Source organism: Piliocolobus tephrosceles, chromosome 13, assembly GCF_002776525.5.
Source record: "Piliocolobus tephrosceles isolate RC106 chromosome 13, ASM277652v3, whole genome shotgun sequence".
Lineage (NCBI taxonomy): Eukaryota > Metazoa > Chordata > Mammalia > Primates > Cercopithecidae > Piliocolobus > Piliocolobus tephrosceles.
This window is the reverse complement of record NC_045446.1, coordinates 79,782,441-79,854,529: the sequence shown is the minus strand read 5'-3', so window position 1 is coordinate 79,854,529 and position 72,089 is coordinate 79,782,441. Positions and strand designations below refer to the sequence as shown.

Sequence of the window (72,089 nt, the reverse complement as noted above, 5' to 3'; positions counted from 1 at the left end):
GAAAAATGTACTAAGCTATCTAGGGACAAAATAAACACTCGATAGTCAATGGTTTTCATATAAAAAGTATAGGACTACTGTGATGCTAATATTCATGAGAACAAAATATGAAAACAGCCAGAAATGTTTAAGAGAATAAAGGTATACTGAGAAGGCACTAACCTTAGGTTAGTTTTCAAACATATTAGCAAATGAAAAAAAATTTAAACAATGTTATATTGTTGTATGAATTCATAGAGCAGATAGTGAAACAGAATAGTGTATTCATCTCTATGTGTCTTTCTGTGCATCTTTCCATCAATCCTGAGTGCTGAAGGGAAGATTCACTTGCACCTGAAGCAGCAGGAAATATTTGGAGCTTCAAGAAAAAATGCAGAGAGCACTTAGGGAAGCTGCACCCAGTGTCATCAGGGATTCTGTGGAGGAGCCCATTCAGATGAAATAAGTAAGTTTTAATTTTGCATTTTCATATTTTTTTTGGAAAAGAAAAAGTCTCAATGAAAGCTAAGAGTCAGACATACATATAGAAATATTGCTGCCTACTCCCAGGCATGGGAATGGCCAACTCCTTCCTTCAGGGAGTGGAGGAGAGAGATATCAAGAGTACAACAATTTTCTTAAGACACTTACCCCACTTTTCATCAAATATCCCCAACCCTAGATTAACTGCAGGAGTCCTGAAAAACATTTCCACAGGGAAGGTCAGGGTCCCAGGCCCATGGGTGTCTTCTTACTACCTTTAGCAGGACAAAAATGAGTAAAGCAAAGTTTCTTGCTTCAGAAATATTCATTCTAATACAATGTGTACCCTACACCTAATCATTGCTTCATTCTAGAAACTTGAATTGCATAAAATTCACTGGGAAAGGGATGATATTTGTCTGTTTTTAAGGATAAGGGTAGTATTGGCTCAAACGTATTGATTCTCCCCAGAGAGTCCCTCCCAGGTTTGCAATCCTGGTGTAAGAGAGTGCTGCACCAAGTTGCTTCTTTCCAACCTGTCCTACTTTGTATAGGGGAGGAGAGTGGGGAAGGAAGAAAAGGAAAAAAAAAAAAAAAAAAAAAAAGAAGTAAAAAGAGGCAGAAGAAGAGTCCCTTTTCTTTGACATGGATGGCATGAATGGGCTTTTGCTGAGAAACTCTGCCTGACCCTGGAGTCTGAGTCATGTGGAGTCTCTGAGTCAGGTAGAGTCCCAGTTAGAAGTCCTCTGAGGAAGCTGCACTAGAGCCACTGCCCTCAGACATCAACTTCCATTTCTTCTCCACTGCTGCAGTCTGAAGAGTTACTGCTTTCTTCCTCTTCTCCATCTTCCTTCCTGTTCTCTTCTGTTTCCAAGGAGACATGACAGTTTACCCAAGTAGTCTGTGATGAATCTGTTCCTGCAGCCTGGGGCCCCTGCCCCTCCCCAAACCCTTCTTGCAGACCCCTTGCTGATGAGGACTGAGGATCTGTTTGTCTCAACCTGGGGTCCGGGCCTCCTGTCATGGCCATATTCTTACCCTTAGCATAGGTCGATTCTTTGTATGCAGCATAATTTTCAGGTGACAAAGTCTTAAGCCAGAGATTCAATTTCACCTTGTATTGCTTCTGCAGCTCCTCAGCCTGGCTCTTGTAATGATCCTTCTGGCTCTGAGGGATGTGCCGCCAGCGTCTGCCTATCTCTACCATGCGCTCCCTCAGGGACAAATGTTGCAGCTCCTTACTTGACCAGGAATCTTGGTGAAATTTGTGGTATCCATTCATGGGGGGTTTCTGAGGTTCTCCATGAAATTTTACCTTCTTGAAAAATTGATCCGTTTTTGGAAGAGAACTCACTTCTTCCATATTTTTCTGAACCTTCTTTTGCACTTTGGTTTGAATCCTCTTGGAGACATCAGATTTCTTGGCCTTCTGAACTAAATCAGGGTGTTCTTCCCTAAAGCGAGCAAGTTTTTCCTCAAATTCTTGCTTTTCCTTCTGGAAATCCTGAATATATTTCTGTTTCATCTGCTCTGGGAGTTCCTTGTACTTCTTTGACAGGATTTTGGTCAGTTCTTGGCTTCTCATCCCAGGGTACATTTGGGAGTACTGGGGCCAATTCTCCTTGAAGAAACGGATATAAGCAGTAAGGGGCCTCTTTGGAAAGTCTGGATGGTTCCTGCCTTTTTGACTTTTGTCTGTATTTTTAACACATTTCTTAGCTTCCAGGACTAATTCTTTCAAACTGCCATATTTTCTCAAGCTGCAAGAAATCTCTAACCATTTGAGTCTGCACATTTCACCAGAAAAGTTTTTAAAAGCTGCTTTTCCCCAGTCCATGTGTGACTGAATTGAGCTGAACGTGCCTTTGCCATCAGATGGGAGATTATTCTCTATGCGTTCCAGTAACCTCAAGATGTCTTCGTTTGACCAATGGCCTTGGTTTCTAGGCAAAGCCATTTTGATGTCTTTGGCTTACTTATAAGATCCCGGTTATGTAGACACCAGAGCAAGAATACAGAGTTCTTTACTTTTAAGTGTCAGTGGATTATTTATTTCTGGAAGTCCTGCAGTATGTGTGATTTTGTATTTCTGAGGAGAAAGAAAGGAAAGTTACTCTGCTTCATTGGGATTAATGAAAGAAATTACACCCTATTTGCCATATGTCCCTTGTGTAATTAATTTACTCTTAACAATACAAATAAAACATTGCCCATTTCTGAATTAAAATCCATATTTGCCTTTCGTATGCTACATGCACGATATTCAATATATCCACACCCCACCCCAGCCTGCTTTCTGCCAGATCTCAGGTGAACCAGTCTTAAATTGAGTTGCATAAGACAAACACCAGACCACTCACTTAAGAAGCTTAATATAACAGAAATGCCCTGAAGACAGAGTCAAAAGTTAAAGTGGAAGGAGAAATGCCTAAAAGGGAAAGACTGTTCATTCTACAGTGCCCTGAGTATGGCCATTTTCTAAGCACAGCCCAAATATCCATAGCTAAAGGTACAGACGAGAAGTTGAAGATACAATAGGACAAGCCCAAGAGCTGCTCCAGACATGCGTCCAACTGTTACCATTTTATGGGGGAATGTGAACCTGTGATGAGACTGAATTATAGATTCTACAGGATCCATGCATGGGAATGCATGGTTTCTTGTGAACCATACTCCTTCTCCTTTTAAATATCAAGGATTTAATGACAATTATAAAACATTTCAATTTTATTTTGTTAACTGTTCATCTTTAAGCCTCAGTGAAAATTTGGCTTCCTTCAGAAAGTACCTCCAAAATACCTGGCATTTTCCATTATAGAACCTGAAAACATGGCAGAGCAGATGACTACTGCCTTTTTTTTTTTTTTTTTTTTTCCAACCTAAAAAGTAAATTCCTCTGGGACATGTAATTCCTCTGGGACATGATTTCCCAACAAATTCTCCAAATTCTCATATCTCTTTCACTAGTCTTTTTAGGATAATCTATTCTAAGACTAAGCCTCACTTAAGTAAAATTGTGTACAAATACATACAACATGAAATTAAACCAGACCTTAAATAGAGGGTGCATAAGGAGTGGAACATGGGACCTTCGGGGGAAAATATGCATTAGAAGGGAAAGAGAACAGAGTTAAGATGCCAGTGTAGGTTGAAATTCTGAGAATGAGTTTCTGTATATGTGAGAATATTTTTGAGAACTATTTTTAATTCTCAGTAGTGTATAGAAGGATTTAGCCTTTGAATGACATTAAGAATTCACTAGAAGGCCGGGCGCGGTGGCTCAAGCCTGTAATCCCAGCACTTTGGGAGGCTGAGACGGGCGGATCACGAGGTCAGGAGATCGAGACCATCCTGGCTAACTCGGTGAAACCCCGTCTCTACTAAAAAATACAAAAAACTAGCCGGGCGAGGTGGCGGGCGCCTGTAGTCCCAGCTACTCAGGAGGCTGAGGCAGGAGAATGGCATAAACCTGGGAGGCGGAGGTTGCAGTGAGCTGAGATGCGGCCACTGCACTCCAGCCTGGGCGACAGAACGAGACTCCGTCTCAAAAAAAAAAAAAAAAAAAAAAAAGAATTCACTAACTAGAAGTATGAAGAATGTTAGTTACAATGTCACATGCCTCAAAACACAAATGCCTCAATACATAGATTAAAATGTTTTAAAATATTGGATAGTAATTCAAGTCCATAGTTGAGGTAGAAGATAAAATAAATAATAACTCATATATCAAATTTATTATGTCAAAAAGACTTTTGGAAAATTGTTCCATAATAAATGAAAATATAAATAAAAAATTAAAATTTATAGAAAAAATTAAAATAAACTGTGAAAAACTTAAGAGAGTAAACTTGAAAGTTATTGAATTTTAATCTCAAAAATCAGGAAAAAAGTCTTTTCATCAATCTCCTAAAAAAATAAAAATAAACTTAATAATACAACAGGAGAGTAATTAAGAGAAAAATAACATTTACAAAGGAAAGTAAAAACAACTTGAAAAATATTTGATTTCATACTTTGTGTTTAAGATTAAAACATACTCTGAATTGGTTCAGGGATTAAAAGATATCAAATTTCCAAACATATTGTAAGTGACGATTATAAAAAATCAATACATAAATAAATATAAGATGTATTCTAACTCAGAAAAAGGGTAAGTCACATAGAATTGACATTAGAAAAGAGATGTGGAATATTCAGAATCTGAATTTAGGAAAAGAAGTGCTGTCTTCCCAATTGTAAAGGTTAGGATGATGTGTATAAAGGAGTGAAAATAAAAATACAGTTGTGTTTTTGTTGTTATGTGGCTCTTTTATGAGCCAGGCATTTTTTCAAAGTGCAAGTTAAAGAGTGGCCCCCCAAAATATATGTCTAAGTCCTAACCCCTGAAACCTGTGAATATGACCTTTGGAAAATAGGATCTTTGCAGATGTAATTACCTCGATAATCTCCCAATGAGATTAGTCTGGATTTAGGATTTAGGGTGGGGCCTAAGTCCAATGACTGGTATCACTATAGAAGAAATAAAAGGAATGTCTTAGACACCTAGACAGCCATGTGGAGACAGAGGCAGAGACAGAGCTCAGGGGAACTAGGCTGCCACAAGCCAATGAAAGCTAAAGGTTCCCATCAGCCACCAGAAGCTAGCAGACAGGGAGGGGCTGGATTTCCCCTCAGAATCTCCAGTGGGAACCAACTCTGTCAACATGTTGATTTTAAATTTTAGGCTTTCAGAATGTGAAAGAGCAAATTATTGTTTTATCTGTGATAATTTATTACAGCTGTAGGGAAAAGAAAGGGAGATCAGAAAGGGAGATCAGATCAGACACATATTACTGTGTCTATGTAGAAAAGAAAGACATAAGAAATTCCATTTTGATTTTGATCTATACCTTATACAATTGCTTTGCTGAGATGTTGTTAATTTGTAACTTTGCCTCAGCCACTTTGCTGCAGGGACCTCTGCCTTGGAAAGCTGGGTATTGTCCAAGGTTTCTCCCTATGTGATAGTCTGAAATATGGCCTCGTGGGATCAGAAAGACCTGACTGTGCCCCAGCCCGACACCCATAAAGGGTCTGTGTTGAAGTGAATTAGTGAAAAAGGAAAGCCTCTTGCAGTTGAGATGGAGGATGGCCACTGTCTCCTGCCTGCCCCGGGAACGGAGCGCCTTGGTATAAAACCCGATTGTACATTTGTTCAGTTCTGAGATAGGAGAATAACTGCCCTATGGCGGGAGGCGAGACATGTTGGCAGCAATGTTCTTTGTTATTCTTTACTCACTGAGATGTTTGGGTGGAGAGAAACATAGATCTGGCCTATGTGTGTATATCCAGGCATGGTACCTCCCCTTGAACTTAATTGTGATACAGATTCCTTGGCTCACATGTTTTCTTCCTGACCTTCTCCCTATTATCACCCTGTTCTCCTACCACATTCCTCTTGCTGAGATAATGAAAATAATAATCAATAAAACCTGAGGGAACTCAGAGACTGGTGCCGGTGCAGGTCCCTGGTATGCTGAGTGCCGGTCTCCTGGGCCCACTGTTGTTTCTCTATACTTTGTCTGTGTGTCATATTTGTTTTCTCAGTCTCTCATCGCACCTGACAAGAAAGACTCACAGGTGTGGAGGGGCAGGCCACCCCTACAACAGGAGCTCTGGGAAACTAATATGCAAATGTTTTACACGTATTATTAATATCTTATTTTTCTCCTTAAAGCTCTATGAGGTCATTTTATGCTTGCTGTTCCATTACTTCCATGATGAAACTGCGACCAGGCGTGGAGGCTTATTCCCTAATCCCAGCACTTTAGGAGCCTAAGCTGGGAGGATCACTTGAACTCAGGAGTTCAAGATAAGCCTGGGCAACAAGTGAGAAACTCCCATCTCTTAAAAAAAGACAGAAAGAAAGAAACTGGAAAAACTAAGAATTTATATAGGGCCAGGCACAATGGCTCACGCCTGTAATTTCAACACTTTGGGCAGCTGAAGCAGGAAAATCGCTTGAGCTCAGGAGTTTAAGACCAGTCTGGACAACATAGGGAGACCCCATCTCTAGAAAAACAAAAATTTAACCAGGCCCACACTTGTAGTGCCCATAGTCCCAGCTACTCTGGAGGCTGAGGTGAGAGGATGGCTTGAACACAAGAGGTCAAGACTTCAGTGAGCCTTGATTGTATCAGTGCACTTCAGACTAGGCAACAGTGAGACCCTGTCTCAAAAAAATTAACCGTGGCAATTGTATGTGATTGCCCCCTTTTCTGTGTTAGAATACATCTTTTATTTGTTTACTTTTTACTTTTTGTCATCATCACTTGCAAAATACTTAGAAATTTAAGACATCTTTTTATCCTTGAACCATTTGACTGTAAGTTTTGATCTTAAACATAATGTATGGACTCCTGTGACTTTGTGAAGCTGTATGAATTCCTAATTTTTCTTCATTTTTGTGACATAAAAAATAAAAAATGAAAAAATAAAAATTTATAACCTTCACAAAGTCATACATGTAATATTTTATTCCATAAAATAGAATATAAATATATCATACTATATATATTCATTATATATATCAAAAAATAACAAGAGGCTTTGAAAAGAACATTCAAACAAGAAAATACATTTTATAAATTAAAATACTATTATAGCCGGGCGCGGTGGCTTAAGCCTGTAATCCCAGCACTTTGGGAGGCCGAGACAGGCGGATCATGAGGTCAGGAGATCGAGACCTTCCTGGCTAACACGGTGAAACCCCGTCTCTACTAAAAAATACAAAAAATCAGCTGGGCGTGGTGGTGGGCGCCTGTAGTCCCAGTCACTTAGGAGGCTGAGGCAGGAGAATGGCGTAAACCCGGCAGGCAGAGGTTGCAGTGAGCTGAGATCTGGCCACTGCACTCCAGCCCAGGCGACAGAGCAAGACTCCGTCGAAAAAAAAAAAACAAAAACAAACAAACAAAAAAAAACTATTACATAAATAAAAACTTCAATGGAATATTAGGAAAATAAAAAAGTGCCTTTGAGCACTTTGAAAACTTTGCAGACGACCAAGGCTGCGTGCACCCTGAAGTTACAGACAACATAGAACATTTCATATTTTACAATAAAGGTTTCCAATTAAATTCTAGATACCATGCTATAGATAAAACTGTATAATATCTAGGACTGTCCCTCCAGAAGTTCACAATTTGTATAAATAAAGAACCAAAATTAAAGGAGATACTTACCTGAATATTCTACAACTGGTCTGAACAGTGCTTGCAGGAAAATTCATGCATTTGACTCAGGAGTTCCCTGTCCTCTGGGCTTTCTGGATAACAGAAGCTATTCTTTGAGATTTCCACAGTCTAGCAAATTCCAAATGCCTCTATAAATAATAAGCCTTGCTTTCTGGAGGCCAATGTATTATAGGATCCTTAAATCCCCGCCCTGATTAGGTTTCTGTGGCACAGAGTATCAATGAAAGGATTTACCTTTCCACCACTGATTAAATCAACTCAATGTCTAATCTCTGTAAATAATCCTCTACAAACACCCTCTAGTTCTGGTTAGTGCTGGTTTATCTTATCATTGATTGATTGGTTTTTTTTTTTTTTTTTTTTTGAGATGGAGTCACCGTCTATTGTCCCGGCTGGAGTGCAATGGCATGATCTTGGCTCAACGCAACCTCTGTCTCCCACTTTCAAGTGATTCTCCTGTCTCAGAGTCCCGGGTTGTTGAGATTACAGGCATGTGCCACCACACCTGGCTGATTTTGTATTTTTAGTAGAGACACGGTTTCACCATGTTGGCCAGGCTGGTCTCGATCTCCTGACATCTAGTGATCCACCTGCCTCAGCCTCCGAAAGCACTGGGATTACCCGTGTGAGCCACCATGCCTGGCTTTTGTCATTGTTAAACAACACCCATGTGGGAAAATCATGTTTGATTTTCTGGGGCCCCAAATCTACTTTCATTTCTGCTCCCACATCTGATAGTATTTTTATATGATATTTGAATATACATCATTCCATTCTTTGATAACTTCTGCCCTTTCTTCACTGAAATCTAGGTTCTGCTACCATCTCACCTTGCTCAACAACACAAATCCCTTCAGTACCCATCAATTTCTACCACCTTTTAGATTTGAAGATCAAAATGCTAATGATGATGATGGATGGTTTTGGAAAAAGAGAAGTAGAGCCTCAATGTCTGGCACCTATGGCTGATTTAATTTTAAATGTAGGGAAATGAAATCGGTACTGTGCAGAAAAAACATTCAGGTGATTTTATTTAATGCATTTTTACTAAATTCAAACTAATCCAATAAAACCTTTATTTAAAAGACAACTTTTTTGAAAAATAATTTTTAAATTTTTATTAATCAATATATGAAAATTGTACATATTTATAACATACAATATAATATAAATTGTGCATTGATCAAATTAGGGTTTGACAATCTCAGGCTTCATAATTTGTAAAGTAGACTTCTGCCATTTAAAAACTTTATATCTACAGTTACCAACTAGTAATTAACTGAACATATCAAATAACAAGATATTATTTGAAAGAGCCTAAATTAATAAAGTGTCTAAATACATTTTGAGCTTTAAAGTACAATAAATAAATATGATTTATTTTGGAAAGTTTTTTTTTAAAGTATAAACAAAGTGGATATGGACAAAAACATGTACAGAAAAATATCAGAAGGACTAAATCGCGTGGAGATGTTAATGGTAAATCTTGCTGATATTGTTTTTATTTATTTATTTATTTATTTTTTTGAGATGGAGTTTCGCTCTGTCGCCCAGGCTGGAGTGCAGTGGCCGGATCTCAGCTCGCTGCAAGCTCTGCCTCCCAGGTTCACGCCATTCTCCTGTCTCAGCTTCCCGAGTAGCTGGGACTACCTGCGCCCGCCACCTCGCCCGGCTAGTTTTTTGTATTTTTTAGTAGAGACGGAGTTTCACCGTGTTAGCCAGCATGGTCTTGATCTCCTGACCTCGTGATCCGCCTGTCTCGGCCTCCCAAAGTGCTGAGATTACAGGCTTGAGCCACTGCGCCTGGCCACTGATATTATTTTTAAAAGTATCATCTTTTAAAAAAACATTTTATGGCCATTTGTTAATGAGAATAAGTTTCTATTGAAAAGGAAATCTTTGATTCTGTAAGAATATACTCTCAGATACGTATCTCTTATATACCTAACATAAATAATTATTTAGATGTCTGTAGTTACAATTAGCTTTATAGGATGGGGTTTAGAAATAGCTATAAAGCAAGCCCTTTGGATAATTCTAACACATGCTACAGTTTGGGGATGTAAACTCAAAATGTCATCCATGTCATGACTTAAAGCTTTTCTTCTACTCTAAAATACATCAACACTCACACATATATATGTGCACATGCAAATACATGCAAATAAAATATTATGCTGAAATAAAATATCTTTTTTATTTGTTGGTTGGTTTTGAGAAAAGTTCTAGCTCTGTTGCCCAGAATGGAATGCAGTGGAACAATTATGGTTCACTGTAGCATCAAACTCCTAAGCTCAAGTGATCCTCCTGCCTCAGCCTCCTAAGTAGCTGGAACCACAGAGGTGTGCCACCATGCCTGGCTAATTTTTTAAAAATTTGCTTTTATAGAAATAGGGTATCTCAGTGTTGTCCAGGCTCATCTTGAACTCCTGGATTCAAGCCTTCCCCCTGTATCAGCCTCCAAAAGGCTGGGATTAAAGGCATAATATGGCTCTGTGTCTGGACCTGAAAGGAATTTTTATTCAGTCTTATCCAGATGTTTTTGCTTTTCTCTGGTGCTAGTCCTAAGAATATTAAGAAGTCCTTAGAAAACTCTTCCCAGCATGTAAAAGATGCATTCGTTGGTTATTATGGCAATATTCCCCGCATGAGTAATTTTGGTGGTTAGCTTCTGTCTCATCATTTCTAGAAAAATTTTTTATTTCTGTCATAACCCCTAATGCTTAGTCAACAGGCTCTTTCTTTGTATGTTGGTCTTCTTCTTGCAAATTAGACACCCAGTATTAGCTAGTATTTCACTGTTGAGGACCAGCCTGTGCTGGAGAACTCTGGTTTCAGGGCTGCTACTTATCATGGTAGCTCATGGCTGTGCTCTTTCTTTGTTCCTTGCTCCACTTCACTCCACAACATCTCACACAGGACAAAAAGCAGAGCAGATATGTTCAGATCCTCTGATGTTAATTGAGGCCACACTGCTTTTTAAGAAATTCAAAATTTGGCTCAAAAGCATTCATCCAGATTGTATACAGAGTCTAGTGACCTCTCCAATACGACCTCCTGCTTTAACAGAATCAGTTCAGGTTCCGGATATTTTTACAAACTCAAGTTAGCTGCAACTGCTCGAGTTCTCATAAATTCAGATACAAAACCATTTACTTTCTTTGATCTCAACAGTAAGAATCACAAAAGAAGATCTTGCAGACAAAGTACACCTCACGAAATTGGGTACTTAGTAAATAAATTAAATTAAAGGTGGTTAGTATCTATTGCTGTTTATATATTTCCCTGTAACCATTTCTAATCTTGGTGCCCATCCCTCATCAGATGATGCTTGGCGCTCCTCTGTGCAAATGCCCTCTCTTCTATTTCCACAAAGGCAAAATGCTGTTTTCTATATGTAGGAGTAATATCAATTTGTTGTTACTGTTGCCATTACTTCATAGTCACCTACTCATAGGTACAGTTTCTAAACTAAAATATGGCAAGAAACTTGTCAATGAAGGTAATTCCATGTGAAATTTTAGGTGTGTTTCTTTTTCTGTGGAGCCATGGACTGATCTTCAAATTTTATGGGGCTAGGTTAGGCACAGCTCTTCCCTCTGAGATCTTCATTTTCTGAGAAACTAACTCTGATTCTGTGTCCTGATGAGGATCTGCCATCACACATGCCACAAAGCACCACCCAGGTCAAGCATGAAAGTCTGCACTCCAACTGACACCCAAAATTGATATCACAGCAGAGAAACAAGGACATAGAGCACAGCTGAGAGGAAGAGCAGTCTCAGCTATGCAGTCAAATGCTTAGGACCAAATCAGGAATCCACACCTCAGATACTCTGGGTTAGAGAAGATGCGATCACATTAGATAAGTTGTTTTTTGTTTGTTTGTTTGTTTGTTTGTTTTTGAGATGGAGCCTCACTTTGTTCCCCAGGCTGGAGTGCCCTGGCATGATCTCAGCTCACTGTAACTCCCACCACCTGGGTTCAAGCAATTCTCCTGCCTCAGCCTCCCAAGTAGCTGAGATTACAAGTGCTCACCACCATGCCCGGCTAATTTTCTTTTTATCTTTTGTAGAGACGGGGTTTTGCCAGTTGGCCAGGCTGGTCTTGAACTGGTGACCTCAGGTGACTCACCGCTCTCAGTCTCCCAAAGTGTTGGGATTACAGGCATGAGCCACTGCACCTGTCTTAGATAAGTAATTTCGAGGGATAAGATGGTAATACCTGAAATATTTGGCTAGAGATGTTTATTATACTGTTTTGACTTTAATATCTCTGTCTGTTACTTATATCAAGGCTCCTTTCGATGGAAACTATCTTAATCTCTTAGCTGTTGCCTCTTTCTGCCTATAGAACATCTTGCACAGCACTACCTCACCAGATTTATAACTCAGCATTCAAGTGAACCTCTATCATAGTCTCAACTCTTCCTGATGGTATCCTTGCTTTTCAATACTAATCTGAGATACTCCTGCTGCTTTTCTTCAGAACAAATAACTCTTTCAATAAAGCTAATGTCATGAAACTTGCCATGCAAATAAACACAACAAATACATTGAAACATAATCTATTTTATTTTTTTTTTGCAATAACAAGCCTCTTAAGTGCATTTATGTCTTTAATGAAAGAGTTGTTTGCTTTTCCAAGTTCTGCAGTTTCTTTTCTAAAATGTTCCCATTTTCCTTATACTTTCTACAATATTCTCATGATGCTTCATTGTTTCTTTTTGGGCCAGCCACTCTCTCTTCTCCACTACCTTTGAAAAGCTGAACAGTTGGACCTAGGAAAGATGCCCTATCAGCTCCAGGCACAATGCTGATAGAGGATGCCAATCTGGGAGGATGGCACATTTTCTGTGGCAGCTGGTACCACAACCCGGTTCCTGGCTGCTAGCATTCTCTGCCCATCAGTGGTCTCTAGATAGTGTGCTATGTAAGTCACCAGCAATAGAGTAGCTCCTGTAGTCAGTTATCTTTTCTGCAGTCCCTGTACACCAAGAGTATCATTACTAGTTAGTAACCTAATCAACCTCAGGAAGTGGGTGTGGTCTTTTGTGGTCCCATACAGTTTAAAAGGACGCTTGTCCAGAGATGTCTCTCTCCTTCAGGGAGGACCCACCAGATTTGTGGCTTCTGGGCTTTGGAGCACCAGGAGTTACTTGTAGTCTGGATATCTACAGAGCTTCTAGACTGAGACCATTCATAGTGGGATTGTGAGTATAAAATTTCCAGTAAATCCATTAGGAAATAGTCAAAAAAAATTAGGAAACAGTCAAAATAGTTAATATAAGAAAAACAGGCTGATACAACTAATTTTTCAACCATCATAAATACAATTATGCAAAACACAATTGAGTTCCTTGCTGTACTTTTTTAAACAAGAGAGTTACACAGTACAGGTGTGTTGGTAATCCCAGTTAGTGTTTTATCTTGGAACATATTCAGAGAAATAACGGCTAGGCACTTAAGCAATTATAATTTTAAAACAGAGTGAGAAACAAAATTTTAAAATTAGTGTGTGGCCCAGTGCAGTGGCTCACGCTTGTAATCCCAGCACTTTGGGAGGCCAAGGTGGGCAGATCACCTGAGGTCAGGAGTTCAAGATCAGTCTGAGCATCATGGTGAAACCCCGTCTCTACTAAAAGTACAAAAATTAGCTGGGCTTAGTGGTGGGTGCCTGTAATCCCAGCTACTTGGGAGGCTGAGGCAGGAGAATTGCTTGAACTCGAGAGACAGAAGTTGCAGTGAGCCAAGATCAAGCCTTTGCACTGCAGCCTGGATGACAGAGTGAGATACCGCCTCAAAAAAAAAAAATTAGCATGTGATATTTAATGAAATAATTCTTATACTTAACATATTTCTTTGATTAACCTGTGTTAAGTCAACTTTCTTACATCTCATTCCAAACTTGTCTGTTGAGCTTTGAGCCCCCAAGTGTGGTTTTTAATACTTTATAAACCTAATCAGCCAATTTACCCCTTTCTGTGCAATCTAATCAATCTCAGGAAGTGGGGGTGGTCTTTCGTCGGCCCATACCCTTTAAAAGGATGCTTGTCCAGAGATTTCTCTCTCCTTCAGTGAGGACCCACCAGATTTGTGGCTGCTGGGCTTTGGAGCACCAGAGGTTACTTGTAATCTGGATATCTACAGAACTTCTAGACTGCGACCATTCATAGTAGCCTTGTAAGTATGAAATTTGCAGTAAACCCATCATGCTCACATTTTCTCTTAAAAATACTTTAAATTTACCCAGCAGCATGCTTGGGTCTTTTCTAAGCAAACAAGTAACTGTCTTCGTGATTTTACAGAAAATCAATATAAAGTATCTTCAATTTGTAATATATGGTTTGTGTTCCCTTGCTATTTGATTCTTCTTATGTGACTATTTTCTGTATTGTTAGATATTTTAAGTGTGAAAAGATATATTTCGATAGTTTCATGCAAAGATAGAACCCATAAAATACCTAAAATGTTCACTAGAATGGGGGCATGTAGTAATGGTTATAATGTACACCAAAGTCAATGTTAAAAATGTTGAATTACTTTGAAAATTCTTGTTGCAAAGGTCTTCTTTGCGTCTCCTCAAAATTTGCATTTTGCAGACGAGATTAGAAAGCCGTTGAAAATAGTTTTAATTGGCCGGGCACGATGGCTCATGTTTGCAGCCTAGCACTTTGAGAGGCCAAGGCAGGCAGATCGCTTGAGGTCTAGAGTTAGAAACTAGCCTGGCAAACATGGTGAAACCAAGTTTTTACTTAAAATACAAAAAAAAAATTATCCTAGCGTGGTGGCGGGTGCCTGTAATACCAGCTACTCAGGAGGCTGTGGCAGGAGAATTGCTTGAACCTGGGAGGCAGAGGTTGCAGTAAGTACCACTGCACTCCAGCCCTGGTGACAGAGTGAGACTGCATCTCAACAACAACAACAACAAAAAAAAAAAAAAAAAAAAAAAGGGAAAGAAAGCAAGCAAGCAGATGTGACCCTCTGACAAGGGCTTCCAAGACGCTGCAACTCACAAGTCACTAAGAGGAATGGTGAATTGGTGGCCATGCTTCCATTAACTGCATTTCTGGATTTTCTAGTGTAGAGTGGAAAACCTAATACATATCTTCACTTTTATTGTTATTTTAGAAGATAATTAATTGTTAATTAATTCTTGTAAATTATTGTATTTTAAATATTCATTATTTCAGAATGTGAAAGTGTTCTCTATAATCATCTGAATTGACTGGGAAAAAATTTTCTAAATTAAAAATAATAGATATTATTTATAATTAATGTAGTGAAAGGAAGAGTTTTCATATTAAAGTTAAAAGGAAAAATTTAATGATTGATAATTTTAGGAGTTGATAGTCCACTCTGATTAATCAATCTTAGATAAAACCTACTTCATTTATAATTGTGTGAGCAAACTTCATAGGTGAGTTTGGAGGCAGGGAGGACAGAATAATAGCATAGATACTAAGTGTCTTTCATATATTATCATCATGGAATCGTTGAGAGAGAATGACAGAGACGGAACGAAATTAAGAATGTTCTTAAGAATGAGATTAAGAATTAAGAATCAGCTTATATAAGTGACTGAGAAATCATCTCAGTTTTTACCCTCTACCCAGGCTTTAAGCTTGCTAAGTAACTGGGAATGATTGAGAGCACGGCTTGTTTAACAAAAATGCCATGAGGACTCTTGTCTCATTTTCTCATTTGAATCACAGTTGGTTGTTCATATCCATAAGCTTCATACCCATGGATTCAACTAATCTCAGAAAAATATATTTACAGGAAGAAAAAAGCAGCTGTACTGAACATGTCTGTTTTTTTTTGTTTTTGTTTTTTTTTGAGACAGAGTCTCACTCTATTACCCATGCTGGAGTGAAGTGGCATCATCTCGGCTCACTACAACCTCCACCTCCTGGGTTCAGGCAATTCTCCTGCCTCAGCCTCCTGAATAGCTGGGACTACAGGCACGTGCCACCACCCCCGGCTAATTTTTTGTATTTTTAATAGAAACTGGGTTTCACCATGTTAGCCAGGATGGTCTCGATCTCCTGACCTCGTGATCTTCCCACCTCAGCCTTCCGAAGTGCTGGGATTACAGGCATGAGCAACCGTGCCCTGCCAAACATGTACATATTTTTAACAGTCTTCTTGCTGTTCCTAAACAGTATGGCATTACAAGTATTTATACAGCATTTACATTGTATTAGGCATTCAAAGTAATCTAGACATAAAGTATTCAGGAGGATAGGTTTAGGTTACATGCACATCCCACACCATTTGCTAATAAGAACTTGGAACATCTTAGGATCTTGGTATCTCATGGAGTCCTGGACCCAATCTTCAGTGGCTATTGAGGGAAAACTTTATAAATCCAGCATGTTTGCATTTACTATGTCTCAGTTTGTGCTGGAGCTAACTTATTAGACATATTGGACAGAGCTCAAGCAGACAAGGAAAACTGTCCATTGGCCTTTTCTTTCCTTTTCATCAGGACAAATAAAAATAAGAGAAAGAAATTCTCATCTTTTTCTTAATTTTCAGAGATATGGATTCAGACACCCTGCAAGCCTTCCAGAATGAGCTCATTTGCTCCATTTGCATGAACTACTTCATGGACCCGGTCACCATTGACTGTGGGCACAGCTTTTGCAGGCCCTGCCTCTGCCTCTGCTGGGAAGAAGGCAGAGCACCAATGCGCTGCCCTGAGTGCAGAGAAATCTCAGCAAAGCCCAACTTCAACACCAATGCGGCACTGAAAAAGCTGGCTTCCCTAGCCAGACAGACCAGACCTCAGAACATCAACAACTCACACAGTATTTGTGTGCTCCATGAGGAGACTAAGGAGCTCTTCTGTGAGGTTGACAAGCAATTGCTCTGTGGGCCCTGCTCTGAGTCACCAGAGCACATGGCTCACAGCCACAGTCCAATAGGATGGGCTGCTGAGGAATGCAGGGTATGTGATGCCTCTAAGGCAGTTTGATACGTATAGAGTCCCAAATAAGAATGATGAGGGCCTGTGACAATGATGGTGATGAGAATGCAGATGGTAGAGGTGGTGATTATTCCATGTCAATCGTAACACATAAATGTGTCCTTTCAATGTTGCTGACTAATTTGGCACTCTAATCATAGCTGTGTTGAGACTTCACTAAAGGAGGTTTCCTTAGAAACATTGTTCAAACGTGTAGAATGGAGCTGTGGAACAGGTGACTAGCACCAAGAACACTTTTCAAAGTCATGTTATATAAAGCCAGTTTCTCAGAAAATTGATGATATTGTCTGAAGGGTCCCTTAAAACTCTCTATTATATTTCTATGACTTTTCACATCCAAATTATTAGAGCCAAATTTGTTTAACATGGAAAAATCTGGCCACTCCACTCTAACTTGAATTTGTGTTTCTTTCAGTTATAGCCTTTTTATTTAATTGATAAGGGGATGAAATCTAGTATTCTGTCTTCATTATTGCTAAGCTTCTTGCTTCTTTTGCAGGAGAAACTTGTAAAGAAAATGGACTCTTTGTGGAAAATCAATCAAGAGACACAAAATAATCTAAATCAGGAAACTAGAAAATTTCGTTCGTTAGTGGTAAGAATGAAAATATTTCGTTTATTTTTATGCAAATAAACACAATGTTGGTTTATACTTTTTAGCTAAATTCAAACTACCAGTTAAAAGATAGTGATTTCATCCCAAGAAAATATAGTGATTTCCATTGATATAATAGTAATCACAAATAGAGAAGCCCACACAAACTAGCCAAATTAATTCTAGTATATTGGATAAATGGCATGATATGTATTCTAGTTCAAATTTGAAGGTCGGTATAAACCTTTTCAGACACTGGAGATGAGACATTTCACTAAGATTGGGTGTGAGGAAGAGGAAAGAAATAGAATAGTAAATAGAGTAAAAATATAGAAAAAGTAAAAAAAAATACATAATATGATGTATGGCTAAATGTTCTTTAATATTTAGGTGAATTAGACATGGAAAAATCCTAAAAGAGAGATTAATAGAGGAAATAATTGACTCAGTAAGAACCGTAAAGAAGCATCACAGTGGCAGAAACCAGAAGTCTTTATATAGCTTTTGATTTAAAATGGGAGAGAGAATAGGAATATTGAAAAAGATGGACAGAAAAAAAAAAAAAAAAACCACCAAATATTCAAGACTCTTTGCAAGAGTGAGGCAGAAAGTTTACAAATTGCTTGATTACACCCAGCATATAATTATTTGAAGTTTTCTATTGAGAGTGAGAACATGTAATTCTTTAATCCAAACATCTCCGCAGGACTATGTGTCATTAAGGAAGGTGATAATCACTATTCAATATCAAAAGATGCATCTACTTCTCCATGAGGAGGAGCATCTGCAACTGCAGGCACTGGAAAGAGAAGCAAAAGAGCTTTTCCAACAACTACAAGACAGTCAAGTGAGAATGACCCAACATTTAGAAAGGATGAAAGACACGTACAGAGAGCTGTGGGAGATGTGCCACATGCCTGACATGGAGCTGCTCCAGGTGAGGAGGGAGGGTCCATCTTCAGAGACAGAAAGTCCTTGCTAGACTTTGCTGCCAGGACATGCAAATGTCACCTGCATATGTCACTGCTCTAAGCTAAGTGACACATACTGTCTGACTCCCACCATTACATTACCTTTGTCCAGTCACTTATTACTGCATACTTTGATAATCTTTGGGAAATTTTTACCATTTTAACAGATCACATATAACAAAATTATCTTCAATATAATTTGGAGTACTATCAACACAGAGAGATCATCTAAAATCATTAGAACTCGAGGCTAGGGGAAGGTTAGCAATACTCCATTTATATGCCCTAGTTCCTCCTCACTATCTGATGTCCCATACAACAGTGATTTGCTGAAGACATTGAGGGTTTTCCCCTTGCCTGGGCGAGGTTTGTGAAAGTTGCTCATCCATGTCCGTGCACTCTGTTTCTCATATGGTTCTGTTTTGTTTTAATAGTTGTCATGCGTGGTCAGACCTTTCCTTGGAAATAAGATTAGGAAATTAATGACACTGGAAGCCTAGATATCTTTGCTTTACTCCACCGTCTCTTTCTCAGCTCCTTTCTTCTTCATGCCCACTGATTAAGGTTTTCATTATTTAGTTGACATTCTGTTACTAACGTAGCCTTGAATGATTCCCCACAGGAGAATAAAAAGATACACATTTTTAAAACACTAAAACAGAAAGAAACAAGAGTATGAGAACAGATGCAGAAGGAAAAATCTCTCATAATTAACATTATCTTTTATTTTTTGCAGGATGTGAGAAATGTATCAGCAAGGTGAGTTTACACTAAAAAAAGTGCTATTTCTGAAAAGTTTATTCTCTTGTGAATGAAGGGGATATATACATTTTGAGGTACTAATATCATTCTCAGTGGCTATTTCCATTTTTGTTTCAAAAGAGGGCCTGAGGTCTTCTTCTCTTTGGTCTGGAAAGTTTTCATCTTAAAATTTGTATGAATTCAAATATACGTAAAAACAATTTGCCATTCTAAAGTTTGTTCTTCTCATTCCATCCATCCTGTACAGCCCTACCTCACAGATCTTAATATAAAATTACTCTGTGGAATCATAGAGGTGTCTTCTACTCTAGAGGGGTGTAAGGTTTAAAAAAAAAAAAAAAAAAAAGACAGAGGGAGGAGAGAGATTCCCTCAGGGTGGGCTGAGGAGGAAGGTTTTGTTCCTAAAAGCATCAATGACCTGGACCTGCTCCATCACAATATACCCAGTTCTAGGAAAGACCTCAGGAAAATGGTTGCCTCAGGACCCTCAGCAGCAGGGTTCTCAGGCTCGAATTAGACTCCTTTGTTTTGCACAAAAGATTAAAGCCTTTTGTCTCAGTGAACATTCTCTGTTAGACACTGACTAACATTAGTGACAGCTGCAGGCTTTGGTCCCAATTGCTTTTGTCTGAGTTTTCTGCTCTCTGAAATATTTCCAGGATTTCTTCATTCCCTCAGGAAGTGTGATGGGGAGAGGGAAGTAATGACTTTTAATGAGTTTAGAAGTTGTGTAATGTCTGAAAACAGCATATCTGGGGAAATTGGGTTTTTATGCAATAAAATTCAGAAAAAGTAACATTCTTATGGCCCCTAGAGTGTGCAATAAAATGTACACGCAGTTAACCAAAACTGGCAGAATTCTGAGGAAACATCTTATATGAAAATATGATACCTTTGTATGACTGTGTGATTAGCTCTGGGCCTGGAAATATAACTGAGACCATTTTTTTGCAGGGCTGATTTGGCACAGATGCAAAAGCCCCAGCCAGTGAACCCGGAGCTCACTTTGTGGCGCATAACTGGAGTCCTAGACATGCTCAACAACTTCAGAGGTAAGAGCCAGCTGCTTGGCAGTCCAGCCTCAAATCATTTCTTTATTGGGTCCCTTGGTCGAGACTTTTCTCATTTAAGTTTTATTATTTTTGACTTGTAGGTAATACATAGTTTTCTAAAACATGTGCATCTTCTCTGCCTGCATAGTAATACTACAATGATCAAAACTCAATTTATCTTTAGAATAAGAGGACAAAGAGTATTCACGTCATGTAGTTATGAAGACACTAATTCTCATGGTGGCATGAGTATTTTAATTCAATTTTGAAGGCTTAGATTTGGCATAATGGTTTTTAATTGGTTCTATTCTGTGTGCATTTACATTCATTTTACAAGTAAACTTTATTATTTATAAAATCAGAACGTTTTGATCAACAAAGAAAATGACTAAAATGTCCATAATCAGGATAATTCTAACGCCTTCAGATACATCTCGTAACAACTGAAAGCTGAGGAATCTGTGAACATAGCCTAACCATGTTAGGCCCATTCTAGAGAACAGGTCTAGGTAGCAGAGGGCAGGAACCCAGAGCAGATTGAATCGGGGGCTAAACAGATAGTTTAAAGCCAGAGTATGCTTTTCAGAAACTTACAAACTTTACATGTGTTAATTTCTACCAAAGTTTTGATGTTTGAGACTATAACAGGCATAACTTACATTCCAATAAATACATCAAGCAAAGTGATGTCTACCTATTGATGATCTTAAAGACAAATAATATAAGAAGATTTTTCTATTAAAGAAAAAATTTGTTGATATGTCCTGAAAGAAACTGTGCAGAGGTAGACATTAAATCATTACTTCACCCAGGGATATGTTCACATTTTTTCTCTATTATTTAAGGAACAATACATAATTGTATGTGCTGTAGGGTTGTAATGACATTTCATCTTCATGGATGCATGGCACTGAACTCTCTTGGCTTCCTTTTTTCTGTATTTTCTTGGAAGAAGAGCAAATGAAGTGAATAATTGGGTCACAGAGCCTCTGTGCCTCATAGCTCTCACTAATATAATATTTTTTCCCTGTCAGTGGATAATGCTCTGAGCACGGAAATGACTCCTTGCTCTATAAGCCTTTCTGAGGATGTGAGACATGTGATATTTGGAGATGACCATCGCAGTGTACCAACGGATCCCCAGCGAATGGAGAGCTTTGCTGTGTGGGGAGCGCAAGCATTCACCTCCGGCAGGCATTACTGGGAAGTGGATGTGACCCACTCCTCCACCTGGATTCTGGGAGTCTGTAGAGATTCCAGGACAGCAGATACCAATATCGTTATTGATTCTGATGAAACATTTTTGTTAATTTCCTCAAAGCGGAGCAATCACTATAGTCTCTCCACCAGCCCTCCACCTTTAATTCAGCATGTGCAAAGGCCTCTGGGTCAGGTTGGGGTGTTTCTGGATTATGAAAATGGATCTGTGAGTTTTTTTGATGTTTCTAAAGGTTCTCTTATCTATGATTTTCCTCCTTCCTCCTTCTCTTCACCTCTGAGGCCTTTATTTTGCTTTGGTTGTACATGAAAAGTTGGTTTCATGATAATTTATTGTGACCTCCCATATATGATGTAAATAGTGTCCTGAGATCCTATGTGTGAGAGCCTGTGAGCTCATTGTAACTTCATGGAATGTAATTACTTTATGGTTATACATGGGATAACCACCTTGAATGTATACATTTGCTAGTTAAGTTATTTTAATTAATAAATTATTGTGGAATCTTCACTAGAACATCAATAATGGCTTTTTTTTTTGTACAAGGTTTGTTGAGATTCATTCACTTACTGTGAAAGTCATGTTCTAATGTATTTAATTCAGAGAATGTTAGTATATTACACTTGTGCAGCCATCAGAACTCTCTACTGCCTGGGCACTTTTATCACTTCCAGAAGAATCCCAATGTCCATTAACATTTATTCTCCATTCACCTTCCCCATTCCTTCACAACACTTAATCTACTTTTTATGTTTATGCATTTAGGTAAATAAAATCATACAATATAAATTTTTTTAATGTGATTTTTTTTTTCTGAGAGTATGTTTTCAGAGTTTGTACACACTGTAAACCATTTGTCTTACTTGTATATTTGAACAGGCTGGGGTAGAAAAATAAAGTGGTGAATATCTTATCTTACAAAGAATAAAGATGAGTGCTTATTTTCTTTTTAAGTCTGACCAAGTTAAGTTGATCTCACAGACTTCATTATTTCTCAAGATCCTAGCTATTAATCACATTTCAGCTCATGCAACAGTTTTTCAGTGCTGGGTTGCTGTTATTACATTCTCTCTGAGTATATTATATCAGATTATGATATTCAGAAAACTCTTATATTTATTACTACTAGATTGAAAATTCCAAGGGGGCAAAGGCAGTAGTTTTCTTATTTGTTAAGATATTCCATTATCCAGTGCAATTTTTAGAATACAGTATACCATAAATAAGATGAATAAATGGATAAGTAGAGGAGTTAATATACACAAATATTATTCTAACATTAAAATACTTTTCCACAATGTAACAAAATAGGATAGAATATACTAATGAATACCTATCAAAAGATAAGAAATAAATCGATTTTCAGATTCATATCAAAGATAATACTATTATGTTATGGTTTAAAATAATTGTAGCATAATTTTTATGGGATTGATTTCAGTTGTCTTGGGTTTTTTAATATAAACCATTGAAAGAGGAAGGTTCCTATGTAAAATGATGGTGAAGAGGTACAAGGCTTAGAATAATGAGACTGTCATTATTTAAACTGTCATATAAGTTTAATTACTCACTAAGCATAAAGTGGTATAAACTTTCTTATGCAGTATAAAGAATGAAATTAATTTAAATTTTAACTAAGAATCCCAATGATACAGCCTGGAGAATTCTGTGATATAATGTAATAGCTACGTCTCCTAGGGCACTGGCTTATCTGCTCTAATGAAGAGCACAAATTTGAATGATTCAGAAGGTGCATTGCTCTCACATGTTTGTACCAGAATAGAATTTGGTCAAGAAGACTGACATCTTCAACAACTGAATTTTATCTCTGTGTGCAGAGAGCTGCCATTTATTGCCATGTCCCATGCAGCAGGAAAGCTGAAAGAAAAGTAGGATGGACAAGAATATTTGGCTTTGAGAAAATCACCTGGTGTTTTTCACAATGCTTTTATTCCCATCCTATAGGTTCAAAATTAGGTAGATGGCACACCAAGTTGTAAGATATATCTAGGAATGCTATTTACACACAAAACAATATTTATTTTTATCATTAGATTCAGAAAACAAATTAAATCACTGGCACAACTGAAAATAACCCAAGAGAGTTGTTCAATGAAACAAAGCAGAACCTCAACAAAACAGAGAAGGTGTTGCCAAAGGTAAGCAGAGGTCTTAGTATTCAAGAGTGAGTAAACCCTATTTTTTAACATTGTCAAGGTGTCCAGTGTTGTCCTTTTTAGAGCCTGGCTAGCTGAAGGTTACGTGGCAAGAAACATCTTACTTGTATTTTAGTCCCTTAAATGGGAATGATTCTCCCAATTTTGAAAATACTTATCAGAAATGTTCTCTTATTCTTTTACTCTATACTACATAGACTGTATAATAAACTGTCTCTCTTCTCCCCCGTGTATTTCATGCAGCACATTAGAGGTCAGCAGAGAGAAAGCTATCACCAGCTTCTTTTGGACTTGCTGCTTTTTTCCAAGTGATCTGAGATGATAAAATTATTCACCTTAGAGCACCAACCCTGCACTTCTTTTTAATTTTCACCTATATTTTGTGAGCTTTTCCACTCATGTTAAAACTCTCTGCAACAGTCAGTGCCTCATAATTTAATTACATTATTTGCTTTTAGTTTTCAAGGAAAAGTTTTTTCCTGACATTCTTCTAATTTAGCTCAGATTTACTTTTGCAGAGACAGAAGTAGCTACTTTACAATCATTTAGTCTTTGACTCCGATTTTGGAAGATGAAAAAGTGCCTGTATCTATTTAGCATATTTTCTTAGCCATTAACCAAAACAATCTTATTCTATTGATGCTCCTAGAAATATTTAATCCATTTATTCTCTTCACTTTTCAGAATTTATGTTAGAATATTACCAAGACTTACTTACAATTGAAATAAATCGAAGAGAGACCACTAAGAACATTGTCAATCATTAATCCAGAAATCTTTAACTTCTTGAGTTTTTAATCCCTAAAGGAAGTTATTTATCAATAGTCTGGTTACAGACTTTTTTTAATTCAAGAATTTTGATTCTTCTGGAGTACAAAGTAAAAATTGATAAAGAAGATAACTTGGAAAAAATAATCTAACAAAACTGAAACACATTCTTGACTAGCACTCTATTTCTGTACTCAATTTAGGAGACATGTAAACGGCAGTTTTCTTCAGTGAAATAAGACAGACACACAGAGAAAAATACTTCATGGTCTCACTCATATTTGAAATCTATTTTTAAAATTACAATACATTAAAAAACGTGATCACATTGGTCAGGCTGGTGGGAAGAAAGAAGGTAGATGAAGGGCAAAAGTTGTAAAGGTGCCGTTATGTAGAGTAAATGAGTCTGATGTACAACCTGTAGGTACATTTGATAATCTTGTATTTTTTGGGGAAAATATTCTGAGGGACTAGACATTTGGTGTTCTTATCATAAAAAAGCAGCGCAGCTAAGTGATATGATTGATTTAATTTTCTTGATTATAGTAATCTTTTCATTATGTATATGTCTCTCAAAAGAACATATTGTGCACCTTGAAAATGTAAAATAAAGCATAAATTAAAAAATAAAGGCAATTTTGTTCTTGCATATAAGCTGAAAATGAGTGAAGACTGGATCAGTTATAACATTGCTTTGCTGAATTAAGAGAATTCTAATAAAATATTTTTAGTTGGGAAGCTATCTGTATTAAAAAAAATTGATCTAAGGCTGGTTATAGTGGCCATACTTATAATCCCAGGGCTTTGGGAGGCCAAGGCAGAAAAATCACTTGAGGCCAGGAGTTTGAGATCAGCCTGGGCAACATCTCTACCACAAATAAAAAGAAAATTAGCCGTGAGTGGTGGTGTGCACCTGTTATCCCTGCTACTCAGGAGGCTGAGTTGGGAGGATTGCTTGAATCCAGAATTTTGAGGCTGCAGTGAGCTCTGATAGTGCCATCGCACTGGGCTTGGGTGACAGAGTGAGAACTTGTCTCAAAAACAGCAAGTAAATAATTTATGTAGCCATTTTACCTGAAAATTATAATTGTTTCTTCTACGATTAATAAATCTGTATATATCTAGGCCAGCTACATCAGGCAGAGCTTGTCCTTTAGTACTTACATCTATATATAAAAAGACAATTATAAGGAGGGTCTAAGGAAAGCTTTTTTTCTCATTCTGGACTTTGAGGTTATAATATTTTAGACTGATTTTCTGTCTCAATGGTGGATATCACCCTGAATCTTAATTTGTCCAAACACCTCACCTAGTCTGAGATTTTTACAAAACATAAAGTTCATAGGATCAATACATTCGTGTGCCTTAAAGGCCTCCAGGCATTCAAAGACACTATGATGGGGAAACTCAGGCCTTCTACCGCATTATTGGAGGAGCACATTTGAGACTCACAGCACTGGGTTGCAGGAGTCTGTTAACAGGTCTGGACAATGAGTGATGTCAGTCCAGATAATTCTGAGGAAGGCTTTCTGCCTTATTATAGGGAGAATAATCATTGGAGACTCTAGACAAGTTCCCAGTCATCATTCCAGCATTTAATTGCTGTTTTTGTAAACCAAGCATTTTGGGAGGCCTAGGCAGACAGATCACTTGAGGTCAGGAATTCAAGACTGGCCTGGCCAACATGGAAAAACTTTGTTTCTACTTAAAATACAAAAATTAGTGGGGTATGGTGGCACAAGCCTACAATCCCAGCTACTCAGGAGGCTGAAGCAGGAGAATCACTCGAATCCGGGAGGCAAAGATTGCAGTGAGCCAAGATCATGCCACTGCAGTCTAGCGTGGGTGGCACACTTAGTGAGACTCTGTCTCAAAAGATAAATAATAAAAAAAATTCACATCTTGAATGGAGGGTGAATAAGGAGTATAACATGGGGCCTTGGAGGGAAAATATGCATTAAAACGGAAGGAGAACATACTGAACATGCCAGTGGAAGGTGAAATTCTAAATATCTGATAAGAATATTTTTGAGAAATATGTTTAATTATTAGTAAATCAAGATGTACCCTTTGAATGACATTAAAAATTCACTAGAAGAGTGAAGAATAATAGTTATAACGTCACATAAGTAACAAAAGTCTCAAAACATAAAGTGTTCTAAAACATTAATTAAAATTCATTTTTGAGATAGAATAAATAATAGTTCATATATTAGACTTTATTACGTGAAAAAGACTTTTATAAAATTCTTCCACAATAATTGAAGATAGAAATTACAATAATTATAATTCACAAAAGAATAAAAGCATTAAAATAAATTGTAAAAAAAGTTTTTAAAGAGTAAATTTGAAAATTATTCAAAAATCAGACAGTGATTTTATCAATGTCCAAAAAAATTAAAATGAAAACAAACTTAATAATGGAAAAGAAGGCAGTTTTCTGCCGGGCTGGAGCGTGGGAGCTATGGCTTCTCTGGGGAGGCAGAAGCGAGAAGTAAGGACCTTGGCACTTGCCCCACGCCTCACTCCCTTGGCCGGCGCCCCGGCCCCCTGCCCGCGCCTCCAGTCGCCAGCAAGGTGCTTCTGACTGGGACTGGGCTGGAGGGCGGCGGGGCGCGCTGCATGATCCCGTCACCGCAGTCCCCACTCCGGGGAGCGCAGGTCGAGGAGGACCGCGCTTATTATGAAGAGTTGCAGGACTTCTTGAGTCCGTCTAATACACGCAGCATCGCCTGGGACAACTCCTTCTACCTTTTAGAGGAGAAGGAGGAGCATGGCGTCGAGGGCGAGGAGAGCGTCCCGGAGGCATGGGGCTGCTGGGGACGCTGGTGCGTCGGGGGCTGAGCGCCAAGGAAACGCATGAGACTGACCACAATGGCTGGATCGGCGATATTGTCGCCTGCTACCATGGCTTTGCGGATATACCCTTGTGACCTTAGCTGAGTGCCCCCACATTGACATCAACTGGTAGGACAGGGAGGGGAACACAGCCCTAACCACAGCTGCATAGGCAGGGGCTGCGCTTGCCCCATGGGCACAGTTGCCTTGGACACTGGCTCTCAGCCTGGCGCTTGCTGCATCACCATCACCTGGGCTGGTTCATCTCAGTTTTAGCACAGATCTGGTGGAAACAGACTACCAGGCCCTGCCCCTGGAGTCTTTCTTTGAATAGGCCTGGGGCGGGGCCGACGCGTTTTTCCTGGTGAGGCTGATGCGGCTGGCCCAGGGATCCCACATTGAGGACAGAGGGCTTTGAGGTTTTCCTGCCTGATGACGGCCAGGGACACCTCTCAGTAGGCACTGAAGACCAGCAGAGTCACAGACCCCAGGAGAGATGCTGTCAGACTGACAGAGACCCATCATGGAATTAAAAAGAAAATAAGGAAAGCAGCTGAGCATCTGCTCAGGACTTTCCTGCGTTGTTTTCCTCAAGAGGCCGTTCGATAGCAATTAGGGCACGCTATCATCACCAACTACTTGTTGAACTTATGTCCCGGGTCTTGACCTTGAAAGGAAAAACGCGTTCGGGTTCACCGCCCTGAGGAAAGGCGCCAGGGAGGGTCAAACGGATCGCATCCGAGCCCTGAGCTAGCAGGGGAGGGTGCCCACGCGAGGGCCCCCGCCATGGGATGTTGCCGCTGGAGTGACGACCTACACGTCCGCCTCATGCAGTGGCTACTGGAGCGCCCCTGCTGGGAGCAGTTCAGGGAAAAGTACCAGCTTGAGCTGCCTCCGCTCCCTGAGAGGGCGCAGAAGCCCTAGAGCTCCAAGAACCCTCTCCAGATGCTCACGGACTGGAGCTGTCCGCGCTGACGCCGCGCTGCGTGCGGGACCCGGAGGACCAGGGCGCCCTGGATCACATGGTCAGGATGACCACGAGCCTCTAACAGCCCTGCAGTGGCCATAGCGTACCAGACCGCGTGCCCTGACAGCACTCCGTGAGTGGGGAAGAGGCGGCTGGGGGTGCAGGAAATCCTGGCGGCGCGGGGAGAGGGGATGCAGGTGCAGGAGGCGGGCGAGGGGGAGGGCCAAGGGCAGGGTAGGAGGCTCGTCCGGGCGGTCGTGGGTTCGCGGGAGGGCTACCTGAGAGCAGGACTTGGACCTGCAGCGCTGCCGGGATCCTGGGGCCCCGCCGCGCCCGCCTCGAGGAAGGCCAGCTTCCGGCTCCCGCAACGCATGCAACAGAGGAGCGTGTGGCCTGGCGTGGTGGTGCCCGAGGTCGGCGACAGCAAGGCGTCCGCGCCCACCTTCTAGTACCCGCGGCTGGCGCGGAAGGGCAACACCAAGGGCCACCTGCGGGTCCCCCAAGTGGAGGTACAAGGAGGCCAAGGAGAAGCGGCAGGCGGAGGAGGCCAAGAGGAAGTGCCGCGTCACGGGGCAGGAGAGGATCCCGCCGCCCTGGAAGAAGAGAAAGTGAGGGCCCGCGAGTGCCTGGCGCGGGCTTCGCGGTCAGGGTAGGACCGCGGGACTGAGCGCCATGGCTGCTCCCTGGACCTGGGGGCCTCCAGCGTTTCCACGCTGTCTCTTTAGGATGCTCCCAGCAGGGGGGATGGAGGAGCCACATCCATTCGCCTGACTTCAGCTCCTCTAGCAATCAATACACCTAGAGGCTAAGTTGCCTAAAAGGCTCCCTTAGAGAACCTCAATTAAGATTTTTTTTAAAGATCAATTTATTCGGCCGGGTGCGCTGGCTCACGCCTGTAATCTCAGCACTTTGAGAGCACGAGGCGGGCGGATCACCTGAGGTCGGGAGTTCGAGACCAGCCTGACCAACGTGGAGAAACCCTTCTCTACTAAAAATACAGAAGTAACAGGGCCTAGTGGCACATGCTTGTAATCCCAACTATTCGGGAGGCTGATGCAGAAGAATCGCTTAAACCCGAGAGGTGGAGGTCGTGGTGAGTCAAGATCGTGCCATTGCACTCCGGCATGGGCAACAAAAATGAAACTCCGTCTCAAATTACTTACTTACTTAATTGATTAAATTAAAACAATTTATTAAAAGGGTTTTCTGTGTAATTTGTATTTTTAATCACTATTTACCTAATTTGCCAAGTTTTGCAAGTGATAGGGTCCCTCATATCCAAGGCAATTTTAATACACTTGGCCTGAAGACCTTTTGTTTAAAATACTCTTTCTAGCAAAAAATATTTATAGTATCTGTAGGAGTTTACACAGAAACCATGGGATTCTCTCCTTTTTGGCTGTTTTTTTGGTCTTCTCATCGTGGGTGCATGTGCACATTGGGTGTTCTTATTAATCAGATTAAGTGATACCAGATATTTCTATTTGATGGAAGGATTGACTCGTTTAGCCACATGATCAAGTGAGACAGAGAGATCAGATTTTATTGTATCTTTTAAAAAGTCTTATCCGTGCAGTCATATATTGGAGAAAAACATTTAACATCGAAATATAAAACAATCCAGAGATAAATACGTATGTATTACTAGAATTAAACTCATTTTAAGCAAGGAGTTTTAGATAAACTGGATACAAAATCTTTAACATATTACAAATAAATAAGAGAAAAAAACTGTCATTTGATAAAATGGGGGCAAATGTAATAAATGATTACCACAAATACAAAATTAAGCCATATGTGCTCTTAAGTAAATCACATCCAGGTATCCATAAAAATGTAAAAATAAATGCAACAAGAGTAAGGGGCCCAGCATGATGCAAATTACAGGAATGGGGAGGAGGTGATGTTTAGAACAAGCGAAGAGAATGAAATGGGAAGCAAAGTTATTTTCAGCAAATTCTCCTGGAGTGCAACAGGCAGGCCCTTCTTCCAGACTCAGTTCCAAAGAGTCGCTTGTGTGGGTATTTCTTTTGTTACTCCTTTGAGGACTGCAATTGGTGTTTAGTTCATCCTCATGAGGACCTCATGGAATTTCCAAGACGTGGGGCCTTGGCATTGTGGCACCTTCCTGCCAAACATACATAATTCACAGCATTACCAAGTCCCCATGAGCCCTACCCTCACCTCTGTCAGCCGAGGACCCAGCCAGGCAGTGCCACATGGTCTCCCAGGCACGCTTCTCCAAGCCAGCTATCCCTGCTATGAAAGTGCTCAAGGCACTGGTCTGGGTGGCTGAGCCCTGGGCTTGTCCTAAAGCTCCATAGGTGACTACACTGTAGCCCACATGGAGAGCTGCAGTTCTAACACAGGGATTTTGAAAGGCCTCAGTGGTCTTTAAGTGGCACTTCCAGGACACCCATCCTGAGCTCCCACAAAGGGCTCCACCTTCCCAAGAGTGTCTAACTGTCATTGGAACAGCCAGGGTTAGGCAGCTTCTGCTAGGGCTGACATGGTGTCTGACCCTTGGTGGGTTGCCAGATATTCCTTCCTGTTTCTGCCATGGGAATCTGGCACTGGGAATGGTATGGAGCTGGAGCCCCCCCTTCTACCCCAAGCCTTGGATGTCTTCTGCTTCCAAGTCAGAAATAGACACTTCTGGTCCTGCCCAGCCACTACTGCACCACAACCCATGCTCATAGTCTTCAGTGATGTGTAGAACAGCCATGGCAGGACAGGAAACAACTGATGATTTCCCCAGGTCCCACGCTGTTCCAGAGTGGGCATGTCGGGGCCTTGCCCCCAATGTCTTCCACCCTTACCCAGGTGCACAGGGTACCATGGGACCAGCACAGGGCTTGTCCATTAATGCTCCTGGTGTCCACAAAACAGTTCCAGAGATACCTGCATTTTGAAAAGCCTGCTGAGCCAGCAAGTGTGGGGTAGGACCAAGATTTCTTTGGTAAATCTGAAGGCGAGCTGACCATTTGCCTGGTGAGTAGGAACTGCCTTTACCTGGCCAGTGTATGCAACTTGAGAGGAAATGACAGCCTCATGGGGAGCTCTGGGGGAACTGGGGAGCCTGACGTCCTGGGGAGCTTTGGTATGGCGTGAGTGGAAAGACCGGATTTTGAAAATCTGCCAGACCCAACTGAAAGAAGAGTCATCCCTGATTGGATCCCAGACTCTCTCTGGTCCCTCTGGACTCACTCTACACGTGGCCTGCCTGTGGGCAGCCCCTCCCTTTGGCCCCTGAGGCAGGTCCACGTAGCTTCTGCAGCTGTGCACCTGGCTGCTGGCCCAGCACTTCTCATTTTTGCCACCTGGAAGCAGATTTGCGAGTAGAGGAATTTTCCAAGGGAAAGAAGTGTTGCCAAGCCTCTGTCCTCGACCTGTGGGGGGCTTATGCTCTTGGGTTCTTATTCTCTTTGGAGTGGACAGCAGAGGTGACAGGGGGGACTCCAGGCAGGCTCAGGGAGTGTGGGAGGCCAGGGAGAAAAGTCAAGATGATAGGGAACTGGAGCCACCTTGAGGGGGTGTCCTGGGCTCAGTATCGGGTTGATCAGATGACCCAGTTTATATTTAAGCAACACTATTATGTTCAATTCTTTTTGGTAAGGGGTTCCTCAGGGGAGTTGTGGTCATCTGGTCCCAGAGGTGCAGTGAAATGCCCCCTCATCTTCCTGAGCCATTTGGAAGCCCTTTTCTCTAGCCCTAGGTACTGGTGACACAGGTTCCTTGGTCTCCGGTTGTGCACAGGACTGGGGGGTGCAGGCTTCCTGTTACTTACCCACTCAGCACTACTGGGCATCTGGCATTCAGAGGTCTCACAGTTTCCTCTCCAAAATCCTGGTGTCCTTGGAGAACATTTATTATTTTTGTCTATTTTTGTTTCTCTGAACTGCTGCATTCACTCACTGAGGGCTCGCCCTCCCTGCACCCCTCATGTTGTTCAGGAAGGAGGGGAATGAGGGGCATGGGCCCCCTCTCCTCTCCTGTCAGTTGTTACCACACTGTCACCCCTGGCTTTATCACTACGTTCTCCCACCCCTGTGGCCTCGTCTCTTCTTCCTCATTCACCCTTCCTTCCTTTGCCTGTTTTCTTCTCCCAGGTGGTTAAGTTATTTATCATCCCTGACACCACCTACCCTGAGGTCTAACAAGGACAGAAAAGCCGGCACCTCTGTGAGGCAATGTGGTGTTATCAGGGTGGGACCTCCAGGCCCCCAGAGTGAGTGAAGAGCAGGCCTGCCAGCATCTGTGCTGATGTGTAAGAATTCCTACACTGCCTTGCACTTCCCACCCCCTCCTCTTTGCTCAGATGGGAGACCAGGTTTCCCCTTCTGCAATGACAGCCCAGCCCCTGCTCTGCACAGGGAAGGGGCTCATGGTCCCTCCCTGCACCCTGATGTTTATTAACTGTAGATAGGGAATTTCAAGTTGACAGCTACGTGCTCAGGGATTTATATATAAATATAGTTAGAGGAAAAGCTAAAGTCTATTTTACACTTTTTAGTGTTTGTGTAAATTAAGCTTAAACTGGACAGAATAAATATTCCTCAGACAATGTCGATGCTACTGATTACAAGTGAGAAGGCTGGAGCTCGCCCCTTGGTGGAGAATTTCCTGGTGATTGGAGATTGGAGACTCTGGCAGCAGAAATGGCTTTGCGGTGGGTGTGAAGTCACTTCATTCCCTCTGAATGGCCTCTTGTGGACGTGAACACATGTATCGACACCAGTGAAATCCATCTCCACGTGCGTGGATGTGGCTGATGAGAATACAAATGATCCAGTCCTGGCTTTTCCCTCTAGAACCGGTTACTCCCAGTGTGACATTGGAGCATGTGAACTAAGAGTGATATTTTTTTCTAACTGCTTCTGTGAATAAAGTGTTCTACAGTCAGCCAGCACTAAACTCTCCAGAAGGAGGAGGGAACAGCGTGGAGACATTCATCTAGAATTACCTCAGTGCGCAGAGGCTGTCCCTTGACTGCACTTGGAAAAAGCAGTGTGAACCATCCTGTGCCTCTTTCTTCTCAAGCTCCTCCCGACAGGCTCCTGGCAACACTAGAGATCTCAAGACTATGGAGATCAGAATTTCAATAGCTTTGTCAGCTCAGCATTGACCACTCCTGAGACTTGAGGCTCCTCTTTGAGCAGGAGACAGGCAGTTCTCGATGTTGGTTGAAAAATAGGATTTATGAATGCGGGAGGCCCATGCTGGACCCCTCTGCCTGCTTCTCTCCCTGCTGTCAGCAGTAACCAGGTCCCTGGTGTGGAGGCGAGAATCCCCTGGGGTAGGGCCAGACCCCAGGCCTGAAAAAGATGCAACGCTTGCAGGCTGTCAGGAAGAATCGTGGGTAACAAGTGAATATGATGAAATGCATCCCAGAGAGGAAATGAAGGGACCCTCACTAAGAAGTGGGTCTGACTGACAGGTCTCTGGCAGCCCACTGGCAAGAGCACTACATCCCCTGCAGCCCCGCCATTCGCACTACATGATGCGGGGAGGCTGTCTGTTCATCCTTACTCTGGGGACCCAAGCCTGCTCTGAGGAGTGAGTCACAGCCCTGGTGTGTGCCTTGCATTACTCTTTCCGCAGGTGTCCCCGGAGACTCAAGCTTGCTCATTTCTGTCCTGACACAGCTCGCTGTCCCTGCAGTGGACAGAGTCCGCCTGTTCTGTGTCAGCTCCTAGACATCATTAGTCTTTCATGTGATAAAGTGTGAGCACTTTTCCCTTTTACAGTATTTGGGGAAATTCTAACATACTGCCCAGGGATTTGCGCAGGTCCCTCCAGCTCCCACAGTGGATAATTCTATGGATTCTGCACCAGGCAGTCAGCTGTCCCCCTTGGAAGCCCCGGGGTCCCTGTTTCTGTGGGCCTGGTCCTTTGTTTCTACGCTAGTCCCATTTGGCCAGCACCTACCAGGAACTGCCTGGAGGGACATGGTGTGGGGAAGGACAGGTGGAACCCTGACCACAACAGATCCTTCTAAAACAACAAAGTCACATTGATGATGACAACCGCAGTGGGGTGAATGCCATCGCAGCGAGCATGCTGGGAGCTGTCAAGGTCTTACTGCAAAAGTAGTTCTTCTCAAGGCACCCTTTGCATCTTCCCCTCCTTGCCTCTCAGAGCATTTGGAACTTGCTTATGCGTTGGAATGACTCTTAAATCAACTGCTCATTTCTGTGCCTCTGCACTCACAGGTTCCTTCATTAACATTTTAAATAAGTGGCTAAAAAATCTCCTCTGCAGGTTGTTTTCAAAAGCAGGAGAAGGAAAAATACACACTACCTGAATTGATTTGACTAATTTTTGAGTGACTCAGTTCAAAGTCAGTATTGCATGCACAATGTCCTCATGCTGAGCCAGCCTGAAATAAGACTTGGTAAAAGGCACAGCCCTCAGTAGCTGGGGGTGCCACTGTGACAGTGTACACTCTGGTGTGAGGGTATGCACAGGCGAGCATAAGTATGTGGGCTCATACACACAGATAAAGTGAAAAGACACCGGGCTTTGTGCTGGCAAAGGTTGTGATGCTGCTGTATCTTTCTGTGGGCCCTGGGCAGTGTCAGATGGAAAGTGCTTTGATGGCATGTTGTTCAGGGTATTTAATGGGGTCTCCCATGGCCCGAGGACCCACTGTGACCACTCCGCCCACTGTGGCGCAGATCACAGCTGGAGTCATCATAGCCCACATACGTCCTTATTGAAAGGCAGTGTTGACCCAGTGTGTACTTTAATATTTTATTCATCAAAAGATGAGAAAGAGGATACCATCAAGTTATGATTTTAATAAATGTCTTCAAAAGTCTGGAATATTTTTTCTCCTTTTACTTTTTGTTTTTTTCTTATGTTTTTGGAAATGTTTTGCCTGAAGTGGGCTTTAATTCTAATAGTCACTAAACTGGACTGGAAATGCACATTGCTGTTGCTTTTAGAACTTGATTCTAGATTTTAATGTATTACTGTCAATTTATATATATATATATACACATTATATATATAATATATATAAAGTATATATCATTATATATTATATATGTATAAATATATATATTCTGGTTCTGTAGCCCAGGCTGGAATGCAGTGATGCAATCGCAGCTCAAATCAGCCTTAAACTGCTAGGTTCAAGTGATCCTTTTGCCTCATTTTCTCAAAAAGCTGAAATTACAGACGTGAGCCACTGCACCCAGCCTATTAATTTATGTTTTTAATAAAAGCATAAGAATTATCTCTATGATAAATTAAGGAATAGAATATCTTTAAGGAAACACAAAATCTCCAGTAGTTATAGACTCCTATGAAAACCACCGTTACCACTAGCAATTTTGTGTATGTTTTTCATATGTGGCAGTCATTGAAGAATAAAAATTAAAATTTATATTGGTGAAAAGTGAAATAAGTAATATTTGTTGTTTAGTGAAAACTTTGTTTAGCAACTTAAGCTGCCGAAAGTGTGAATTGAATAATAAGGATATGTCATGAGGGCTTCACAGAGGGACAAATAGAGGTAAACTAGGAGAGTGATAGTGACACATGGAGGATGAGAGTATCATGTATGTGCTTTACAAACAGCATAATGTGTGATTGGCTGTAGCACAAATTAGAGCTAAGTAGAGAAGATAAGGAGAGTACATATTCAAGGATATAACATTTGATAATTTTTTTAAAGTAAACAAATGAATTGTATTCAGGACGTCAAACAATCCTCATTTTGGATGTGTAAGACATAAATTTATTTTGTTTTGAATGTGCAAAACAACATATTTTTGCCTGATTTTTAGTATTTCTCTTCTTTGCTGGCTGATTCATTATGATGTGTTTAAGCTGGAAACCACTACCAAACATGAAGAATCTCTTAAAATCAGCCAAAGTAAACTGTTTCATTGTGAGGGAACACTTCATAGAATGATAACAGACTGCTCCACCATTGTAAATGTAAGAATAAGACAGTGGACTAATATTTGCAAAGTGTCAAAAAATGTGACTGCCAATACAGAGATGAATGTGGATTGGAAATACCTTTTATATAAGAGGATAAAAGGATGATCTTGTCACATAAGTATAATTTAAAAAAGGGGGGGCTTTATGCCCTACTAAGGGCTTCTAGAACAGTACCCATGAGATCTACTTGAAAGACAATTCCAACACCTCTGCCACATTTGAATCCGGTTTTATTAATTGCTTTGTCTCTTAACAGTGTTTCCTTTATGTATGTTTTCTGTTTCTATATATGTCTGGTAAGTTTTACTCAAAAAGTGAACTATGTAGAGTAGACTAATATAGAAAGCAAACCCCACATGTGTTCCCTTTTACTAGGCTGTGTATGTGTGTTTTGAGGGAGAAGGTGGAATCAATCTAATCAGGAGTTGATTTGGTTTTGGGACTTGTTCCTCTTAGAGTTAACTCCAGTGCACCATAGGTTTCCTGCTCATCTAGCAATACTTTGTGTTCCGGATTGGACTAGTTTAGCAGCTTTTCTCAGTATCTGCTGTATCCTCACCTTTAAGTTTCCCTCCAAATTCTGCTCAGTCCCCCAGAGGACACTGCTTTGACCTGTTACTCAACAATTGTTGCCTAGTTGGGGTTGGCGAAGAGATAGAGGAGCATTCTCTGTCATTCTGATGAAGCTCAGTTACAGGTTGACACTGTTTCTGGGTCTTCATGGTTGGAACCCGCTTAATGATCCTGTCCTGTCCAATCTTCAGGTGTAGGTCTAAATCATCCACATATGGTTTTCCTCTTTTTTCCTTTTCCCCTTTCCAAAGTTCAATTAGTTCTACCAATGTCCAAAGGGCAATGGCATTCCTTATCTTTCCCTTTGTAGTTTTAGCTTTTGTCACACGGGAGAGATGGGGAGGTAAATACAGGTCTTAAAATGTGATCTTCTCTGAATCTCTTCACAGACTGTAAAACAAATGTATGTGGCACATATACACCATGGAATACTATGCAGCCATAAAAGACGATGAGTTCATGTCCTTTGCAGGGACAAGGATGAAGCTGGAAACCACTGTTCTCAGGAAGCTAACACAAGAATAGGAAACCAAATACTGCATGTTCTCACTCATAAGTGGGAGTTGAACACTGAGAACACATGTACACAGCGAGGGGAACATCACACACCAGGGCCTGTTAGGGGATAAGGGGCCAGGGGAGGGATATCACTGGGATAAATACCTAATGTAGTTGATGGGTTGATGGGTGCAGCAAACCACCATGGCACCTGTATACCTATGTAACAAACCTGAACGTTCTGCACATGTCCCTAGAACTTAAAGTACAATAATAAAAAAAGGTTTATGTCTTAATGTTGATGTTAACTTACCATAAATTAAATTATGTGTGTGTGTGTATATGTGTGTGTGTGTGTGTGTGTGTGTGTGTATATATATATATATATATATGCATTTGAAAAATTAGGCATAACATCAAATTCATTTATTTCAAGCTTCTTATTTTACACTTTAAAATATTTAAAATACATATTATATATAATTTTATTCTGCATGAAAAATACTTACAGTTTCTCTCTTTGATTGAAATGATTCCTGAATCTTATCCTGGTTAATTTTTAAGTTTCCTAACGATTACCTTCCAAAATATTATTCAATATTTTAACTTCTAGTATCAATTAATGGAGTTCACAATTCATCCAAATATATTTATCTATAATATAACATTTGTGTGTTTCAATTCTTCTTAAACTTCTCTTTGAGATTCATTAATTTGTTGCATTTTCATCTTATCTGTGTTTTACAGAATTCTTTTTTATGAAGAGATCACTATTTAGCAATTCTACTGTTGATTAGTATTTATTTTGTCTCCAATTTGGAGCTACTATAAAAATTGACGCAATGATCAACACTGTATTTATCTTGAAATACATATAGGCAACCTGTGGAATCTATTTTAGAGTTAAAATATCTAGCCCATAAGGAATGCTCATAGTCAGTTGGCCAAAAAGTATTTCAGTTTATATCCCTCCAGCCATGAATAACTTTCACTGATTCTTCGTCATTCACAACACACAATATTGTGTGTCTTTAAATTTTGCTAATTTTTATGGAGGTCTATAGTTCAACTTATGGATTAATTTTTATTATTCTGAGGACTAATACAAGTAATCCCTTTTTCATGTTTGTCCAGTTATTTATGCCTCCAATTTTATGAAGTGCCTGTTCAAATATTTCCCCAATTTTATATTGGGTTCATTTTCTTTTATTGATTACATTCATTAATCACATGTATTGTATTTTATTGCATATATGTTGGGTTAATTATTTTTCTCCACAATTCGTTTGTGTTTTAATACTTGGATGATATAGTTTGAAACACAGAAGTCATCACTTTTGATATAAACTAACTAAATTTTCCTTCTTAATTGTTACATTTTTGTCTTGGTTAGGAAATCTTTCTCTGTGAGAATATTTTACTGTGTTCCCTTCACCTTCAGAACGTGAATCCATGTGTAAATGAATTGTGTATGGTTTGAGGTAGGAATCAGTATTCAGTTATGTCCATTTGAATATTTAATTGATCCAGTATTGTCCTGATCACCTTGTAAATTTCACTGTAGGAAAACACTCTAATAATGCATGAGCATTTGTATATAAGATGAGATTTAGAAAGATAAACACAGCATAAGAGGTCAAATCAGATGACCTCAAAGTATAGATTCATCAATAAAACACAAGGATAAGTATAAAACAGTTAGATGAAGAGACAGAAAATATTGCCAGGTTACCATTGAGTCTTTTGCCTCCAAGTTTTTCATGAAGCCCAAGATCCCTACTTTGTTCCCTTGATTTTAACTTCGTTTAGACAACTCTGCCATCTATTATTTCACTTTGTGACATTCAGAAATAATGAAAAAACCAGAGAATATATTCCATTCCATACATCATGGGTAATGATTTTCCAAAAACGATTAGACAAAGAACCAATACACATGGTTTTAATGTTTTCACCACATTTAATAGAAGCACTATCAATGACATTTGATGACATTAGAACACAACTAAAGACATTAAATATAACTTATTTGTCCTGTTTGATGAGGTGCGAAAAAGAGGGCTTTCTGTGATAAATGGGTTCCCACAGCATATAGACACACTTCTGACTTATCTCTGGTCAGAAGTGACTACAGCAAAAGATAGGCCTGAGAGGAGGTGAGAAGGAGCAATTAGGGATGGTGTGTATCAGGGCATTTTGATCAACATCAACAAAGGTCATGGTTCTACCTTCACAATCCAGGAATAATCCTACTCGACTGGTAGGCCTTGGAACATATTGCACCACAAGTGGGGAGGTGGTAAAGAGACTGCAGTGAGCATCCTCCTTAACACATCCAAGAAGAAAGATTCCCTCTGCTCCATCTATCTTATCATTCTGTCTCTTCTCTTTCCAATAATTGTTACAGACACCAAAAGCCCAATTCCAAGAGTCCCTCACATCAACTTCCCAATAATATTTGCCGGATGTGAAAGTCTGAGCCCCCCATACAAGAAAACATTCAGATTTTGCAGTGAAATGGGGATCATCTTGAGGGTCACATCCAACATTCATGCTTCTCAAATCTCCAGACAGCAAGATATGACTATTGCCTCTTTCAGGCTGCAGAGGAAAATCAACTGCAAAAATAACAAAAAAAAGTATAGATACATGTAAATAATAGAAATCAGAATTCTTGAGGGAAAATTTGTTCTACCAAGAAATTTGAAGTTACAAGGACAGGAGAATTTTGATTACAACATTTAATCAAGTATAAGGATGATTAATATTCTCTATAAGAAAAACAATATCCTAAAAACAGACATTGAAAATGTATTGAAAACTCAAAAACTGAGAGTTGAATATAAAACCAGCCTGTTTTAATCCAATTTCTAATGTAAAAGTGAAATGTTATATGCCCCAAATGCCCTTTAGCTATCAAGGTCATTATTAAAATATTTCTTGTTCTTAAATACTAGTGATATACTTTTGACAAGAATGAGAAGATTTTAGCTTACTCAAGCACTGCTCTAGATAACTGGATAAAAGTCCATATGTTCAAATTATAAGTGGTAACTTAAGGCAGATTTTTGCAAAATATTTCACCAGTCACTCTGTGGACTTCCCTGCTAGCTCTAGATTGAAACTGAATTTTAGATTTTACACGTAGGTCTTCATGGTGTAACTGAACTGAAATTATCATTTCTATTTTTACTTCCTGTTTACAAAATAATTTCTTCTTTCTTTGTACATATTAAGTCGAATTTTTACATTATATCAATAATACACATTTATTGTAAGAAAATACAAATACTCCAACAAACTGCTGTGAACTCTATTCCCCAAAAAACTGTTTTTTAACAATTCAAGTGAAATACAGTAAAGAAATGTAAAATTTTTATGTAACTTTGGATGATTAAGCTTCCTTCTGAGCATTGTTCCATTTATTCAGTTTTTTACTTCTTATGTCATTCCATTTACCCAAAATCTAGCTCTATCCATGTGAGCCCAGAACATACTTGTTTTTCACTATGTTTTACTCTTCCTGTTATAAATTGGACTATAAATAGAAACACAGATATAATAGGTGTTGCATAGTCATATTGTTCACTTCCTTCTGAAATGAAATAAAGATTTGATGAAGGATAAAATATTATCCCCATGATTCTAACAAGAAGTAATACACGGTGGGAATTCTGCCAATGGGCTGACACTCACCTCTGAATCCACTGAGCCTGTCCAGCAGTCCAGTGATGGGCCCTGCACTGAGCTCTGGATTCAAAGGCTCAGGCACTTGCAGCAGCAGGGACTCATACCTGCAAGGAGAAAGATGCAGTTACCACATCTACAGCCAAAAAGTACATAAAAATCACTGCTTTTATTTAAAAGACATTTCATGAGAATCCCTTTAACCCACAATTTGCTAATTCCAAAATTATCATTTTTTGTTTCAGATTCATTCTTAGTCACAGTTCCTGATTTTCAAGCATGTTAGAAAAGTCGGTCTGAGCGAGAATTCATTTTGATCTTTCTTCTTATTTCTCCAAATTAGTAAGGATCATTAATCTTAAGACCAAGAGAATATTCAAACACAAAATTCTGGGTTCCAGACTTCACCAGAATTTCCTGATATCACCATCTGGAAAGGTGTGGTTATTTTTAAGACTGCTGCATCTATTGCTTCCTTCTCAAGGCCAGGGTATTGAAATATACTCTAGGCAGGGAGATCTGCCTTTTATATCTGAGGTTCTCTGGAGGCCTACATAGTTCAAACATTCCAAATAGTTTGTTTCATCTATTTTTCAGAATTATATATTTAAATATAAACTAGAAATCATCAACACTTTTCACTGCAAAAATACTTGCCCTTTTTCTCTCTGGCTTCCCCTGGTTGACTTTGTAGCCATGTAGTAAATGTCACATTTTCTCTTTCAAATATGCAGGTTTTTGAGCAATAAAAAGGAAATTAGCAGTAGAGATGCTCACTTTTTTATTCTTCTTTCATTTTTTTTTTGTTTTCTCTTTTTTATTTTTTTTGTTTGTTTTTTAGTTTTGCAGAACTTTCATTGAACTGCCTAATAAAATCACTGAGTATAGCAACAAAATAGAAGACTACATAGGGTGGGGGATGGAGAAAGTACAACCAGCACAAGGTAATATCAATATCTGAATCAATTATGCCTTCAGTGTCAAAGTTCCTGCTTGATATTTGTGGAAACTGAAAGAGCATCTGCTAAAATCTTGGTATGCACTCACCTGTGTGATATGTCTCCAAAAGCCTGTAAGAAAAAAAGAAAAAGAAAGGCTTAGTGCTTTCCACATGATGCAGTTTCCACTAAGTTCACTGTGAGATTTGGAGGCAGTTTCAGAGATATTATTTTCCTACAATTTTCCCTCCTGGAAAGCATTTTTTGTTTCTTTTCTCATGAAAATGTCAGTCTATCATATGTCATGAATTAATGTCCTGATAAAGTCTCAGTCTTGAACACATTCTTTTTACAAATGAAGGATGAGGAGGCCCACAGAGTCTATGCTCTGATGTAACCATAAAGAAGCTACTCAGTCATCTTCCCTAAGCCCTGTTACCAAAATGAGTGGCTCCCAAAATAATGGGATCCTAGATTCCCCAACTTCTCCATCATGCCATGTCTCCAAATTAATCACTTCTCATTGTATCCACTTTTAAAAACCTAAATATATCATTGACTTTTGATGGGAAATATTTCTTGGGACTGTTACCTTGGTCATTCTACAAAGTTTTGTTGCTGGTGGATAAAGTAGGAGGGACCTTTGGTTGGTAGAATCCATAGGAGAGGCTATAACCTCCCAACGGAGTAGCATTAATTATAGAAACGTGTTTTTAGAAACAAATCATGGAAGTAAAGTGGGGGAGGGATTTCAGGAGAGAGGGAAAACACCCATGCATGTGAAGGTTCTACAACCTGATACCCCATGGTCAGTCTGTACCTGGAGTAGCTCCACATCTGCTTTATGGCACATTTGCTTCAGATCCTCATACATTCCTCTTAAAAGCTCCCTCGAATGTTCCATTCTGGTTTTGCTTTCATTGAGTTGCTGAAAAATGTCCTCGCCCTCCTTTTGCAGCCCCTCCAAGTGATGTTGCTCTTCTTCATGGAGAAATGCAGGCATCTTCTGATATTCAGCTCTGATTGCTTCTATCCTTAAACTCACATAATCCTGCAATAACAATAGTCAAAAGAGAAATGTTGTATCCATCTTCTCTTGAATTTCACTGATTCCTCTTAGCGTTCTGAACATCCAATATTTTAACCCTCAGTCTTGTCAATTCTCAGATTCCACAACATTTTATTCCTCTCCTTCTTTCTGCATTAATATCAGCATAGGTGTTTCTGCCCGGTTACATTTATTTGATTAATGATAAAATGTTTTCTAAGATAGTTGTATAAAAATGGATTTGTCTCTTCCAACACACATTTATAGAAAGAAAACACAGTTCTTGCTTAAGAATTAAACTATCGAGCAATATTGGCTAGATAGGAAACCATTATTTCTATTTTGGAGAATTGAGGCAATTTATATAAACCCATTATATGAGAAATTATGAAATGACCACAGACTAGCATTGTCAACTCAATGCATTTCACCCAGCATCACATAGTCTAATAAGGTTTCATTTATTCTCTTCCAAACTCACCCTAATCTGCAACATGGATTTCTTTGTGGTTCCTCAACCCCCCAAATAAATGCAAATGAAATATTACTGCACATGCTGTTTCCTATATCTAGAATTATTTTCATATATATATGTATTTCTCATATATGTACTCTATTTCTCATATATAGGTATATATGGATATATGAGGAATATCTATGTGTTTCTGTGTGTGTATATATATTCCTCACATTTATCCACGTATAAATATATATACCCACACCCAGATACACGTATATATTCCTATATTTATGAGGAAGGGGAAGGCAAACAGGAGGATATATGTATTTCCTCTTGATTGATATTTTGTTTCATTGTGAAATTTTCCATGAGCCATTTTGCTGACCACATTAATTAAAACCCAAACCCTCATCCCCAGTCCCTAACCTCTGTGCTCCTTTTCTACTTTCCTCCTTGATTATTCTCCAAAGACACTACTACACTCTAACACATCATGTACTTCACATATCTGCATGGTGACCATTTGCTTCTGTAATTTCAATTGCAAGATTTGTGTGTTTTCTTTCTTCTTTACTACTTAATTTTCTAAGTTGATATTTGACATACACTAGGTATTCATAAAATATTTTTCAATGAATTTATATTAGAATGAATTAATGAATTAATATTAGATATCATACCCTCAAGATAAATGTCCACAAAGAGAAAATCATTTCTAGAATTCTTCTCAAGTCCTTAAAGTTCTCCTTATATTAAATACTAGTTCCCATATTTCTCGCATATTTGTGTCTTCAGGACACGAGTGTACATTTCTCACCCCTTTTTGCATTACGTGTTATGACTTATTCAATATTAATTAGTTCTGATACTTAATTTCATGCTTCCTCTAAATTTGCAGTCTTGTTCCTTCTGCCTGATATTTAACTCACATTTCAAATATATTTGCCCACCAGGATTCAAATTGATGCTGACTCAGCCTTAGAAGGTTCACTTGAAATTTCCACGGCTGCCAAATAACGCTTGTGCCCAGAAGTTATCCAGGCAACCAGTTGAGAATGCCGTGAAATGGCCCAGTTTCCTGCATTTGTTGCTGTATTGCTATAGGTTTGTATGGAGACAGATGAGCATGCTTGGGTAACATCTGTCGTCTGGTTAGAAATCCTACCAAAGAGTCACACTATCTTATATAAAAAATTAGGGTATTTTTTTTCTCAAGTGTTTTTTCCTTTTTTATTGAATTCCAGAAATATTATGGATTGAGATCAAGTTTCTATTTTAAGAGTCACCCATTTGTTCAACATAAGTTACCGAAGAAGGTAGAGTAACATGGTACTAACCTTCCAGCATCTGGTTCTGGTGGTTTCCATGTTCAGGTTTCTGTGATTTTCACAAGCTTTTTCCCATAAAGACTGCATTTTCTTCAGGAGCTTCTCCTGCAAAAGAGCCATGAATTGAAGCACAAGTGAAGACACTAAGGTATCATTCGCTCTCTGATATACGAAGGACCCCAAATGAGAGACAAATTGGCCCATAGAAAATAGTTTGCTTTGTTTCTCCAAATGTTTGTCAAATCTGAGAAGTGTGAAGCCAAGGAAGCTCATAACAGACATGCTTAAAGGGACACAGAGACGGCATCATCCAATCTCCGTGGAAATAGACTTACAAGAATTTCATGTGTCCTTTATAGAAATAGATCTTCAGAGGCATCACTTACCCGGTGTTCCTCAGCAGCCCACTCAATGGGACAGTGTTTGTGGTCTCGGTGCTCCTGAGAGTTGGAGCACAGCAAACAGAGCAGGCTCTTGTCCACTTCACAGAACATCTTCTTTATCTCTCTGTGAGTCCCACATATCTGCTCCTCAGAGCTAAGGAATTGCCTGAGACTGGCTTTCCTGGCAATGGAAGCCATCTTATTCAAGCGAATGTTAGTTCTGAGGTTTCTCTGCCATGTTGTCTTCTTGCATTTAGAGCACTGAGCAAGAACCGTGATGTCTTGCCAATTGAGGTAGAAACAGGGCCTGCAAAAGCTGTGCCCACAGTCTACAGTGATTGGGTCTATGAAGTAGTTCATGCAGATGGGGCAGGTGAGTTCCCTCTGGAAGACTTGCAAGATTCCAGAATTCATGTTTCTGAGGAAGAAAGAGCAGCATGTCATTTTGGGGTCTGGGTTGGTGAAAATCTGTCAACATGTGGTGATATGTGATAGCTATATTTTCTTCTCAACTGTGCTCATTAAAGGGGAACAAACTATTTCCTCTGCAACAAAAATGAAAAATTCATACACAAGGAGAGTCTTAAGGCTTTACAGCAGACACCACTGACTAGATGACTTACAACCTCTTCTATTCCTAGTTCCTGCCCATAACATGCAAATCTCTTCAATAACCTGTTCCCTGCGATTGATATGAAACTTGGGTTTTAGTCTTAAGTGGTCTAGAATAAATCATGTTTGTCCCTATTCCTCTTTCAAGTAGCTACTGAATGACTATGGGAGAGGAGTAGAAAACCTACACTAGGTAAGAAAACACGAGAAGATGGTCAGAGGGCTCTATGGCATATTTTCAGAAGGAGGGACCCAGAAACCCGGCTCTTTGAAACAAAAGCAACCCCAAAACCAGCCAACCGACCAGATAAACAGAAAGACAACAACTAAACCGGTCTATGTTCACTAGGAGAGAAAATAAATAATGAAAGATATTGGGTTATTTTTCTTGTGGCTTAAATTAACTTCCTCCTTGGGCTACTCAAACTATGAAGTCAAATATTGTCAGTTTTTTCTAAACTGAAATATGTACAATTATGTTACTATGGCATTATTGTTAATTTTAGGTGTTGACTTGACTGGATTAAGTAATATATGGAGAATTGGTGAAGTATTATTTCTGGGTGAGTCTGTGAAGGTGTTTCCAGAGTGACATGTGAGTTGGTGATCTGAGTGGGGAACAGCAGCCCTCAATGTGGGTGGACACCATCCAATCAGCTGGTAGCTCAGACCGAAAAAAAGGGCAGAGAGAAGGCCATTTGCTTTCACACACACAATTTATATATATTTATAGTTATAGTTATGCATACATCCTATGGTCCTGTCTCTCTGGAGATCCCTGACCCATGCAAACTGCAATCTTTGCTTTGGCAGTTTGAAGGCATTTACCTTACTGTCTTTTACCAAGCAGTGTTGAATTTAAGTGCCAAAAGTGAAAATTTTAGAATTGCAAATATTTAGGCCTGGCAGTTGGCTCACGCCTGTGATGCCAGCACTTTGGGAGGCTGAGGCGGGTGGATCATCTGAGGTCAAGAGTTCGAGACCAGCCTGACTAACATGCTGAAACCCCGTCTCTACTAAAAATATAAAATTTAGCCAGGTATAGTGGTGGGTGCCTGTAATCCCCACTACTCAGGAGGCTGAGACAGTAGAATCGCTTGAATCCAGGTGGTGGAGTTTGCAGTGAGCCAAGAGCCAAGATCATGCCATTGCACTCCTGCCTGGGCAACAGAGTAAGATTCCATCTCCAAAAAAAAAAAAGAAGAAATGCAAATATTTTTCAGAGGTCATCTGAGCCATTTCCAGGAATTTTTCATAGTTTCATCTGACATAAGCCTCAATTAAAATGACAACTAGTATCACATATCAAATTATGCCTTACACATTTATCTGCTCAACAACTGTATTTTGATTTCTAAGCTAGGGTATTTTGGAGCGCCTTCTTGTTTCCTTTAGTATCACCAGTTTTCATCTCATCATTGCTTTAGTAATTTAAAATCATGTCTAAAAGTTTAAGGTTATGAAAGCACAACATTTACAATATTCAATAATTCTTTTTACTTAATTCAATGTACCAATATTAGTACATGCAGTACACACACATATACGTTTTAATGTGAATTCTGTGTATTCATGATGCGTACAAATCTACTGCAGCAAACACTAGACATTTAAAATTTTTCAAAAATGTACTGAACACTTCTGGCATATACCAAATAACAACAATTAACACCTCATGTCATAAAATGAGTAGTAATATTATGAGTTACAAATAATATCATTAAGTAGGTTTAAGACAGGTAGATATTTTTATCATTGTAATTTACTATTTGGTAATAAGTTGCACTCACCCCAGGGCTCTAAGAATGTTTCCTGCAGAGATTTTTCCAAAAAAAGTTCTTTTAAGTACTCCCCAAGATCAGGAGCTTATTCCCTGCAGAGCTGACTTTCCGAGGCCACCTGAATGCAGGTAACTCTAAGTGCTGTCCTCCTCTGGAGCAAAATGAGCTTCTCTCTTCTGCATCCTTTTATATGAATCTTTGAAGACCACACCCACCTCTTTAGTGGTATTTAGTGTATTAAGAAAGGTGGAGACAGAGTTGATTAGGTTTATGCAATATTTAGTACACACCTTTTCATCACTGATTAAATTAGCATCACACTATCATTGTAAAAACCACTGCTTGAATGAGGCATACCTATCATCAATCTTATCAGGGTAAACATAGGCTAGAAATTAACTAAGATTGATTAATACTGTTTCTTGCGTTTCTTCTATGGCACAGGCTTTCCTCTAAGCGCACATTAATTCATTTGTTTATGTATTCTAGAGAAAGGTTCTCCTTCTGGTGTGCAGTGGTACAATCTTAGCTCACTGCTGCCTTGAATTCCAGGGCTCAAGTAATCCTCCCACTTTAGCTTTCAAAGTAGTAAGGACTAGAGTTTTATGCCATTGCACATAGCTATTTTTTTGTTTATTTATTTTTCTTAAAGACGGGATATGGCTATGTTGCCCAGTCTAGTCTCTAATTCCTGCCTTCAAGTTATCCTCTGACTTCAGCCTCCCAAAACGATGAGAATACAGGGTGAGCCACATCACCCAGTCGTAAAGCCTCCTTTATCTACGTGGTATTCTCAGAGTAGGCCAAAAGGAACTAAAATTTCCCTTTTTGTTTTTTAGCACTCTAAGAGTATTCACTAATTAATCAAATAACCCCAAATAATAATTTAGCATCTTGTCAAATTTTCAAAAGTTTTGCCAATCTCGTGGGTAAAACGCGAGTTATTCTTTTAACTGCTTTCCTCCACATAGTGCATAATATCCTAGAATGGCTAGAAAAGTACCATGAGTATTGATTTTGGGATTATAAATATCTATTAGGATGTAGGCAAATTCACGAATACAGAATCCAGATGATGGGGAAAGACTATGTATGCTTTTTTCTATTCCAAAGTTTGTTTTGTGATTTGAAACTCCAAAAGAAGGAAAAGATTCCAGAAGGGGACACCCAAATATCTTCTCACAGAGTAATTATTTGCCAGTGCCTCACAGGATTTATGGACAAGACTGACAGAACTGTGAAAACATATCTATCAGCCTTACATCAGTCAAGGTTCAAAGACAAAAGCAGAACTATTAAGATATATGCACACTTAGGGAGATTCATATATGGATTTAGTACATGGAATTAGTTTACTCAATTGAGGGGCTGATGAAGGAAGTATAAGGTCTCTGGTACAGTCAATCGGGAAAAAACAATTTGCTGTTTGGATCCCAATGGTCGTGGAATAAAGCTGGCATTCGGGAGCAACTGGAACAATAGAGATCCTTCACACTTCAGTCTTGTCCAAGGAATGTCTAAGTCTTCCTTCAGAGGACTTTCACTGGTAAAGTCAGACTTACTGGGGTAAACTTAACTTCCTAGTCCCAGAATTAGAACTTTTACTTACATCTGAAAACTGCTTTCCCAGCAGGGCCTAGGTTAGCATTTCATTGAATAAGAAGGAGGTGTGTATATGCTACAAAATGTTTGCTGCTGTCATTTCCCTCCTTGTAGATAAAGCTAGCCAACTTGACACATTGAGCAAATCATTAAGAGGTTATATGCCATAAATTTAAGAAAGAGAAAATAGGATTCCTCGCTTCTAAGTTTACTGTGCAAGACCACCAACAGACTGAAACCCCTGAGTTACACATTCTGTGACTCAATAAATTGAGGTAATCCAAGTGTCCACACAGAGGTGAGATCAGCCCCGGGTGCATGGAGGGTACTGGAGGCTCAGCCCTGCACTCAAGAGTGGGAAGCCTTTGAGACCTTAGTTCATGGACTGGACCCTGCAGACATTCTCTGGTGAGATTCAGGGGCTCCTTGGTGGGGCTCTGGTATTCCATCACAAGGTCTGATGACTATGTGTACAGGAAAGAGTTGGGGCAAGGAGAGAAAGGAAAAAGAGTAGCTTCCAATTTAATTTCAACAACTTTTTGCACCACATAATTTACTCATCACAACAGTCAACTTTAGGCAGATGAAGTCTAGAGCCCTGGTAATCAGGAGCTCTCAATTCTATACCTGCTTCTGTCTACTGTGGCCTTATTAATGAAACAACTTATTTTCCTACATGAATCTCAAACCATGAAACAAATATGAGAATGTAAGACCCTTTAGAGTTGACATTTTATAGGTTCTAAAAGTCCTAACCAAGCCAGAAGCGGGATTAAAGATGGGTATTGGCATTAGAGATGTGTGTATGGGCAAGAACAATATATGATGTGGACAAAGAGAACTCTAACCAATTTTGAACACTTCCTCATTTCCCACTGCATCCCCTTTCAATACAAAAGGCTCGTTTTTGGTCCCGAGAGTCTGTTTCCATTCTAGCATCTGAAACCTTCCTCTACAACAAAGATTTCTATTGATTTACCATTCTATTTTTGAGAACCGGTAAGAGGCGCTCTTCCTCAACTGGGTTTCATAACTCATTACAAAATTTTCATACAGGAGTTGGGGACCTATTTCTGCTTTCTTAATGTGCATAGAAAACTGAATTTATTTTACTTTAGAAATGTAATTTTTTAATGAAAATTCAATAAATTCAATTATAGCATATTATTCAAAATTTAACAGTTATAATTCCATTGAAATTGTAATTGCTACTTTGTTTTATTTGCTCACATGGAGAAACCTGTGCACAATTTTATCCATGCTAATGAAAATTCATTAATTTAATAATAAATTATATTTTACTTTGTGACCTCTGAATGTCCAAGACTTTTTAAAAATCTTTTAAATTTCTTTCTTTGAAATCCCTGTTTGTTAGATATTCTTCTGGAAACCCCTGTCATTTTCTCTTCAAACCCCTTATTTATTTCTGTTAAGATAAATATGTTAGAATAAGGAAGGGAACAATGTACTCCATGGGCTTGGATGTACCACATACTTTGCTATTTCCCTACCCACACCTTCCATAATCCCAACAGAAAATGTAGAACATGTATCCCATTGTCCCAACTTCATATAGGAGCACATGAAGGGTAAGCAATCTCTTTTCTGTCCTGTTTCTTGTATGGGAGGGAGTCAGGAATCAGTCCCATGTCACCAACTCCATAAATCCTCAAATATTTCAATGTATTGCCTTATCTAGAACCACAGAAACAGGTAGGATTCCTTTTGTGTTTGTCCAACTGATTTTCAGCCTAAATTCTGAGGTTTATTAATCTCATGAATAAAGCATTCAGTTGCTGAACACTGCAAAATGATAGAAGCCTGTACAAATCAGAATCAAAGAACACAACAATTCAACGTGTCTTCCTTTATGCTACCATAGCTTTTATGTTACAAGTGTTATGCCTTTAAAGGTAAGAATGTATTAAATTTATTATTATAAAATAAATCAGAATCAAATAGATTACATTCCTTAAGGAAATAATGAAGGCAGCAATTGCAAACAGTACCATAGATGTTAGATTTGAAATATTTTTTTTTTCTTTTCTTATTTATTTTCTTAGAGACATGGTCTGGCTGTGTCACCCAGGCTATAGTGCAGTGGGTGGTTCCTAGCTCAAAACAGCCTCAACCTCCTGGGGTCAAGCCATCCTCCATCTCTGTCTCCTGAGTAGAAAGAACTACTGGCAGAAACTACCATTCTGTTTTTTTTTTTTTTTTTTTACTTATTTTTTATTTTTTGTAGAGACATGGCCTTCCTATGCCACCCAGGCTGGTCTCTAACTCCTAGATTCAAAACATCTTCCTGCCTTTACCTCCCAAGGCAATGGGATTACAGCTGTAATCCACCATTTCAGGCCTCAAAACATTTTCATAGCAGTTTTAACAGAATACTTTCTTCTATGCTAATGTCTAAATTCAGTAGGCAGAAGATTAATGTCCTTTACTCTTCCCATATCTGACTTAGTACCCCTTTCTTACACAGCCTACTGCTAAGTTTGAATGCTTGTTTTCAATTTAACAGTTATGTTCCATAGCACAGAATAGTGAAATGAGTAATGTGAAGTAGAGTTCCCATCTTATTTCCTAGCCTCTGCCAATCTAACCGTAGATATTCTAAAATGGCTCATGATCTTACCCGTTTCCCTCCATTGGATTTCAGGTAATGAACTAATGAGTGTTGGGTTTAAAAAGTTTAAGGAATAAAGCAGAAAGTAAGACTAGCGCCTCTTATGGTTCTACCTACTCTAGAACCACTATTTTCACAGGAACTCTTATCACAATGCTAGGCTCACACTGATTTCTCATCTGAAAATGCTTAGAAATAAATATGTTAACTCTTTCCCCTGATTTTAATTAAAACAAAATAAATCCCCACTCTACAGAAGTAGCCACCAAATATTTGCTTACACAAGTGATCACATCTATAGTTCACATAATAGGTGTTCTTTTCAATAACATGCTCTCTGGGCAATGAACAATAATAAACATTATCAATCAGTTTTCTTCCTGAATAATGATAATGGCCCTAGTGATAAAACTAGGAGTGACTCCTTTCACTTTTGAGTCCTAGAGGTAACTCAAGGAACCTCCCTAATGTCTGGTATACTTCTCCTCACATGACAAAAACTAGCCCCTCTCTCAATTATGTTTCAAATTTCTCCATCAATAAACCCGAACATCCTCCTATCTATCACATTCCTATCCATTATAGTGGGCCGTTGAGGAGGACTATCCATTATAGTGCAGAGGACCGTTGTAGTCCTCCGCACTATATAGTTGTAGTGCGGAGGACCGTTGTAGTCCTCTGCACCATTATAGTGCGGAGGCCGTTGAGGAGGACCATCCATTATAGTGGGCCGTTGAGGAGTGGGCCGTTGAGGAGTAGATTGATAGAACAATCTACTGTTGTTCTATCAATAATCATAACTTTAATCTTCTTGATTCAGCTAAAGCTATCAAATTAGATTTACTATACACCTCCTGTACCACATATAACCAAGGCACAAAAACATAAAACCCCTGATAATAAAAATGAATGAAAATCTATTTACATCTTTTACTACCCCCACAATTCTAGGTCTACCAGCAGTAATATTAATCATTTTATTTCCCACTATACTATTTTCACCCTCCAATTATCTAATTAGTAATCGATCAATTTCCATTCCACAATGATTAGTTCATCTTGTACTAAAACAGAGGCTAATTACACATAACATTGAAGAACAAAGCTGATCTCTTATACCGATGTTCCTAAATCTCTTTATTGTTTCAACCAATCTACTGGGGCTTCTATGCCATTCATTTACACCAACCCTACCCAATTATCAATAAAACTAGATACAGATATAGTTATAGCGAACCCATTATGAGCAGGCACAGTAATTACAAGCTTCCGCTTTAAGAATACCACTTTAAAAAAAAAAAAAAAAAAAAAACTCTTTAGCTCACTTTTTACCACAAGGCACACCTATGCTACTTATCCTCATACTAGTAATCATTAAAACCATTAGCCTATCCATTCAACCAATGGTATTAGCTGTGCAATTAATAGCCAACATTATAGCTGGCCACCTACTAATACATTCAACTGGAGATGCCACACTGGTACTATCAACTATTAATTTTTCCACAGCTCCAGCCACTCTCATTCTTCTGATCCTATTGACCATTCTCGGATTCACCGTAGCCCTTATTCAGGCTTATGTCTTTACACTTCTAGTAAGCCTTTATCTACATGACAACACATAATGACCCACCATATAGTTAAATCCAGCCCCTGACTACTAACAGGAGCTGTTTCAGCTCTCCTAATAACATCTGGTCTAACCATATGGTTTAACTTTAACTTTCTTATTCTTTTAACCCTAGGCGTATTAACCAACACACTATCAATCATGATGTGATATTATGCGTGAAAGTACATTTCAAGACCACCATACAACAATCGTCCAAAAAGGACTCCGATATGGAATAATTCTATTTATTATCTCAGAAATATTCTTCTTTGCCGGTTTCTTCTGGGCATTCTACCACTCTAGTCTAGCCCCAATTCCAGAATTAGGAGGACATTGACCCCCAACAGGCATTTTTCCCCTCAACCCCTTAAAAGTTCCCCTCCTAAACACATCTGTATTACTTGCATCAGGAGTCTCAGTTTCTTTAGCTCACCACAGTCTAATAGAAGGTAATTGAAAGCAGATAATTCAAGCACTATCCATCACAATTACCTTAGGAATTTACTTTACCCTACTACAAATCATCTCAGAATGCTTCAAAGCCCCATTTCCTATTTCTGATGGAATCTGTGGCTCAAAATTCTTTATAGCCACAGGCTTTCATGGACTTCACGTTATTATTGGGTCAACATGTCTTACTATCAGTCTCCTCCACCAATTAAAATTCCACTTTACATCCAAACACCACTTTGGCTTTGAAGCCACCACCTGGTATTGAGATTTCCTAGATGTAGTATGGCTATTTTTATATATCTCTATCTACTGATGAGGATCCTACTCTCTTAGTATAATCAGTACATTGACTTCCAATCAGATTTGATAATATCTGAAAGAGAGAAATTAATCTGACACTAGCCCTAGTAACTGACACACTACTTGGCCCTATTACTACTTATAATTATATTCTGACTCCCACAACTTAAAATTTATATATAAAAATCCAGCCCCTAAGAATGTGGATTTTACCCAATAACCTCCTCCAGCCTCCCCTTTTCTGTAAAATTTTTCCTAGTAGCCATCACTTTTCTCTTCTTTGATCTAGCATCCATAATACCCATCATCCTCCAAGCATCCGCTGCCTGTGAAGCCGCAGTGGGCCTTGCCTTACTAGTTTCAATCTCCAACACATATGGCCTAGATTATGTACAAAATATAAATTTACTTCAATGCTAAAAATTATTATTCCAACAATTATATTGCTACCGATGACATGATTCTCTAAAAATACTTTGATCTGAATTTACATGGCTACTTACAGCCTACTCATCAGCTTCGTTACCGTACTATATTTTAACCAGTTTAATGATCATTTATACAACTTCTCATTAATTTTCTTTTCTGACCTGCTGACGACACCCCTTCTAATCTTAACAGCTTGACTACTAACTCTTATAATCCTGTCAAGCCAATATCACCTGTCCAATGAATCACCACCATGAAAAAAGCTCTATATCGCTATATTGTTTCCCTCAGATTTTTAAAATTATAACATTCACATTCACACAACTTTGTCTACATGACATATAAAGAGAATATTGTATATTCTCTTTAAAGCTACACTAATTCCTACCCTAATTATCATCACCTGCTGAGGCAATCCACCAGAATGCCTCAACACAAACTGATATTTCTTATTTTATACACTAGCAGGATCTCTTTCCCTACTTATTACACTCATCCATACTTAAAATACATTAGGTACACTAAATATACTAGTAAATATACTTACTGCCCAGGAGCTATTAGCCTCCTGATCCAGTAATCTTATATGACTAGCATGTATAATGGCTTTTATAGTAAAAATACCTTTATATGCGCTTCACCTATGACTCCCCAAAACCCACGTAGAACCCCCTATTGCCAGCTCAACAATACTTGCAGTGGTACTCCTAAAACTAGGCGGCTACGGCATATGGCTTACTCTTATTCTCAAGCCCCTAACAGAACACACAGAATACCCCTTCCTCATACTATCCCTATGAGGAATAGTTACGGCAAGCTCTATTTGTCTATGAGAAACCAATTTAAAGTCACTTATCGCCTACTCCTCTGTAAGTCACATAGCACTTGTCATTACAGCTTTCCTTATCCAAACCCCCTGAAGCTTTACAGGTGGAGTCACCCTGATAATTGTTCATGGACTTACTTTATCCCTACTATTCCGCCTAGCAAATTGGAACTATGAGTGAGTCCACAGCCAAATTATATTACTTACCCAAGGTCTTCACACTCTGCTTCAACTAATAGCGTCTTGATGACTTCTAACAAATCTCACTGACCTTACCCTACCCCCTATCATTAATCTAGTAGGAGAACTCTTTGTAACCATGGCTTCATTCTCCTGATCAAATATTACTATTGTGCTTATAGGACTTAATATACTAATTACTCCTTAAGTATGTTAATCGCAACACAATGAGGGAGACTTACATATTATATTAACAGTATTAAACCTTCCTTTACATGAGAAAATACATGAATATTTATACATCTTGCACCTATCTTCCTATTATCCTTATACCCTAAAATTATTATGGGATTTTCATGCTGTAGCTATGGCTTAACCAAAACGTTAGACTGTGAATCTAATAATAGAAGCCTTCAACCTCTTATCTGCTGTGAAAGTATGCAAGAACTCCTAACTCATGCACCCATGCCAAACAATATGGCTTTCTCAGTTTTTAAAGAATTGGAGTTATCCATTGGTCTTACGAACCAAAAACATTGCTGGAACTCCAAATAAAAGTAACAAACATGTATTTTTCCACTACTATAATAGCACTAACTCCCTTAATATTACCAGTTATTACTACCTTAACTAATCCCTGAAAAAGGTTCATATCTATATTATGTAAAAATATCTACTGCATGCACCTTCATCATTAGCCTCATCCCTACCACAATGTCATATATACAGACCAAGATGTCATTATCTCAAACTGACTGAATGACAATTCAAACTCTTAAACTCTAACTAAGCTTCAAACTAGACTACTTCTCCATAATATTGATCTCAGTAGCATTATTCATTACCTGATCTATTGTAGAATTTTCAATATGATATATAAGTTCAGACCCCAACATCAATCAATTTTTCAATATCTACTTATTTTCCTCATTATGAAATTAATTCTGGTTACTGCCAAAATCTCTTTCAACTATTTATCAGATGAGAAGGTGTAGGAATCACATTGACTTTTGTTTGGTAAATGGTTTGATTGAGATAATTTGATAGCACTTTAGTGAAGTTTGAGACTCGAGTTGGCTCAATGTGATCAGGTAGTGATGAAATCTTCCGGGTGTAAGTGGATGCTTTGATTTAAGCTACACTTTGTTTTGTCCAAGTGCACCTTCCAGTATCCTTACCAAGTTCTGACTTAGCTCCTTTATATGTGCATAGAGAGTTTTAGTAATAATAGTTTCTAGAGCAATATTTGAGGATGATGGTGAGCAGTCTGTCCATGCTTCATGTCCTTATTCAACTAAGCACTCTGCTCTTGGTTTCCTACTAAATCCTCCTTGAACCTTTAAATTTCCTAAAGGCTGTTGTAAGATTTTCTGGATACAGAAAATGTAGCCCATTTCTTGCCACCTCATGAGCTGCACCTTGACATAACATTTTTATGTAAATACTTGTGCTTACTCCATAACCTTTTTAGGGTTTGCTGAAGATGGTGGTATATAGGCTGGGAGCAAGAGGTGGTGAGGTATATCAGGGTTTATTGATTATAAAACAGGCTCTTCTAGAGAGATATAAAGCACCTCCAAGTCCTTCGAGTTTTAAGCTGTTGTTTGTAGTATTCTGGAGAATCATTTTGTTAACGTAACTATTAGAGTTTAGGGCTAAGCAGAGTCGGGTATCTAATCCCAGTTTGGGTCTTAGCTATTGTGTCTTTAGGCTATTAAAGCCACTTTCATAGTATATTTTCTTTCATCTGGAGTTCATTTTTTTTCTAATGACTTAGAGTTATCTTTATTTAGGGACCTTAAACATTCCTTACGCCGAATTCTATTAGGTTAACTTGGGTTGAGTATGGCTGCGGTGGCTGCCACGAAATTGACCAACCCTCGACATCAGTAGACCATAGTTAACCCTTTGTTTATTACTAAAGATTTATCACTGCTCTTTCCCGTGGGGAAACTGTTTTGAGTTGCCTTTGTGTGTGCTTGGTATCTGCTCCTTTTGATCTGGGGGAATCTAGAGGGCATTTCCACTGGGGTGGGAATGCTTGCATGTGTAATCTTACTAAGAATTAATAGAAAGGCCAGGACCAAACCTATTTGTTTATGGGGTTGTAGAGACCCATCTAGACATTTTCAGTGTCCTGCTTTTAATAATTAAGCAACATTAACTGCAAAAGGACTTACGTGTAAGATTAAAATGTGAAGGGAAAAAGTAATTATGAATAGTAATTTTCAGTTCTGAAAATTCAGAGTCTTTAAAGTTGAATTGACAGAAGTTTGACTGAGAGAGTATTTATAATTAGGGTATAACTGATTTAGGGTATAATATGTGGGGTATCACTTTCAGAGGGGTATGTTCAATGTACTGTACCAGTATTAGGGTGAAACTTTAGTTATTATATTTATTATATGAAATGGAACCTTAATTTAGTAGGAGGGTCTTAAGAGTTTTTTAGGAAAATTACATTAATTGAAGGGTAGCTGTTGGGATATTGATGGTTAAAATATGGTTTCTGGACTCTGGGTTGCATTTAGTTTCTTGTTTTTGGGGTTTGGCAAGGGCACATTTACCTGGGTTGGTGATAAGTTCAGAGATGATGTGATGAAGCATTTGCTGATTTAATTGGAAGTAGTTCTTGGAAGTAAGTGTACGTGCATGGGCATATGCACTTATTGATTAGTTATTATGTCCATCAAGCATGAATTAATAATCACCTCATGGTTAGAATGCCATTTCATAATATTCAATTTAAGCTCAGCTTCTACAATTGATTTGGCAGAAATAAAATCCAAGTTCATCTACAGCTTATTTAGAGGGGACCAGATCTTCTGCTATGGTGAGTGATAGCACTCCCAAAGTTAAAAATACCAAACGAATGGTATTTGACTGGTTAATAGGGTGATAGTCATTAGTCCATAAAGATGTCTTACGTAAGGGGAAAGTGTGGGCGATCTTAATTTTATGGCCCTGAGGTAAGAACCAGATGCCAGGTATAGTTTCAATATAGTCTCCCCCAAGTGTAATGGGCCCAGAGCGAGGAGGGTAGCACTCACGAGCAGGACGGTGATTTCTCAGAGGTTGTAGATTAAGAGACCAAAGTTTGGTAGGGGATATCCATATTGATGAGAAATGTCTTGACTGGGACATGTTGTGGCCAATGAATGAATATATGTACAATGTAATATTAAGGATTTACAGTACTAATTGGGTTAAATTTGTATGGTACTGTTAATATTAGTAGGTTGATGGAGGGATTTCTAATACATGCTTACATGCATGTGGTTAAACTTTTAATGCACTTTCATGCAGGAATGGCCTCAGTATCCTGACCGTGCAAAGGTATCATAGTCCCTTGTTCCCCAAATTGGGACTTGTATGAATGGCCACATGAGCGTTCAGCTGTCTCTTACTTTTCATCGGTGAAATTGACCTATCTGTGAAGAAGCAGGTATAGATAAATAAAACGAGAAGACCCTATGAAGCTTCATTTTACTAATGCAAATAAAAACTCAAAAAGCCTACAGGCCCTAGCCAGTATCCCTGCATTAAAAATTTTGGTTGGGTGACCTCGGAGCATGACTCAACCTAACTAAGACTGCACTATTCTAAACACATCAATATATATTGATCCAGTAATTGGATCAATGGAATAATTTACCCTAGGGATAACAGTGCAATCCTATTCTAGATTTCCATAACAACAATAGAGTTTATGACCTTGATGTTTGATCAGGACATCCTAATCACGCAGCTGCTGCTATGAAGAGTTCGTTTGTTCAACGATTAAAGTCCTAGGTGATCTGAGTTCAGATCAGAGCAATCCAAGTCTGTTTCTATTTAAGATTTCTCCCAGAATGAAAGGACAAGAGAAATAGGGCCCACTCATAAAGTGCCCTTGCCTCACAAATGACGTTATCTCAATTTAACAAATCATTATATACCTTACCCAAGAACACGGTTTGTAAAGATGACAGAGCCTGGCAATTGCATAAAACTTAAAACTTTATAATCAGAGGTTCAATTCCTCTTCTTGACAATATGCCCATAATTAATCTTCTCCTACTTATTTTTCCCACTCTAATCGTCATAGCATTCCTTACACTCATTGAGCGAAAACTCAGGCTACATACAACTACGCAAAGGGCCTAACATTGTAAGCCCTTATGGACTGCTTCAACCATTCGCTGATGCAATAAAACTTTTCATCAAAGAACTCTTATGACCCTCAATATCTACTATTACCCTTTATATTATTGCTCCAAACCTGGCCTTTTCTATCTCTCTCCTATTGTGAACTCCCCTCCCTCTAGCAGATCCTCTAATTAATTTGAATATAGGCCTCCTATTTTTACTAACCATATCAAGCCTAGCCATCAACTCTATTGTATGATGAGGATGAGCATTCAAATTCAAAGTATGCACTAACTGGCACGTTACAAGTTGTAGGCCAAACAAGTTCACAGGAAGTAACCCTAGCCATTATCCTGCTATCAATTCTACTGATAAGAGGCTCATTTAACTTATATGCACTCATCACAATGCAAGAATTCCTTTGACTGCTCCTACCATCATGGCCCCTCGCCATGATATGACTTGTCTCCACACTAGCAGAAACTAATCGAGTCCCTATATTATATATATTTTATATTATAATATTTATATATTTATATTTTATATAATCTATATTTTATATATTATATTTAAAATTATATATTGATTTTATACCCTGTGTAGAGAGAATTTTGTTTCTATGTCTATCCATAATAAAATACTATGTCTGTCCATAATAAAAATACTAGTGAAAAGTAGGAATTATAATCACATAAGAGATAAAGGAAAATCTGTTAGTATCAATATATTAATACATACAGATGGTTTGTTTTTAAAGGGTTTAGTAAAAGGCATTCTAGTTTTCTAAACAATTTCCACTTTACAATATATTTATTTTTCTCTCTTTCATGATTGGAAAGTGTGCAACAGTATGCATCCCTATGCAATCATCCTTGATTACATCTAAGGGAGTTTCTGCAGTAATAACATTACAGAGTTAATATATTCATATAGGTTTTACAGGGTAACCAAACAACATTCCAAATTCTTTCATCAGCAAAGCTCAGTGTAATCCTAATCCAGGTAGCCACTATAATTAATGTAATTAACTCAGATACTTAAATATATACATATATTACATATGTATATGTCTGCATGTGTGGATGCACTTACATGATTATAAATACCATCAAATTTTCCTCTCAAACAGTATTTTTGTGGAGAATTAGGTATATTCAATAGTTCATCAAAAATATGTTTAAAATTATTAGATGATTACATTTGTTACAGTGACTACCTGGATTAGAAATAGATTGGGTTAAAAATGACGAGAGAATCGGGGAGAGGGGACAGAGTGTTGGCTGTTAATTAGCACATGGATCAAAGGAGAGCACTGACGTGTTTAGAAGCCACAACATTGACAGAGTAAAAGACAGACCTAAGAATCCAACTGTAAATCTCTTTACTGTGGTATTTTCTGCCATTTCTGCTCCGTAACACACATCTTAACCACTTTATCTTGGTATCTGCAGCATTCTATTTTAGTCTACATAGCATTTTCTCTCAAATTCATTGTTTCTCTCTCCTTCATATTCCTTCCCTTCTTTCTTCCAGCTGTATTTTTTCACTAGAGAACACTAGATATGTTTATGTAAATAAGGCCAGAAACAGAGGCTCACGCCTGTAATCCCAGCACTTTGGGAGGCCAAGGAAGGCAGACCACCTGAGGTCAGGAGTTTGAGACCAGCCTGGCCAACATGGTGAAATCCCGTCTCTACTAAAAATACAAAAATGCATTGGTGGTACACTCCTGCAATCCCAGCTACTCAGGAACCTGAGGCAGAAGAATTGCTTGAAACCGATAGGCGGAGGTTGCAGTGAGCAGAGATCGTGCCACTGCACTCCAGATTGGGCGACAGACACCCACTAATAGGAAATTTTGAGAAAAGTGATTATATACACATAGACAAACAATTATATGATTACCAAGCAATTTGTAATGTAATGTGTGTCTAACATTTAGAATATATGATCAATATTCCCATAATCATGACTGATGTACCATCCTCCACATTTGAAAACAGGTAATTCCCAAGTTTCAATGACAAGCTGTTGTCATAAGTGAGCTATCATTACTAAAATCTAAAATTGGACAGAATTAATACATGATACTATCAAATATTCTGACAGTGTAAAATAGGTACCATCAACAACCATTTGATATGTTGGTACTAATTTCATGGAGAATGTTATTGGGAAAATGCATGAAAATCCTTACACAGAAGTTTGCCTCTGACCCAGCAATTCTAGTACTAGGAAAGGGTTCTAAAATCTTCACTGGACAACAGCAGGAAAATATGAATTCTAGCCTCAAGTATTTCTGTCTATGCTTCAAATAGTACATATGCCACATGCAGCAGATAAAAAACCTTCTTTCCTGTTTCTTTGTTTCACAATGATTGAATCATGTAACTTCAGGATTTTAATACGTTGTATTTCTCAGCGTTTTGGCAGGTGACCTGCATTGAGAGCCCTCAGCTCTTCTCTCCATCTTCCTTCCTGTGGCTCTACTTTCTGCTCTCAGCATCCCAAACATCAGTCAGCAAAGCTACGTGACTTGTGCTTCTAACAAAAAGAAGAAAACAAGAAGAGAGGAGGAAGAGCAGGAGTGGGAGGAATTTTTTGAAAACTTACGAATTTACCGCAATGCTGCAGTTTGAAGTTTACAGAATAGTACAAAAGATATAAATGTAAATAAACATATTTACAATGATAAAATCTTGGATTTAGCACCAGCATCTACAGGTTACTCCTTCGGTCAAACATAGGAAATGTCTCAGGACAGTAGAAATTAGCATAAGTGAAACAATTAATCAAAATAAATTCAGAATTATGAATACTTATATTCAGCTATTTATTCCTTATACCTGTCATATTCTCCTTGGAGATGGTGGGACATAAACCCTGTGTGTCCTCTTCTGATATACAGAATAACAGGATTCAGCTTAAACTGATATTTTCATAATTTTATCAATAGACTTTAATCATATTTTTTAATACATGCACTATAAAGCTATGTAATCCAGGTTAAATATCCATTGTCCACAATGTTGGGAATGGAAGGGTTTCAGTTTTTGGATATTTTTGGATTGTGGAATATTTGCATATACATAGTAAGATATCCTGGGAATTGACCTAGGTCTAAACACAAAATTCATTTATGTTTCATATACACTTATGCAGATAGGCTGACAATAATTTTAGACAATATTTTAAATAATTGTGTTCATAAAACAACATTTGTGTGCACATATCATTTTATTACCCTTTTTGAGTGTGCTTGCTTGGGGAAATCTAGGTGGACACAGATATGTTGCAGCTTAAGAGCTTGGAAGATTCTTTTGTTTACTAGGGATATGTTTCTGACTGCCATTTTTCACATGAAGCCATGTGTGGAATATTTCACATTTTGTGACATGTCAGAGCTCAAAAAGTTTTGGATTCTAGAGAACTTTGGATTTGAGATTTTTTGATTAGTGGTGCTTACCCTGTATACTGTTTCGTCTTCATCTTCTTCATCTAGGAATAAAAAATGCATTTTTTAACTTATATTACAGAACTCCAAGTTATTATGCATATTAGATTTCTTCATATTTTGATGGAATGAAGATTCTCAGGTTATACGAATGCTTTCCAATAATTTGTATCATCTGTCAATTTGATTTAGGGCTAATCTGTCCTTTATGAAAAGATGTGAGTAAGTTTGGTTTTGCAGAAGCTAAGATTTTTGGTAGCTGTCGAAGAAATTTAAGGTGAATGAGTTTTAGTTTTTCTCTGCACCCCTTGTTTAAACTCAATGCTACCTTATAACAAACACAAGTCCTAAACTAAATCTGGCTACATAAACCACATTTTATTAACTAAACATTTACTCATGTTTACAAGAAAAATAACTCATCCAAATCGTTTTGTAGGTTTCAGAATGTTCCATTCCATGAACTTTTAAGTTTTTCAAACATAACCTTGCCGAGATTACTGAGGCAGAATTCTACTTACTTTATAGCCAACATCAGGCATCCAGAGTTCTTCCTGGTTCATGATGGACACAAGAACAATTAAAAATTTAGCTAGAGCATTATCTGTAAGGGTGAAAATTACAGGCCCCACAGGATTCTTAATTCTTCCAAAGATAAAAGATATCTCTAAAATACTTTAGCTTAGAAACATATTTAATTTTACCACTCAGAATCCATCCAGATAAGAGACCTGTAATTTAAGTCCAATACTGACATTCACCCATACTACTTATGGTGCTGAATGTTGTATGAATGATGAGATGCAGTGCTAATAGTAGCCTGTTAAGCTGGAGTTTCCCGACTTCTATGTGATCTTACCATCTCTGTGCTTCAGACTGTTATCAAAATTCTAGCAGTGTGTATGCTATATTTTAACCTAAATAACAAATACAACAAATGGTTTCACACTGTATATCCTGAAGTATTTTAACATCTGTGGAAAATTTTGTAGATGCCAGCAAATATTAGAACAGTGTTTGATACATAGAGAGGGCTCAATGAATGTTAAATCCATGTTATTAATTCATTAGTTAATGAACTTATCATTGTGTAACTACATCCAAATAGAGTAATATGAAGACAAGCTTAGATGCAGAGTTAAGAATATTGAGCAAGAATGGATTAAGAGGTTATGAGGTGTAGGTCAGAGAAGCTTAATTTCTATAATTTACTGAGACACATTTGAAAGGACTTGTATGCCAACTAGACACCTCCCAGTCTGACCCATTTCAGCAAAACATTTGAATCTTTCTTGCTTTTTGTTTTTATAATTCTGGGAGTTTAGACAACGCTTTAAAGAAGTGAAGGAGCTACTACAAATTTTTTTTTATTAATTCATTGTGCTTGGTGATTTGAGAATATCTCTAACTAATTAGAGTTAATTCGTACTTCAGAATATTGTCTGATAAAAGGCATAGGTAATACTCAACATACCACACAAACACATGAGTACACACACATACACACACAATCACACTGACACATTATGGTGTTAGTAAATCATGTTTTCACTTTGTTGGAAACAGCTTATGTTTTCATAGCACGCTTTGTGCTCCATCTTGCAGATGGCCAAAAACATACCTTGCCACGATGTCTCCCAAATCCTGTAGAGAGAGAGAGAGAAAGAAAAAATGACTTCTTTAGAAAGTTGTTATTCTTGTTGGATGAGGGCGCCTTGAGAAGAACTGCTTTTGCGGTAAGCCCTTGGCAGCTCCCAGCATGCTCACTCCGATGGCATTCACCCCACTGCGGTTGTCATCATCAATGTGACTTTGTTGTTTTAGAAGGATCTGTTGTGGTCAGGGTTCCACCTGTCCTTCCCCACACCATGGCCCTCCAGGCAGTTCCCGGCAGGTGCTGACCAAATGAGACTTGGGTAGAAACAAAGGACCAGGCTTGCAGAAACAGGGTTCCCATGGGCTTCCAAGGGGGAGAGCTGACTGCCTGGTGCAGAATCCATAGAATTATCCACTGTGGGAGCTGCAGGGACCTGCGCAAATCCCTGGGCAGTGTGTTAGAATTTCCCCAAATACTGTAAAAGGGAAAAGTGCTCACACTTTATCACATGAAAGACTAATGATGTCTAGGAGCTGGCACAGAACAGGGGGACTCTGTCCACTGCAGGGACAGCGAGCTGTGTCAGGACAGAAATGAGCAAGCTTGAGTCTCCGGGGACACCTGTGGAAAGAGTAATGCAAGGCACACACCAGGGCTGTGACTCACTCCTCAGAGCAGGCTTGGGTCCCCAGAGTAAGGATGAACAGACAGCCTTCCCGCATCATGTAGTGCGAATGGCGGGGCTGCAGGGGATGTAGTGCTCTTGCCAGTGGGCTGCCAGAGACCTGCCAGTCAGACCCACTTCTTAGTGAGGGTCCCTTCATTTCCTCTCTGGGATGCATTTCATCATATTCACTTGTTACCCACGATGCTTCCTGACAGCCTGCAAGCGTTGCATCTTTTTCAGGCCTGGGGTCTGGCCCTACCCCAGGGGATTCTCGCCTCCACACCAGGGACCTGGTTACTGCTGACAGCAGGGAGAGAAGCAGGCAGAGGGGTCCAGCATGGGCCTCCCGCATTCATAAATCCTATTTTTCAACCAACATTGCGAACTGCCTGTCTCCTGCTCAAAGAGGAGCCTCAAGTCTCAGGAGTGGTCAATGCTGAGCTGACAAAGCTACTGAAATTCTGATCTCCATAGTCTTGAGATCTCTAGTGTTGCCAGGAGCCTGTCGGGAGGAGCTTGAGAAGAAAGAGGCACAGGATGGTTCACACTGCTTTTTCCAAGTGCAGTCAAGGGACAGCCTCTGCGCACTGAGGTAATTCTAGATGAATGTCTCCACGCTGTTCCCTCCTCCTTTCTGGAGAGTTTAGTGCTGGCTGACTGTAGAACACTTTATTCACAGAAGCAGTTAGAAAAAAATATCACTCTTAGTTCACATGCTCCAATGTCACACTGGGAGTAACCGGTTCTAGAGGGAAAAGCCAGGACTGGATCATTTGTATTCTCATCAGCCACATCCACGCACGTGGAGATGGATTTCACTGGTGTCGATACATGTGTTCACGTCCACAAGAGGCCACTCAGAGGGACCGAAGTGACTTCACACCCACCGCAAAGCCATTTCTGCTGCCAGAGTCTCCAATCTCCAATCACCAGGAAATTCTCCACCAAGGGGCGAGCTCCAGCCTTCTCACTTGTAATCAGTAGCATCGACATTGTCTGAGGAATATTTATTCTGTCCAGTTTAAGCTTAATTTACACAAACACTAAAAAGTGTAAAATAGACTTTAGCTTTTCCTCTAACTATATTTATATATAAATCCCTGAGCACGTAGCTGTCAACTTGAAATTCCCTATCTACAGTCAATAAACATCAGGGTGCAGGGAGGGACCATGAGCCCCTTCCCTGTGCAGAGCAGGGGCTGGGCTGTCATTGCAGGAGGGGAAACCTGGTCTCCCATCTGAGCAAAGAGGAAGGGGTGGGAAGGGCATGGCGGCATAGGAATTCTTACACATCAGCACAGATGTTGGAGGCGTACTGTTCAGTCACTCTGGGGGCCTGGAGGTCCCACCCTGATAACACCACATTGCCTCACAGAGGTGCCGGCTTTTCTGTCCTTGTTAGACCTCAGGGTAGGTGGTGTCAGGGATGATAAATAACTTAACCACCTGGGAGAAGAAAACAGGCAAAGGAAGGAAGGGTGAATGAGGAAGAAGAGACGAGGCCACAGGGGTGGGAGAACGTAGTGATAAAGCCAGGGGTGACAGTGTGGTAACAACTGACAGGAGAGGAGAGGGGGCCCATGTCCCTCATTCCCCTCCTTCCTGAACAACATGAGGGGTGCAGGGAGGGCGAGCCCTCAGTGAGTGAATGCAGCAGTTCAGAGAAACAAAAATAGACAAAAATAATAAATGTTCTCCAAGGACACCAGGATTTTGGAGAGGAAACTGTGAGACCTCTGAATGCCCAATGCCCAGTAGTGCTGGGTGGGTAAGTAACAGGAAGCCTGCACCCCCCAGCCCTGTGCACAACCGGAGACCAAGGAACCTGTGTCACCAGTACCTAGGGCTAGAGGAAAGGGCTTCCAAATGGCTCAGGAAGATGAGGGACATTTCACTGCACCTCTGGGACCAGATGACCACAACTCCCCTGAGGAACCCCTTACCAAAAAGAATTGAACATAATAATATTGCTTAAATATAAACTGGCTCATCTGATCAACCCGATACTGAGCCCAGGACACCCCCCTCAAGGTGGCTCCAGTTCCCTATCATCTCGACTTTTCTCCCTGGCCTCCCACACTCCCTGAGCCTGCCTGGAGTCCCCCCTGTCCCCTCTGCTGCCCACTCCAAAGAGAATAAGAACCCAAGAGCATAAGCCCCCCACAGGTCGAGGACAGAGGCTTGGCAACACTTCTTTCCCTTGGAAAATTCCTCTACTCGCAAATCTGCTTCCAGGTGGCAAAAATGAGAAGTGCTGGGCCAGCAGCCAGGTGCACAGCTGCAGAAGCTACGTGGACCTGCCTCAGGGGCCAAAGGGAGGGGCTGCCCACAGGCAGGCCACGTGTAGAGTGAGTCCAGAGGGACCAGAGAGAGTCTGGGATCCAATCAGGGATGACCCTTCTTTCAGTTGGGTCTGGCAGATTTTCAAAATCCGGTCTTTCCACTCAGGCCATACCAAAGCTCCCCAGGACGTCAGGCTCCCCAGTTCCCCCAGAGCCCCCCATGAAGCTGTCATTTCCTCTCAAGTTGCATACACTGGCCAGGTAAAGGCCGTTTCTACTCATCAGGCAAGTGGCCAGCTCGCCTTCGGATTTATCAAAAAAATCCAGGTCCTGCCCCACACTTGCTGGCTGGGCAGACTTTTCAAAATGCAGGTATCTCTGGAACTATTTTGTGGACACCAAGAGCATTACTGGACAAGCCCTGTGCTGGTCCCATGGTACCCTGTGCACCTGGGTAAGGGTGGAACACATTGGGGGCAGGGCCCCGACATGCCCACTCTGGAACAGCGTGGGACCTGGGGAAATCATCAGTTGTTTGCTGTCCTGTCATTGCTGTTCTACACATCCCTGGAGACTATGAGCACGGGTTGTGGTGCAGTAGTGGCTGGGCAGGACTAGAAATGTCCAGTTTTGACCTGGAAGCAGCAGACACCCAAGACTTAGGGTAGAAGTGGGGGCTCCGTACCATTCCCAGTGCCAACTTCCCATGGCGGAAGCAGGAAGGAATGTCTGGCAACCCACCGAGGGTCAGACGCCATGGCAACCCTAGCAGAAGCTGCCTAACCCTGGCTGTTCCAATGACAGTTAGACATTCTTGGGAAGGTGGAGCCCTTTGTGGGAGCTCAGGATGGGTGTCCTGGAAGTACCACTTAAAGGCCACTGAGGCCTCTCAAAATCCCTGTTTTAGAGCTGCAGCTCTCCATGTGGGCTACAGTGTAGTCACCTACGGAGCTTTAGGACGAGCCCAGGGCTCAGCTGCCCAGACCAGTGCCTTGAGAACTTTTGCAGCAGGGAAAGCAGCTTGGAGAAGCGTGCCTGGGAGACCATGTGGCACTGCCTGGCTGGGTCCTCGGCTGACAGAGGTGAGGGTAGGGCTCATGGGGACTTGGTAATGCTGTGAATTATATATGTGTGGCAGGAAGGTGCCACAATGCCAAGGCCCCACGTCTTGGAAATTCCATGAGGTCCGCATGAGGTTGAACTAAATAACAAGGGCAGTCCTCAAGGGAAAAATAAAAGAAACACACACATAAGGGACTCTGTGGAACTGAGTCTGGAAGAGAGGGCTGCCTGGTCCACTCCAAGAGAAGTTTCCTAAAACAAGTTTGCTTCCCATTGCATTCTCTTTGCTTGTTCTAAACATCACCTCCTCCCCATTCCTGTAATTTGCATCATTCTGGGCTCCTTACTCTTGCTGCATCCTTGTTTACATTTTAAGGATGCCTGGATTTCATTTACTTAAAAGCATATAAGGCTTAATTTTGTATTTCTGGTAATCATTTATTACATTTCCCCCATTTTGTCAAATGACATGTTTATCACATGTCTACTTTTAATATGTTAAAGATTTTGTATCCAGTTTATCTAAAACTCTTTGCTTAAAATGAGTTTAATTCTAGCAATCTATACATGGTTATTTCTGCATTGTTTTATAATTTGATGATAAATGCATTCCCCCAATATATGACTGTATGGATACTTTTTAAAAAGATACAATAAAACCCGATCTCTCTGTCTCACTTGATCAAGTGGCTGAACGAGTCAATCCCTCCATCAAATAGAAACATCTGGCATCACTTAATCTAATTAATAAAAACATCCAGTGTGTATGTGCACCCACGATGAGAAGAAAAGACCAAAGCAAATAGCCAAAAAGGAGTGAATCACATGATTTCTGTGTAAACTCCTACAGATATCATCAATATTTATTGCTAGAAACAGTATTTTAAATAAAAGGTTTTCAGGCAAGTGTATTAAAACGCCTTGGATACATGGGGCCCTATCACTTGTAAAACTTGGCAAATCGGATGACGATTAAAAATACACCCTTCAATAAACTGATTTTTTGGTTTTTTTAAATTGAGACGGAGTTTGGCTCTTGTTGCCCAGGCCAGATTGCAATGGCGCGATCTTGGCTCACTGCCACCTCTGCCTCCGGGTTCAAGCGACTCTCCTGACTCAGCCTACGGAGTAGTTGGGATTACAGGCATGTGCCACCATTCTCGGCTAATTTTGTATTTTTAGTAGAGATGGGGTTTCTCCATTTTGGTCAGGCTAGTCTCAAACTCCCACCTCAGGTCATCCGCCAGCCTCGGCCTCCCAGAGGGCTGGGATTACAGGCGTGGGCCACGTGCCCATCCTAATAAATTGATTAAAAAAAAAAAAAAGTTAATTGAGGTTCTCTAAAGGTAGCCTTTTAGGCAACATGCCCACTGGGTGTACTGATTCGTAGGGTAGCTGGTGTCAGGCGAATCGATGTGGCTCCCCCAGCCCCCTCCTGGGAACATCCTAGAGACAGCATGGAAAGGCACGAGGCCCAGCGGTCCCGGGAACGGCCATGGTGCCCAGCCCCGCGGTCTCGCCCTGCCCTGGAACCCCGTATCAAGCACCCGCGGACTCTCACGTCCTCTTTTTACAGGGCGGCGGGCGCTTCTCCTGCACCTTGGCCTTGCGCTTCTTCTAGGCCTCCTCCGCTTCGCGTTTCTCCTCCTTGGCCACCTTGTAAGGCCACTTTGGTATCCACAGGTGGCCGCTGTCCTTTGTGCTGCCCTTCAGCGCCTACCTCTGGGGGCTGGAAGGTGGGCGCCGGCGCCATGCTGAGGCTGACCTGGGGCACCACCACGCCGGCCACAAGCTGCTCCGCTGAAAGCCCTGCAGGGGCAGAGGCTGGCCTTCCGCGGGGCGGGGGTGGCGGAGCCCCAGGACTCCGGCAGCGGGGCAGGTGGGAGGCTGGCTCTTGGGGAGCCCTCCAGGGAGCCCAAAGCCGCTGGGCCGGGCCACATAGGCTGCTCTGCGCCCTCTGCTTCCCTGCCTCCGGCTCCTGAGCCCTCCTCCACTCCCCGCCGCGCCCCCAGAATTTCCTGCCCCGCCAGGATTTACTGCACCACCAGGCCGTCCTCTTCCGCACGCACAGAGTGCTCTCGGGGCACACTGTCTGGCACGCGATGGCCACGGCGGGGCTGTTAGAGGCTGGTGCTCATCCTGACCACGTGGTCCAGGGCGCCCAGGTCCTCCAGGCCGCGCACGGAGCGGGGCGTCAGCGCGGACAGCTCGCAGTCCTTGAGCTTCTTTGGGCAGTTCTTGGAGACCTCCCGCTTCCGCGCCCTCTAGAGGAGCGGAGGCAGCTCAAGCTGGTACTTTTCCCTGAACCACTACAGGCAGGGGCGCTCATGGAGCCTCTGCATGAGGCGGCCCTATAAGTGGCCACTCCTCTGGCGACATCCCACCAAGGGGGCCCCGGGTGGACACCCGCCTCTGCTAGCTCAGGGCTGGGATGCGATCGACCAGGCATGGCGGCTTTCAACCCTAACGCGTCCCTCCGTCAAGGTCAAGACCCGGGACATAGTTCAACAAGTAGTTGGTGATGATAGCGTGCCCTGACTGGGCCAGAACAGCCGCTTTAGTGAAACAGCATAGGAACGTGATGAAACAGATGCTCAGCTCCTTTCTTCGTTTTCATTTTAATTCCGTGATGCCTCTGTGTCCCTCTGAGGACATCTCTCCTGGGATCTGTGACTCTGCGGGTCTTCAATGCCTACTGAGAAGGGTTCCTGGCCGTCATCAGGCATGAAAACCTCAAAGCCCTCTGCCCTCAACGTGGATCCCTGGGCCAGCGGCATCAACCTCACCAGGAAACCTGTTCTTCTGCTCAATCTTGGGCCCTACCCCAGGCCTATTCAAAGAAAGACTCCAGGGGCAGGGCCTGGCAGCCTGTGTTTCCACCAGATCTGTGTTAAAGCTCAAATGAACCATCCCAGGTGATGCTGAGGCAGGAAGCCCAAGACTGAGAGGCAGTGTCTAAGGCAACTGTGCCCATGGGGCCAGGGGCAGCCCCTGCCTGTGCAGCTATGATTAGGGCTGCATTCCCCTCCCTGTCCTGCCAGTTGACCTCAGTGTGGGAGCACTCAGCTAAGGCCACCAGGGTATATCCACAAAGCCGTGGTAGCAGACGACATTAAGGCCGGTCCAGCCATTGTGGTCAGTCTCCTGCGCTTTCTCAACGCTCACCCCACGCCGCACCAGCCTCCACAGCAGCCACACGCCTCCGGAACGCCCTCCGGGACCCTCTCCACGCCCTCGATGCCGTGCCCCTCCTCATCCTGGAAAGGGTAGAAAGAATTGTCCTGCTGGGGGCAGTGGCTCACTCCTGTAATCCCAGAACTTTGGGAGGCCAAAACGGGTGGATCACGAGGTCAGGCGATCATCCTGGCTAACACAGTGAAACCCCGTCTCTACTAAAAATACAAAAAATTAGCCAAGCGTGGTGGCGGGCACCTGTAGTTCCAGCTATTCGGGTGGCTAAGGCAGGAGAATGGCATGAACCCAGCAGGCGGAGCTTGCAGTGAGCAGAGATCATGCCACTGCACTCCAGACTGGGTGACAGAGCAAGACTCCCTCAAAAAAAAAAAAAAAAAA

General features: G+C 40.3%; 3 protein-coding genes and 1 pseudogene across 4 annotated transcripts; 2 read left to right on the top strand and 2 right to left on the bottom strand.

Moving 5' to 3' along the window:
* Nucleotides 1–1,237: 1,237 nt before the first annotated feature.
* UBTFL1 (upstream binding transcription factor like 1) lies at nt 1,238–3,268 on the bottom strand. Its single transcript, XM_023209160.2, has 2 exons — nt 3,262–3,268; nt 1,238–2,433 (listed from the first exon to the last, which is right to left on the bottom strand). The coding sequence occupies exons 1-2, from the start codon at nt 3,266–3,268 to the stop codon at nt 1,238–1,240; spliced, it is 1,203 nt and encodes a 400-aa protein (XP_023064928.2).
* Nucleotides 3,269–16,238: 12,970 nt separating this feature from the next.
* Nucleotides 16,239–21,776, top strand: LOC111540683 (tripartite motif-containing protein 64-like). The gene is made up of 6 exons (XM_023209119.2): nt 16,239–16,646; nt 17,185–17,280; nt 17,987–18,217; nt 18,988–19,010; nt 19,968–20,065; nt 21,100–21,776. The coding sequence occupies exons 1-6, from the start codon at nt 16,239–16,241 to the stop codon at nt 21,591–21,593; spliced, it is 1,350 nt and encodes a 449-aa protein (XP_023064887.2). The 3' UTR covers nt 21,594–21,776.
* Nucleotides 21,777–23,141: 1,365 nt separating this feature from the next.
* LOC113220929 lies at nt 23,142–28,646 on the top strand (annotated as a pseudogene).
* Nucleotides 28,647–39,005: 10,359 nt separating this feature from the next.
* Nucleotides 39,006–47,391, bottom strand: LOC111540746 (tripartite motif-containing protein 51). Of its 2 annotated transcripts, XM_023209209.3 has the most exons (7): nt 47,305–47,391; nt 44,906–45,320; nt 44,529–44,624; nt 42,504–42,734; nt 41,793–41,815; nt 40,755–40,852; nt 39,006–39,676 (listed from the first exon to the last, which is right to left on the bottom strand). In XM_023209209.3, exons 2-7 carry the CDS (start codon nt 45,314–45,316, stop codon nt 39,177–39,179), a joined length of 1,359 nt encoding a protein of 452 aa, XP_023064977.1. In that variant the 5' UTR covers nt 45,317–45,320; nt 47,305–47,391; the 3' UTR covers nt 39,006–39,176. The 2 variants fall into 2 exon arrangements, with proteins under 2 accessions (XP_023064977.1, XP_023064978.1); XM_023209210.1 differs by lacking the exons at nt 42,504–42,734; nt 47,305–47,391 and having other exon boundaries at nt 44,906–45,316.
* Nucleotides 47,392–72,089: the final 24,698 nt, after the last annotated feature.

Bases quoted from the DNA above. Each gene is read 5' to 3' on its own strand.
- LOC111540746 (XM_023209209.3), bottom strand. From the start codon at position 45,316: ATGAATTCTGGAATCTTGCAAGTCTTCCAGAGGGAACTCACCTGCCCC. The intron at 44,625-44,905 runs GTAAGTGATGCC...GCTCTTTTGCAG, and splicing joins GGGCTGCTGAGGAACACCGG to GAGAAGCTCCTGAAGAAAAT. The intron at 40,853-41,792 runs GTGAGTGCATAC...TTCTCCTTGCAG, and splicing joins TTTGGAGACATATCACACAG to GTATGAGTCCCTGCTGCTGC.
- LOC111540683 (XM_023209119.2), top strand. From the start codon at position 16,239: ATGGATTCAGACACCCTGCAAGCCTTCCAGAATGAGCTCATTTGCTCC. The intron at 16,647-17,184 runs GTATGTGATGCC...CTTCTTTTGCAG, and splicing joins GGGCTGCTGAGGAATGCAGG to GAGAAACTTGTAAAGAAAAT. The intron at 19,011-19,967 runs GTGAGTTTACAC...ATTTTTTTGCAG, and splicing joins GTGAGAAATGTATCAGCAAG to GGCTGATTTGGCACAGATGC.